Consider the following 64,806-nt stretch of genomic DNA (forward strand, 5'->3'; position numbering starts at 1 on the left):
AAATTTACGGGTATCTGGAAGTGGGGCACATTACTTGATGCTTGGCCTATGGAAAAAATAACTTGCTAAATCTCCCTCAAATCGCTTCTTAACATTTTAAAAATGAAGAGCATACTAGATGATATAATTCTAAATGCATCAGAATTGAAAACAAGATTGAAATGTTTTTGATCAGAACTCTACTCAGACAGAATGACCTGAGGCTAAAAAACAACAATCAATCAAATATAGACTACATACTGGAGCAAAACCATGTCCAAACTGTAATACTGCACTCTAAATTATTAACCACTATATCTGCAATATGGTCCTCTGATAAGTGGAAGCATATCTGGAATGGTTTGTATGATCAGTTATGCTGCTCTGGGTTGATCAGAACTAAACCAGTGCTTTTCAACACTTCTAAAAATAACAACAACAATATAAAACTATCTGCAGTATTGCATTGCAGTGAAGATTAGACAGGTTAAGTCAAGTCAGTTAATATTGTCATTAATATGGCAATCTATATTGACAATTAATATATTCTGCCTCTGCTGGTAATTAGTGTATGCACTCTATTTTTAGTGAGGTTATATGCTCATCTGAGTTTCTATGAAGATTCAAATCCTTCAAAGGTTGACTTGGACTTTTGTTCTTTTGGAGTTTTTCAAGATGTAACTTTAAACCAACTTCGCCCATACCTTACAATGTTATTCTTATGTCTTAGTAAGAAGCCAATAGGTTTTAGGATGTTATATCTATCATTTGGTTCACATCAACATCCAATTAATACCAACTTTACTATCTGTACTGATGCTGCTATCAGATATAAATCAACTGATTTAGTCAGCAAATAGTTTCAGTAGTTGTGTTATTTGATGATGACTTGAACTTTATTATGGTAACGTTTGCAACATTCTAAAAACATAATGGTTTGGCTGAACAAATTGAATGCTTTGTGATATTTGTTCTAACTCTCTATATTCTGAGTTCAACTTTACCTTTCATCATTTAGGGGTTGTTAGGGGTTGATAAATGAAGTACAACTCCAGGTCTAGGTATGATTCTTCTTTCCATGGATTCTACAAGCATTTCAAAGATCCAGCCTTGTACCATTTTATTATATTTTACTTGTTGGGTCAAGAGGAAAGAGCAGTACCCATGGCCATTTCAGACCCTCCAAGAGCCATGAGATCAAGGCTTCTAATGTTCCTCTATACAAGTGATTCTCAAACTTTTTTTTATGTAGAGACCCCTTTCATTACTATTTTATTCTGGTGGCCCACCATAGCCATTCAATGTTTAAAAATTAATTTTATAGATACTTTCAAAATTCCTATTTTGCTTTTCATACTTGTGGAGGTAGAATTATGTAAAATTATGGAGAAAGAAATTTAGTTGTTTCTTGTAATAAATACATCTGAAGTAAAATGTTTTCATGAAATCTTAACATACTACTGTGAGTCCCCAATTTACTATTTTGTTTACATGGACCCCACTAAAATCTTATATAGACCCCCCACCCCACCCATCTATACCAAAACCTGCAGGAAAGATACAAGCAAAGAGGGAATTCAAGTAAATCAATATTCTGGCAAAGACAAGATGTTGTAGTTAGTGTAGGACCTGGAAGGGTATTGGATGCAACAAAGGTAATGAGAGGAGATGGTGGCGGGACGAGAATACCTGAGTGGAGGAGGTATAAGTCCAGCCAGCTTTGAGGAGAAGTCATTATAATAGCAATAGAATAAGCAGAGTGAAATGACAGCATACTTATGATAGAGCATGGGTGATTTTATGCCAATCATTCAGGAGACCTTTTTCTGCATAAAGTATAGTACGAGTGCATGAGTACAGCAACACATTCAGCCTGAGAATTGTATTAAGGGTATATGTGTCTGCAGAATACTCTGTCATTTGCATATTCACTTTCTGAATACAAATACAGTTGATCAAATAACTGAAAGCTCCTTGTTGATACTAACAAAAAACCTACCATTTGTGTCAGAAGACAATTGTAACATTTTGCAAGTTAGTTCAAACTCAATGAGCAACCTCATAATAGCTAAGAAATCCTACTCAAACATAATAAGCTGTCACTCTCACACACTTGCTAGTTGTCTTCCTTTTTCCTTAGTATTCATATCAGAAAGTGCAACTCACTTGCAGAGGCACATAGGCTGTTTGAGAGAATCTTCCAAGAAGATTGCTGTTTATAAAAATTTTTTGGATATGTTTGTCTTCCATCTATTGATTGTGTCCAAGACACTACAGATTAAGATGTAAGTTGAAAAAAGGTGGATTGAACCATAAATGTTTTTACTATGGCAAAATAATTCAGCATATTTAGCAGAGCTCAGAGAGATTACTGGGTCACTGACACTCCTATTGTCTAATATGCCTTTTTTTTTCCCCTGAAAGCAAAACTTTTCCTTGTTTTGTGTGAAGATGGTAGCCAGGATAATTTTTTTACCATATTGATCATCCTTATCACATGATAGTTTTTCTAGGCATACCAACTCATATTGTTTTTTTTTCAGATTGCACATGCGTTGAATAGTCCAAAGCTAACCCTGTATATATATGTACATACATATATATACATATACACACACGTGTGTGTGTGTTAAATATAATAGGCAGCCTTCGGTTTCCATCTACCAAATCCACACACAAGGATTTGGTTAGCCAAGGGCTATAGTAGAAAACAATTACCAAGGCAGCATGCAGTGTGATTGAACCCAAGACCACATGGTTGGGAAGCAAGTTTCTTTACCCACACAGCATGATATATATAGTGCCACATAAAAAGCAACAAGTACACCATGTAAAGTAGTTGGTGTTTGGAAGGACATCTAGCCATAGAAATCATGCCAAAACAAACAACAGAACCTGGTGCTTGCCAGCTGTTTGTCAAACCATCCAACTCATGCCAACATGGAAGATGGACATTAAAACATTAAATGATGATGATGATGTATATTCATGTTTTGTGTCTGCTAGTTTTGTTTTTTAAATTATTTTATGTGTACAATGTGAAAATGGTTGACCTGCACCTTTCTGATATGACCAATATAATGCATAAGTGTGCTAGATCTTGCATGAATCAAATTACTTATAGCGTGAATCACATAGAAATAATCTCGTTGTCTTAACTGAATTTCACCTTTACAAAAAATGTTTCTATCAGCATGAAGAATATTGGGATCTTTGTGGTCTTCATCACTGTTTACAATTCTGTTCCAAATGTTTTCAAATTTGGTAACTGGATTAAGTTTTGTATACTAATTATGAAAATGAAAATCATTTTTTCTATAAATTCATAATTAAAAAGTTATTAGCCTTTAAAATTTGCAAAATTTGGGTATTTTAGCCAATTGGAAGTATTTTACATATTACCATGGCAAAAAATTGTTTCCATAGTAACCAAAGATGCTGTGCATGTACAGGAGGAGAAGGAGATATGAGGAAGATAATGTATTTTATAAAATCCTAGAGTGTATAGCAGACTTTTGTTCTTGAATTTTTTAAACTAATAAATGTCTGTTTTAAGCAATGTTTGACTGTTATTTCTAGTAACTCCTGTTGGTTTGTTTGTTCATAGCTTTTAAATATTTAATTTGCTCGCAAATGTTTTAATGTTAACTTTGCTTGTGTATATTTCAATGTTTTGACTGTTATTTCTAGCAATGTTTTGACATTGCTGTGTTACCTTGGAGGTCAGGTCTTCTTTCAGCATTGTGCCAATGTCATGGTCATTTTTCATCTCTTCTGAGTGGGTCATCATCTTAAGAGAAGTTTAAGTTTTTACTATGTTGCCATATGTCTCCCTGAGTTTCTTACTTCTAGTTCCATTAACCATGAGTGCATGACATTTCTACAATTTTAATCACTAACACAATCTTCCCTTTGGTGCACAACTGATTTCTCTGACATTATTTTTTTTTCTCTAAGCTCGTTTGTACTCCATCATTTGTACACACTAATATTACACATTAAGTGGAACATCATTGTTCACTTCATTTCGTTCTAGTCTTCACCAATACTCTGTATTCAAGGCCCATGTTTCACTATTGTGCAATATTACACTTTGCATACAAACATTATAGTCTGCCTTGATTCTGAAAGAGAAACTTTGTTACTAGCAGAAGTAAAAGCTCCCTGATTTTCTCAATTTCCATTCTTACTCTGGCTATTATGGTTTTGAAACAACTCCCTCCACTGTTACATAGGTCACCTAGGTAACATATACTATCAGCTACTTCTTGAGAGCCACCTAGGTATTAGAGATCATCTATTACAAGGGTGCTTTTAGTGCTTACTATAACTATGTATATGAATTTCATCTCCCTTATTAGCCTACCTGCGATTCCATTATAATTTGTGTATCAATAGGTTACACTAGTAACATTATATAGAATTTCTATCTATTCCTTTTCTGCTTTATTGAACAGGGTTGTTTCCTTGCTGATAGCAGGATCCTGTGTCATTCCCTACTAATTAAAACTTTCATCTTTGCTAAATTTACTTTAAAGCCTCTTGATTCTAGATTCTGATACCAAGTCTTGAATTCTCTAAACTCTAAGCAAATTCAGCTATAATTAGTTTTCTGAATACAAGACTTTCCATGGACAGTCAGTTTTAAACTCCTCTATTGAGGCCTAGAGGTCTATATTAAACATGAAGAGGCTGAAGGCTGAGCCCTGATTGATCCCTATTTACATGCTAAATTCATTGCTGACTCTCACCTATGTTTTTGTGCATGGCTTGAACAGCCCTCATAAGCCATTTGTTTCGCCTTGTTTTTTTAATGATCATCAGACTACATAGAAATTGGTCAAACACCTTCTTCAAACAAACAAGGTATAGAGGCTTATTCCTTGCTAAGGTCTTCTGCAGTTGCTCACTAGAAAGATTACACCAGTCACACCTCTTCCAGATCCAAAGCTGAACTGTATCACATCTAAGCTAGTTTTTTCTCAATCAATCTGGCTACTACTCTTTTCTGTAACTTTATTAACCTTGTGCAATAATTAAATGCCTTTACAATTTCTCTCTCAAGTGTATCATCTTTGCACTTGTAACAGTTGATACTAATGCTGCTATGCCAGTCAGTGGGTCCAACACCTTCCTGTAGTATCAGATTAAACTATTCAAAAGACTAGCCTGTGCTTGACTCCATGTTGACCAAGAAAGAGAAAGGCAGGACTGATAGATTTTGGTACCGGTGTTGCTACGGGGGAACACAAAATGTAAAGAATTGAAATTGATTCTGCAAGGTATTTCGTAGGACGTTCTAGCAATTCCGCCAATCCACTGTCAGGCATGGGTACTTTATTTATCGATCCGAAAGAGCGGCAAAAGTGATTTCGGCAGGATTTGAAATCAGAGCTTTCTAACGACTGCCAATACACCTTATCGTGGATCATCCGTCGACTCAAGGGCGTGATGTTGAGAAGGTGCTTGTGTCTGCTCGCGACTATATGGGCACCTAAAACTGCTAAAGAAAGCATGGTGCATGTTGATACTAAGTCAAACTCGATAGCAATAGCCGTACTTATATGAATACATACATAGATAATACGCAATTCATATGTACTTTTATATGTGTAACACGAAGATATATTTTTTTAAAATCTTTTATTGTAACCACAAAATAACATCAAATTACAATGCTATAAACAAATAAAACGGTCTAAAACATCTATGGTCAAAGGGTCCGTGACAAATTATCAAAACTGGCGACTGTGGACAAAGAAAGTGTTTCTTATAACTTAATCAACAAAATATTTAATAAAGAGAAAATTCTCACATGAGAATATGTGTGTATATATATGTATGTATATATATATATATATATATATGTGTGTGTGTGTGTGTGTGTGTGTGTGTATGTATAATGTCTCTGTTTGTATGTTATCTGAACATATTCAACCACATAAATGTTTATATATTAAACATTTCCAGTGTCCTATTACAGGCAATTTTATTCATAACAAATGCCATAAATATAAGTTTTACACAAATTTTTTATAATACCTCACTAAAATAACATTTTACTAATAAAATATATAAAGCATATTCATATTTAAAGATTTCAAATGAAAGTGTACCAACTGTAAAAAAAAAACTGAAGAGAAATATGCGTGTAAGCAAATTTCTGTCTAGTCAGTTTTTAACAGAAGGAACAATGTGTAGTAGTTTACCGGCTATGTTACACGTTGGAGCGGCTGCTAACTGGTCTGTCACTCTCTCAGAAGCGGCTCTCGCAAACAGCCTTATCTGTTGATAAAAATCACAGAAACGAAACTACACAATATCTTTTTCCATCTTAAGTAAAGTCATTTCTACACATTCGGAATGAGTAAAACGAAAAAGAAGACGCAGAATAACAACGAACAGCCGAAACATGCTAAAAAGTCCGGAGTAATGGTAAATATTTTCCTAACGCACCTAGAGAAAAAAAAAGTAAAAAAAAAAACTATTCGCTTAAGTGACACGTCAGTTAAAGTGTTCTCTCAAGTAATGGCACCCTAGTTTCTTGCTTGCCTCCCTTACAATAATTATACATAATCTACTGTTTATGTGTATATACATAGAATATTTTTTTGATATTGATATATAAATATATTTATATATATCTCATCTATATATCTATATATATATATATACATACAAACATACACGTGTTTCATATAAATATATATGTATATATATGTACATACAAATGTATGTATATGCATATATATATATATGATATATACACATATTGGTATGTATATGTATATATATATATATTATATATATATATATATATATATATATATATATGTGTGTGTGTGTGTGTGTGTGTGTGTATGTATAATGTCTCTGTTTGTATGTTATCTGAACATATTCAACCACATAAATGTTTATATATTAAACATTTCCAGTGTCCTATTACAGGCAATTTTATTCATAACAAATGCCATAAATATAAGTTTTACACAAATTTTTTATAATACCTCACTAAAATAACATTTTACTAATAAAATATATAAAGCATATTCATATTTAAAGATTTCAAATGAAAGTGTACCAACTGTAAAAAAAAAACTGAAGAGAAATATGCGTGTAAGCAAATTTCTGTCTAGTCAGTTTTTAACAGAAGGACAATGTGTAGTAGTTTACCGGCTATGTTACACGTTGGAGCGGCTGCTAACTGGTCTGTCACTCTCTCAGAAGCGGCTCTCGCAAACAGCCTTATCTGTTGATAAAAATCACAGAAACGAAACTACACAATATCTTTTTCCATCTTAAGTAAAGTCATTTCTACACATTCGGAATGAGTAAAACGAAAAAGAAGACGCAGAATAACAACGAACAGCCGAAACATGCTAAAAAGTCCGGAGTAAATGGTAAATATTTTCCTAACGCACCTAGAGAAAAAAAAAGTAAAAAAAAAAACTATTCGCTTAAGTGACACGTCAGTTAAAGTGTTCTCTCAAGTAATGGCACCCTAGTTTCTTGCTTGCCTCCCTTACAATAATTATACATAATCTACTGTTTATGTGTATATACATAGAATATTTTTTTGATATTGATATATAAATATATTATATATATCTCATCTATATATCTATATATATATATATACATACAAACATACACGTGTTTCATATAAATATATATGTATATATATGTACATACAAATGTATGTATATGCATATATATATATATGATATATACACATATTGGTATGTATATGTATATATATATATATATATATATATATATATGTGTGTGTGTGTGTGTGTATGTATATAATATTTACACACACATCTATCTATCTATCTATACTTACACACGTGTAACACGTACATAATACATACATGTGTAATACATACACGTGTGTCATTTAAACCCGGTTTCTATGTTTCCTTGTCTATCTTGTATTCAGTATTTTATTACATTGTACATCCACTAATGTTATGTTTCTTGTGTGCCCTTGGAGCAATTAAATCATAACTGGTACTTGCAGATTAATTTATTTTTACCATCGTTATTTCATTACATTATCTGTCTATCCTATTCAACTAATACTCAACCTTTTTTTTTAATTATCCAAATATATACACACATATATATAACTTTAAATCGAAGTAGTTGTAGATATGAGCTTTTTTCTGATGTTGCTAACATAAAATTGTTTCTATACGCAACAGATTATCGGCAACTGCCGGCATTCAGTTTAAGCCCAGTTACAATTTTTAAATTCCTATAAAGGCCGATCTGTTGCCTTCGTTATACCGATTAAGATATGTATAAATGTTTTTCAAGTTTTCTCCAGGATAACACGAAATTAAATTGATAACAAGGCATGTTTGTACGTTCTAATTTCAAGCCTTTTTGTGTGTCCCCCTCTCTTATTTTCATTAACTGCTCATAATTAGTGTTGTTGTCAATCAGCTGTAACAAAGGTTGTTTATCAACTTTCATCTGATTACTTCGTGTTTCATCTCAAAAATGAAAATGTAAAATAAAACAATTGCATTAGATGGTTTAACTTTGAAATAATTTAATATTCATAAAAATTCGGAACTTTTTAAAGTGGAAATCCAAACTTATGATTTTTTTAAATCTAATTTTTAGCGTCAAACAGAATTTGGTTGTTGGATAATGTATTCGCTACAAATTAAGTAAAAGTAGGCCAGACAGGCGACTGCACTTTTCTCTTGGGTTGTGTTTTTATGATTTAGTGAAAGTAGGAAGGGCGGAGCCCATGACCTTTGCAGGATCTCCGAGACAGGTTGTGTAAAGGAAAAAGAAACCACAACTCATGGTTTGCTGCTAACCATGATCTTTGTCAGTAATCCAACTGGGAGTCCGTGGCCACGCCTGGGTCTGTCAGCAAATAAGGCAGCTTCTCGGAATTCTGTTGTGTCGGGTGATGAATACCCCTTGGAGAGGTACTTCAGACTGTACCCTCTCGCAAAGAGACACTACATGATTAAATAGGCTATAGGAAGCAGCGCATGAGGATACCTCGTTATCCTTAGGCCAGAGATCTAGTCCAAATACTTTGTAACACAGAACTCGGCCAAAAGTACTCTTAGGATCAGATGGCGGTGTTAAATGGGACGACGAAATATATGCTCGTTATTCGCTCTATGATTTACTTCTTTTATTTAGTATTTCACTCTAAACTAAGATGATGTTAATAATGAAGACAATGGCTACGATAAAGATGATATTTTTATCCTTATAACCCACGAATAATATGAAGGCACGTCACTCAAACACCGGTATGACTGGGCTTCCTTACAGAAGGAGAGAACAATTTAGAACGAGTAACCCATTTAAAAAAGATTTTTTTTTTGCTCTTTCGATCTTCGTGAATGAATGTTTTGCACAGTAAATTAACCTGAAAACTCAATAATGAATATAGTTTTCAGGTTATATAACATAACGTGAAAGTTATCAGTCATTATTGATATATTTAACATCGCTGTGTATGTTTAGAATTAAATAGTTTTGATATATATATATATATATATATATATGTGTGTGTGTGTGCGTGCGTATATATAAAAATGTGTGTGTGTGTGTGTGCGTGCGTATATATAAAAATGTGTGTGTGTGTGTGTGTGTGCGTGCGTATATATAAAAATGTGTGTAGGTATGTATGTATATATGTGTGTAGGTATGTATGTATATATGTGTGTGTGCGTATATATAAAAATGTGTGTAGGTATGTATGTATATATGTGTGTGTGCGTATATATAAAAATGTGTGTAGGTATGTATGTATATATATGTGTGTGTGCGTATATATAAAAATGTGTGTAGGTATGTGTATATATATATGGAATTTGTGTGAATGTGTATAGAATAATATATTAGTTGAATAAAGTTAAAACATATTCTGGTTTTCACGTTTTTCTATGGTATTTTATACCATAATGGAAAACGTGAAAACCAGACTGTTTTAACTTTATTCAACCAACACACATATATACATGCATAAACCGGTCTTACCCAACTTTAATATAGATATATATATGTATGTGTATATGTGTGTGTGTGTGTGTGTGTGGGGAGGTATCTAAAATATAAAGAGTAAAGTCCTACTAGAATTCTTAAGTTTATGTATGTCTGCGAAAAGAGCAAATCCAGGTTTCACCATTCCGTAGCTGACACACACAGATATGTGTATGTCAATTGTTTTAACTATTTAGATGAATTATAAGACACTAGAATAACGATGAAATTTTTCACATATTGTGTTATTTTCGGTAATGTAACGGACTTTCTCTTATAATATGCACTTCAAGGTTCACTTACGTTACAATGTCCTTCAGAAAAGGCATACACGTCACACAATCTCGTGTCCCCATTCCTCACACTTCTAAAGTCTTATGCCTATGTTAAAGATTAGTATTTCTATAAAACTTTTTCGTAAATGGAAACTTTCGCTTTTTTTTCTTTACATTAAATATAGAATCAATTTACCTTTAATATTGTTAGCTTTATTCTTTCCTAATTTCTGAAAATTCTTTGTTTAATCGAAATCATATGATTCTAGCAAATATCTCGTTGGATAGATCGAATGGGAAAGCACCCTCTAACTATAACCCTTACACATATAGAACATGTCATGATGGGAGAGTATTTTAATAACCATTTTATTATAATATATTTTTACTTTGCTGTTTCAGCAGAAAATATTTCTCCCTCATTCTTGTAACGCTGTTTCTTTCACACGTGTGTTGAGATTAAACTGTCGTTGTTGGAGACTTTCGAAATACTTGTCTTGTGCGTCTGAAAAAGAGTGCGAGAGATGTGTTTGGGGTGGGCGACAAAAGTTCATATGGATATCATTTACCATTCGTAGGAATTGAGCTTATTCTCTCTCTCTCTCTCTGTCGTTACAATATCATGTATAAGATATTTTCATACAAACAGCAATCTTAAGATTAATTTAAAAGCTGGATTTAGCCTGAATACTGGAAAATTGTCTTTTGTTTCTGTTTATTTTTTCTCTTCAAATATTAATGAAAGCTAACGTATATAATATTTATATGAATAAAAGATGTGAAGAAGAGGCTGAAATAGGGGACAGTATTATTTTATAATTGTGGTTGAGAGACGAAAATAAACATTTCTATATTTCTATTGGTAGATATATCGGAAGGGCGAGCATCGAAATTTGCTGGATAGATAGAAATAAACCAACAGCTGTAAAAAGAAATGGTTAAGTAGCGAACTCTTCAGGTGTAAAAGTAGAAATACTAAAGGTGACTTGTTGGTTAGTAATAGAATTATTACAAATTAGTGGATGTATTCTTGTCAATTTATCCGTTTTGCGATATCAAGGTGACAAACGACTTTTGATGATATTCATAACAAACACAGTTCTTGTTAAGGAATTTTCATGGTAGAATACAAAGGAAGTTTCCTTTGCCATCCAGATATGTATTACAAGACACCAACTTGTCAGAGATACAGACAAGTTTACATTTACCTGAGCACTCAAATCATAAAGAACCAGGTAAAATACAGCAAAGCATTTTATTCAATGCTGTAAGAAATCCACCAATTGTTACATTATCTTATCAAACCTTGAAGAATAAGAATGCTGACTTTGGTGGGATTTGAACTCAGAATGTAAAGAACCAATATTGTAAGGTATTAGCTTATGGGTTCAGTCCCACTGTGTGAAATCTTGGGCAAGTATCTTCTATTATAGCCCTGAGCCGATCAAAGTCTTTTGAGTGGATTTGGTAGATAGAAAATGAAAGAAGCTTGTTAAGTATATGTACATTGTGTGTGTGTGTATATATATATATATATAGGTGCAGGAGTGGCTATGTGATATGAAGATTGCATTCCAACCAAATGGTTCCAGGTTCAGTCCCATTGTGTGACACCTGGGCAAGTGTCTTCTGCTATAACCTCAGGCCAACCAAAGCCTTGTAAGTGGTTTTGGCAGAAAGTAACTGAAAGAAGCCCATCGTGTATATATATATATATATATATGTAGGTGCAGGAGTGACATTTTACATATATATATGTAGGTATTTGTGTGTCTGTGTTTGTCTCCACCACCATTACTTGACAACCGATGCTGGCGTGTCTATGTCCCCGTAACTTAGCAGTTTGACAGAAGAGACCGACAGAATAAGTACTTGGCTTACAAAGAATAAGTCCTGGGGTTGATTTGTTCGACTAAAGACAGTGCTCCAGCAAATAAAAGAATATATACAGATATATGTTTGTGAGGATGAGTGTGTGTTTGTGTCTCCTTGTCATTATATCATGTGACTGCTTTAAATGAGTAGCATTCATTTCCAAGTTTCTGTAAAAACCTGTCTGACCATGGAGAAATATTACTTGAAAACAGGTGAGGGTTGGCTACTGGAAAGGCATCCAGTCATACAAAATTTGTCTCAAAAACAATGATACACACACGTGTGTATGTATGTATTTGAATCGTCGGATGACACACCGTGCTTGAAAAGACCTACTGAGTCAAGTATAATCAAAATTAAAATCACAGTCAGAATCTCAATCAAATCGAAATCAAAATGGAAATTGTAGTTGTGGCCGATGCCAGTACCGCCTGACTGGCATCCGTGCTGGTGACACACAATAAGCACCATTCATACGTGGGTCAATGCCAGTGCCGCCTGACTGGCTCCCCGTGCAGGTGACATGTAAAAAGCACCATTCGAACATGGTTGATGCCATATATATATATATATATATAATATATATAGAGAGAGAGAGAGAGAGAGAGGTGCAGGCATGGCTGTCTGGTAACAAGCTTCTCAAGTACATAGTTCTAGGTTCAGTTCCACTGGATAGCACCTTGAAAAAGTGTCTTCTACTATAGTCTTGGCCCAACCAAAGCTTTGAGAGTGGGTTTGGTAGAGAAAAACTGAAAGAAGACCATCATAGCTGTCTATCTATCTATCTATATATATATATATATATATAACGGGAAGCTTTATGAAAATAGACAAAAGACGAAGGCAGGTGGAAAACAAACGAACAATTGTATTAGTATGGCGCTCAGGAAATATAAATAAAACAAGTCTTTAGCGTTTCGAGCCTACGCTCTTCAACAGAAAGATACACATATATATATGTATGTATAAAAAGCACCATTCGATTGTGGCCGTTTGCCAGCCTCATCTGGCACCTGTGCAGGTGGCACGTAAAAAGCACCCACTGCACTCACGGAGTGGTTGGCATTAGGAAGGGCATCCAGCTGTTGAAACACTGCCAGATCAGACTGGGCCTGGCACAGCCTACTGGCTCCCCAGACCCCAGTTGAACCGTCCAACCCATGCTAGCATGGAAAATGGACATTAAACGATGATGATGATGAATACATGTGTGTGTCTGTGTTTTTCCCTCACCAGTGCCTAACAACTGCTGTTGGTGTGTGTATGTCCCCATAATATGGCTGTTTGACAAAAGAGGCTGATAGAATAAGTACCAGGCTTTAAAATTAAAATATTGGGGTTGATTCATTTGACTAGAGATTCTTCAAGACAGTACCCCAGCATGGCCACAGTTTAATGTCCACTTTCCATGCCAGCATGGGTTAGACGATTTGACTGAGGTCTGGTGAACCAAATGGCTGCACCAGACTCCAATCTGATCTGTCAGAGTTTCTACAGCTGGATGCCTTTCCTAATGCTGTATATATATATATTTATTTTGCTGTTGTGACCCTACATTGATAGTAGAGTCAACTCTTTCTGTGTGTGTGTGTGTGTGTGTGTATATATATATAAGCAGATGTTAAGCATTGATGATGGTGATGATATGTTGACATAGAGAAAGCATTTGACAGGGTCCCCTACTCCCTTATCTGGTGGTCATTGCAGAAACTAGGGATAGTGGAGTGGCTGGTGAAAGCTGTACAAGCTATGCACAGGGATGCTATCAATGATGGCTGGTAATGAGTATAGTGATGAATTTAGTGTGCAAGTAGTCCATCAAGGACCAGTCCTCAGCCCCCTCTTGTTCTTTATAATACTCTAGGCAATGACATAGGAATTTAAGTTGGGTTACCCCTGGGAGCTCCTTTATACTGATGACCTTGTTCTTATATCTGAATCACTACCAGAACTGGAGAAAAATTTTAAGAATGTAAGCAGGGTTTAGAATCAAAGGGCCTCAAGGTTAATTTAGTGAAAATTAAAGTCTTAGTAAGTAGGAAAGCAGATAAATCACAAATCCCTTCAGGTAGGTGGCTGTACTCAATATGTAGAAAAATTATAGGTAGACACTTTATAACATGTACCCAGTGTAAGCTATGGATACATAAGAGCTGCAGCTATATTAGAGGAAGGTTAACAGGGAAAATAGTCTTTGTGTGTGGCAGATGTACAGGTACAATAAATACTAGAAATATACAGAAAACAGACTTCATTAAATGCCAGTGTAGATACCTAGAAGTAATTGATAGTTTTCGTTATTTAGGTGATCAAGTCAGAGGTGGATGCTCCGAGAGTATAGCTGTTAGAATAAAAATACAGCTGAGCAAAGTTCAGAAAGCTTCTGCCTCTGTTGGTAACAGAGGGCTTTTCCCTCAGAGAGAAAGGCAGATTGAAAGATGCCTGTATGTGAACAGACAGCTACATGGCAATGAAACATGGGCTGTGACTACAGCAGACATGTGAAGGCATGAAAGAAATGAATTTAGTATGCTGTGCTGGATGTGCAATGTCAGTGTGCATGTACAACAGATTGTAAGCATCTTGAGGGGAAAATTAGGCATCAGATGTAGTGTGCAAGAGAGACAACTGTGCTGGTATGGTCATGTGATGCAAATGGCTGTGTAAAAATGTGCCATTTTTAAACTGGAAGGGACCTGTGGAAGAGGTAATGAAGCATGATCAAATCTGCAGCAGATGTTTTGATGTGGTTTAGGTCACGATACTTTATTCTGAGCCCTACAGTTGAACCAATCATCTTGAAACATCAGCTCAATTTAACTTTAGTTTGTTTTAATACCAAGAAATATTTACCTCCTTTCCCATTCACCAAAAAACTTAACTTTCTGAGTTCCCAAACTATCTATTCTAAATCTTCTTTCATAGTATCTGTGTGAAACTGGCAAAAAAAAAAGAAGAAAGAAACCACAAAGAAAATATAACAGTTTTTGATTTGACTTCAGTGATGTATAATACTAGTGGCAGCAGCAGTGAAAGTAGAAGGATAGGGAAAATAAGAACTACAAAAAGCTTGCTACACCATATAATTTTGTTCTTGAAAGCTACTAATTCGAAGCAATTATATAGAATCCATACATAATCATTATTTTTCAGTTCTCTTATTTTGTTTATATATTGTTTAGAGTGTCATTCTCATTCAAAATTAAATATCATTAGAAAATTATAGTCTCTCAGTTCATATGATCATAAGGTTGATTAATTATCACCCATATCATATTGTAATTGAGAAAAAAAAAAAACATATAACAATCCAGGTTCAGTGCATGAAATAATGAAATGTGATATTTAGTTGTACCAAAGAGCATATATCCTGTCACACAGCCTGCTTCAAAATGTAGCCAAATTTCTCTCAAATCATACCCCACTCACTGTCTTTAAAAAAAATTGATAAATAAAGTTGTGGTGATCATGACTAGAATGCGTTTGATAATAGATCAGTTTGGTTAGAGTTGACAGGGGCCAAACAGCCAACGAATGACAAGAATACTTTGGATAATTTTGTGTTAGATACCCTGAGTAAAAGACAAATGGATATGACTGGGTTGTCTTTCACCATAGGTCTGCTTGATCAAAACTGATCTTGGGCTATACAACAATACACTGAATCTTATATTATGTTTGGTAAAAAAAAAATAGATTGCTTTTGATCATAGCTCTTTCCAGTCTAGACTGACATAGTGCTAAACAGCAACAACATGAAAGTAACTAGAAGAAGTGGTCTTAATTTAATTACAGACTTAGAAATAGCCTATGTTTTTATGTTACTACTTGTTTTTGGCCTCTCCTTTTCTTTGTTCAGTCCAATTCAGAAATAAGTACTGGGGTTGATTTGTTCAACTAAATCTTTGAAGATGGTGTCCCAGCATGGCCATAGTCCACTGACTGAGACATGTATGTATGTATGTTGATTTGCCAGAAGTGATAAATTACATGACTCAGTAGAAGTGTAGAATAGTCTTTAATACATTATAACTGAAAGGCTCTGATTTTCAATACTCAGAGAACTGGAAATTGTAGCCTTTCAGTTATGATATATGTAAAGACAGTGTCAGAATTATGCACAATCATATTTAACATATTCGTGTACGCTCAGGTATGGAAAAGCTATATGCCACATAAACTCTTCTTATAGACATGGGTGTAAACACACCACTTGAATGATGTCACTGGACTGTAGGATGCATGTGTTTCTATTTCATTATGCTTCATCAGCTACAAATACCTATTTCTTTACTACCCACAAGGGGCTAAACACAGAGAGGACAAACAAGGACAGACAAACGGATTAAATCGATTACATTGACCCCAGTGTGTAACTGGTACTTAATTTATTGACCCCGAAAGGATGAAAGGCAAAGTCGACCTCGGCGGAATTTGAACTCAGAACGTACCCAGCCATCATTCATGGCCACTTAGAACTGGTCACTCTTATATTAGAAGAACAAATGGTACATTTGCTGACATACTCAAAGATTCGTGAAACTAAAATTAATCAATTAGGAGACATATTATGGACCTGAATAAGCAGACTTGTCTGTGATCAAATGAATGCCATCCTTAGCCATCCTGACAGTGTATCTTGGACCACATTATCCAATGTAGGATATCTATTTGAGAGAAATTTGGTTGCTGTTTCTAGCAGATTGAGCCATATTATGATAATTACCCCCCTAGGACAATTAGCCCCTATAAGACAGTTACCCCTGATGTCAACTACCCCTAGAACAATCCCTCCCTGGTTAATTACCCCCCCTCCAATATATTAAGAAGTTTTAAATCATCATCTGTTGTCCTCAGGGGTTATTGTTCTTGGAAGGATTATTGTCCATGGGGGGGGGGTAGATGCCCGACTCGATTGAGCAATCACTTAAAGGTTCCCTTGTTGATTATATTGTGTTTTGTTGGTGCAAAATGCTGACTTTGAAGCCTCAAATAGGAAAAGCTTGTGCAATCAAGATTTATTACATCGTCATCATTGGCAATATAAACTCGTGGTTCTTGAGCTGAGAGATTCATACTTTATCCATTAGATTATTGTCATTATGTAATATTATGATGTAACTTAGTTCTTTAAAGAATCACAATTGCAGTGATCTATGGGGTTATTTATGATTAGCTTCAGTTTATTTAGTCGTTGTTTAGTTTTGTATAGATCTATAATCAAAGACATTCCAGCCTGCCTTTTGTACATCTGTGACTATATTCTATATGTTTGTGTAGATCAAGCAACCAGCTATAAACTATGTCATTGATTGAAATTTCTGTAGTATTTGGCAGATGAAAAGGAGCTGATAACTCCTGAAAAGGAACTGATAACTATTATTCCATACAAGTAGATGAATTGAAACAATGTAGAATAAAATACCCTGTACATTGTAGAATACAATACCCTATTCAGAAATGTGAAACAAAGCAAAGCACCTTCAGTGGCTCAGACACTTCCATTTCTTACTTTATCAACCTGGTCAATTTGCTTCTGTTTCTAATTGGATCTTGTTTTCTGTTGTAATTCCATTGCATCTAGAACATATTATAGGATTATAAATCAACCCTAGTACTTGATTATTACACTATTTATTTCACTGACCCTAGTAGCATGGTATGAGCCAATATGGGTCACAGCACAGGAGTCCCCAGTACTTGGAGTGGGTATCCTTTTATTCGGAGAAACTTAAAACTTGGAGTTACAGCAATCAAATAACGTTTTTGGATTTTCTTTTTTTAATCCAATAAAGTTCTTTTAATATTATTGAGCTCTCTTTTGATTTATTGGGCCCTTTTAGATTTAAAAAGCCATTAAATTTAAGTGAGTCCTTCTGAATCTATCAAAGCTTTTTTAAAGTTTTGTGGCCTCTTCAAACTGTTTGAGAGCACTAGATTTAATGTGGCCCTCTTTATTATCTTACATTTTGAAATAGTAAAATTGTAAGGGACCCCAAAACCTGTTTGCACAAGGGCCTTACTAGGTTTAAATCCAGCTCCTCCTAGAAGGATAAAAGGCAAAGTAGATCTTGGTAGGGTTCATAAATATCTGGAAAAAAAAGGAAAAGAAAACCAATAACTTGAGCAGTACTGATGTTTTATTAAACAAACAACCACAAGAAAAATATGGGTAAAAGTTCCAATTTCAACAAAAATATAAATTTTTCCCCTTAATGAGCTGGCTTTTCAAATATACTTTTTGTTAAAGTTTTGTGTAATTCATTGATGAGGCATCATGAATCTAAATTCAATTTAAAGAGTTGAATAAGTGTATGCATTCAGATAATAATTATCTTAATAGAGTAATTCTGTGTGTTATGTGTAGTTGTGTGCAAAATGATTTTTGTCCTGTGGACTTATCACAATTATGTTGATATTGTTTGAGATAAGACAAGGCGGGTTGTTTTAATTCAACAATATGAAAAAAAATTGATAAGTTAAATATCCAAATGTCTAAGATTAGTTGTCATAATATTTTGATTTTCTGGACTATTAACCTTATCTTTACTGTTTATATGTACACTATGTTGCCATAGGATTGATCTCTGATTATCATCAAATATCTTATACCTAGATATATGTGTTGTCTTATGCTGAATTTGGATGAAAAATCTTTGAACCTAAATTAATGGTAGCAACCTATTTATCCATTAGTACAGTGGTAATTACTGTTCTGACATCTCCTTAGCCCTTTTCTTTCTTTCCATATTAATTGGTTGAAGGAGAGGTTTCCTTCTAGCTGCTCATCCATAATACCCAAGCTTATGCAGATATGTAACACCTTCTTGGACTAACTTCTACCTGCTTTGCAGTGTCAGAAGCCTTTGAATTGGGTTCATTTTCCACAATTCTCTTCAAACAGTAAAGCTTCCTTTCTGAGGGCCCAGGTCAGCTGGGACGAGAATCTGTTGATTCTTTTCCTTGGCTTTTGAATTGCACTGCAATTCCATTAACAGTAGCAAGAGGAATTTGAAGATTTTTGGCAATTTTTCACTGGCTAAGACCAGCCTCAGATTGCCCAAAAATACGACCTCTTTGAAAATCTGACAATTCTGCTGAATTCTTTGTGCATGGCATGGTTACTCTTCGCAAATGTTTAATATAATAGCTCATGGAATGAAAAAGAATAATTACATTGTAAATTCTACACCGCTGAAAACATATTAAGATGCTTAGATCAGAAATTTTGAAAATTAAAGGTATCTATTTACTTCCTGCATGTCTGCGTGTGTATGTGTGTGTGTGTGTGTGTGTGTATATATATATATATATATATATAGCAGTAAAAATGAAACTCGAGTAGCAAGACAGTCTCTGTTTCAGTTTTAATAAAAACCCACATCCTCTATAACATATATTCATTTAACACACACACCACACACACACACATTCATTCAACATCTATTTTCCATGCTGGCATGGGTTGGATTTTTTGACAGGAGATAGCTAACTGAAGAGCTGCCTGGGCTCCATGTCTGTTTTGGCACAGTTTCTATGGCTGGATGCCCTTCCTAATGTCAACCACTTTACAGAGTTTATTGGATGTTTTTACGTGACATCAGCACCCATGAGCCCACAAGGCTTGGAATGCTCAGCTGAAGAGGGATGGAAGTGACATGCCTATATGCAAGGACAACCACAATTTTACAGTATATGTGTGTGTGTGTGTGTATATATATATATATATAGTGGAGGCACATGGCCTAGTGGTTACAGCAGCGGATTCGCAGTCAAGGGATTGTGAGTTCAAATCTCAGATCGGGTGATGTGTGTGTTTATGAGCAAAACCCCTAAGCTCCACGCAGCTCCAGCAGAAGATAATGGCGAACCTCTACTGACTCTTTTGCCACAACTTTTTCTCACTCTTTCCTTCTGCATGTTGCAGCTAACCTGCAATGGACTGGTGTCCCGTCCAGGTGGGGAAACTGAGAAACCGGCCCTAATGAGCCAGGCGTGGCTCAAGAAGGAACAAACAACAAATATATATATATAAATAAGCTGCGTGTATATATATATAATATGCTGTATATATTTATATATATAATATATATACATATATACGACTGGCTTCTTTCAGTTTCCGTCTACCAAATCTACTCACAAGGCTTTGGTCGGCCCGAGGCTATAGTAGAAGGCACTTGCCCAAGGTGCCACGCAGTGGGACTGAACCTAGAACCTTGTGGTTTGTAAGCAAGCTACTTACCACACAGCCATGCCAACACCTACAATATATGTATGTATATATATATATATATATATATATATATATATATGTATATATATATATATATATATATATACTAAGCAATAAGGGTTTAGCAACGAGTTGCCTTACCACATACCGAATTTAGAAATAGCAGTCAAAGGGTTATAGCTATTTCTTCTACTAAAAAGGGAGATCTCAGTAAAAACAGCATTTTTTAGCATTTGTTCTCAAGAACAATGCTGTTTTTACTGAGATCTCCCTTTTTAGTAGAAGAAATAGCTATAACCCTTTGACTGCTATTTCTAAATTCGGTATGTGGTAAGGCAACTCGTTGCTAACCCTTATTGCTTAGTATTACTTAAATTTTCCTCGAATGAGGCTTTTACATGCCGAAGACTACTTGGTGTAATTGATAATTTTTCCAAATTAATTAATTTCACCCTTCATTATTACGGATATATATATATATATATATATATATATATATATATACACACACACACACACACACTGTTGTGTCTGGGGAGAGTCATTCTCTTTTAGTGCTTTATAATTTAACACACTCACCTGTAAAATTTCCACTCATTTACTTATTTATTTTTCTGACATTTTCGTTACATCTTGCAATCTTTTCAATAGTTGTTGACTCCCAAAAACGAATATATATATATATATATATATATATATATATATATATATATATACACACACAATATCGTTATCATCATTTAATGTCTGCTTGCATGAATCAAATGGGATTTGTTGAGGCAAATTTTCTATAACCAAATGTGCTTCCTGTTGCCAAACCTCACCTGTTTATATAAATTTTTTATACATCCCATGTTGAACAGATGGGCAGGCTTCCTCCTGCACTGCCTGTCACCATTTGTTACAAACCTTTGCCATCTCCTTTGTGGGTTCAGCATCTTCAGAATTTTATTCATCCCTTTGTCCCTTTTTTTCCTAGGTCGTTTGCTTTGGAAGTACTTGGCACTTCTTTTATGAAAGTTGTCATCTACCATACTTCATTACATAGCTGCATCAGCCTATAATCTGGCATGCTCCATCTGATTTCTCTTCTATTAGTTATTGATTGAATGAATATGTTTGGATAATTTTAGTTTTGATGAGAGATGAGGTTACTGTTGGGATTTTGCCAGACTATTTGATAGGTAACCATGACCAGGTGGTTAAAGTGATCATATGATTGTGTTGTTGTTTAGCTCCAGGCTAGCCATAACTGAGCAGGTCTATGATCAAAGTGTTCCAGCCATGACCATCACATCTTTTTTTAATGTAGTAGAGTGTATTTGAAGAGAAATTTGACTGGTATTTCTAATAGGTTAAGTGATTGTGTAAAGGCTCCATCACTGGCTTCTATGAGTGTGTGTGCATGTGCATGCACATGCATGTGTTCATACATGTGTGTGTGTGTATAATGTACAAGAGAGAATGTGTTTATATGCTCCATATACTACTGCAATAAATAATCAATTACTTTACTTTCTATGATCAAAGGTGTATATATCAATGTTTGATCAACCCTATTGATTTCAGAGAATGAGAGAGGGCAATGATATTTCTGATGACCATGCCATTCTCAAGAACATTAGCAAGCAAGATAGTAGTGTCTGAGATTTGAATCTGAGACCTTGCCACCTATGATACAGGATTCGCCTATGTGTGTGTAGGTACAAGGGTTTGTATGTGTACAATTACATAGACACTAATTCTGTTTATAGGTCATAACGTGGATTTTTATCTTTCATCTGTACAAACTGTGATAGTTGTGATTTACATATTGCACACTTCAGTCATAGCAAAAGCTGTTTTTAATATCATATCCATCAGAATAATTCTATAGTCCAATCGAAATTGAACCAAATTCAATGACTGGCACACATGCCAGTGGAGCACTAACAGCTCCATCCAAGTGGGATCACTGCCAGAGCAGCTGTCTGGCACGTAAAGAGCACCATTTGAGCGTGATCGTTGTCAGCGTCGCCTCACTGGCACATGAACAAAACATTTGAGCAAGGTCGTTGCCAGTGCTGCTGGTCTGACTCCTGTGCAGGTGGCACGTAAAAAACACCATTTGAGCGTAGGCAGTACCGCCAGACTGGCCCTCGTGCCGGTGGCACTTTAAAAGCACCCACTACACTTACAGAGTGGTTGGCGTTAGGAAGGGCATCCAGCTGTAGAAACTCTGCCAGATCAGATTGGAGCCTGGCACAGCCATCTGGTTCGTCAGTCCTCAGTCAAATCGTCCAACCCATGCTAGCATGGAAAGCGGATGTTAAACGATGATGATGATGATGATGATGAACAAGCATAATTTCAAGTTCATTATCATTTCATGGGTTGAGGGTTCAATATTAATGTACGGTACCTTGTGTAAATGTTTCTTACCAAGGTCTTAGGTCAACCAGAGCCTTGTAGTTGAAATTTGCTAAGGAGAAGTGAGGGTGGAGTGGCATTCTTGTATAGTAAAGTTAATCTGTCATCCAGTTTCACACTACCACCTGCCCTTGGGTGTCTTTAAAACATTCAGTCAGACCCCTATTCAACTTTTTCCCTTCATCCCATCAGTTTCAGAGGTCTTGTAGAGTATCGTGTGTACTGCACTTCCACTCTTAACTAAATCATTAAAGAAAATGTATCTTATAGTATAGATCACATATTCAGCTATTTCCTTAACACTAAATATATTTAATAATTCAAAAAGGCCATTTACAATGTAAACTATAAATAAGTTAGTGTTAACATATTTAACGTATGGAGCATTAAAAAGCTAACCAGAAATGAATGTGGTGAGAAAAAAATACGAGCTAATAACTTTACTGATGATGAAATCAATATAGAACAAACAGACTTTTCTGGATTTGTCAGAAAAATGAAAATTATATTAGTCATTGACTAATATCATTATTTTTTCTCACAGTATTTGTTTGTAGTTAACCCATTCTTTAACATTAACTACCTTCATACATACGTACGTACATACATACATACATACAGTAGAAGTTATAGCCACTCATAATGAAAAGGAGTACTGGTGGGATATTCCAGTGAAGACCTCAAAAAAATGTAATCACACCAGACCTGATATAATGATTTGGGATTAGGAAGAAAAACTGTACGCAGCTGTGGAAATTAGCTGCCTAGTGGATGTTAACATAAAGCTGAAGATCAGTAAAAAAAGGAGAATACTTACACAGAACTATTAAGAAATCTGCAGTTACTCTATCCAGATTACAAGTTCAGGTTTATACTTGTAATTATTGGAGCCCTGGGATATGTAACACACTGCCTAAATACCAATCTTGAGAATTTAGGCTTCTCAAAACCAGAAAGGAGAAAGCTAATTCAAAGATTACAGATCCAATCCATCACTGGAACTGTGAAAATCTGTAAAACTTTCCAGAAGTTTATCTTTTAAATATATATATGAGCATGTCTAGATATATACATAAAGCAAAACAGAAATCTGCACACATACATACATACATGCATGCATGCACCCATGCATATATACATACATACTCAGCCACCCTGTTATTGATGTTGAAATTCAAATGAAGGAGCCTTGAAACTAGGTTAGAAACTGGCTCTTTCTCTATTGGCAAGAAATCTTGAAATAAAACTGAACAAACATACTTAGACATATTGATATATAGTTAGATTTTTTGATGCTCCATGGTTTTATATGTTAATTTTAGCTAAGCTCTCCCTCCCTCTCTCTCTCTCTCTCTCTCTCAAATGTGTGTGTGTGTGTGTACATGTGTGTGTTTGTACAGCCATATATATTTGTTTGTTTAATCTCCACTTTTCCATGCTTCTATGGGTCAGATGGAATTTGTTGAGGCAAATTTTCTATAGCTGATTACCTTTCCTATCACCAACTCTTGCTTGTTTCCAAGCAAGGTGATATTTCTCATGGCTAGTCAAGTTTTCTCACTGAAGACTGGAAATGAGCAGCTTCTACCCCTACTGGCAATAAAGGGCCTCTCACTCAGAGTGAAAGGTAGATTGTGCAATGCATGTATGCAAACTGCCATGCTTCACGGCAGTGAAAGATGGACCAAGACTGTGGTGGACATGCGTGGGCTCGAAAGAAATGAAGCTAACATGATCCGCAGGATGTGTAATGTCAGTGTCCATGCACAATAGAGTGTAAACGCCTTGAGAGAAATGTTGGACATAAGAAGCATTGGATGTGGCGTGCAGGAGAGACGCTTGCGTTGGTATGGTCGTGTACTACGGATGGATGAAGTGAGATGTGTGAAGAAGTGCTACTCCCAAACTATTGAAGGAATCCGGGGTAGAGGTAGACCCAGGAAGACATGGGATGAGGTGGTCAAGCATGACCTTCGAATGTTGGGCCTTACAGAGGCTATGATAAAAGACCAAGACCTCTGGAGATATGCTGTGACTGCGAAGACCCAACAAATGAAGTGAGTTGATGGCTCGCAGGATGGCCTACTGTGCTAACCTTGGATTGTAGGGTGCCCTGCTGTGCTTGAGGAGACCTATTGAGTCAAGTACATCAACATCAAACTAAAAATCAAATGGATATTGTAGTTGTGATACCCGTGCTGGTGACATGTTGGGCCCCATGGAGGCAATGACGAAAGACCGAGACCTCTGGAGATATGCTGTGACTGTGAAGACCCGACAAATGAAGTGAGTTCGTGGCTCGCAGGACGGTCTGCTGTGCTAACATTGGATCGTAGGGTGGCCTGCTGTGCTTGAGGAGACCTACTGAGTCAAGTACGTCAACATCAACATCAAAATAAAAATCAAATGGAAATTGTAGTTATGATACCCGTGCCGGTGACATGTAAAAAGCACCATCTGAATGTGGCTGATGCCAGCGCCGCCTGACTGGTGTCCGTGTTGGTGACACGTAAAAAGCACCAACCGATCGTGGCCATTTGCCAGCCTCCTCTGGCCCCTGTGCCGGTGACACGTAAAAAGCACCCACTACACTCACGGATTGGTTGGCGTTAGGAAGGGCAACAAGCTGTAGAAACACTGCCAGATCAGACTGGAGCCTGGCGCAGCCTCGTGGCTTTGCAGACCCTGGTCAAACCGTCCAACCCATGCTAGCATGGAAAAAGGACGTTAAACGATGATTATGAGGATGAGGAGGATATCCAGCCGAAATTGCAAAGATAATCTGAAACACAACTGAGGAAAGAAAACTCCGAATGACTTGTCCTTGTTTTTTCTTGTACCTTTTTTTATCATCTGTCTGAATGTTTTGCATTTTTGTCATATTTTTTGTATTCCTTTATATATATATATATATATATATTATATAAGAAAAATATATTAAACCACATTTTACCATTTAAATTTCCAATTACTGTTAACCTTATAGCAAGGCCCTAACTCATAATTTTATATACACACGAAGTGGTGCTGAAAAGCTCCTGCCTTTGAAGTTATCATGAAAGGCTTGGTTGGAGGCCCAACCATCTGAGTTCTTTTACAGTGCTTAGAAAAACTGAAGGGCCACTGCAATACATGTGTGAATCTAAGAGGGGAATATTTTGGATAAAATCATAATTAACTGATCCTCCTGTTGTTTCTTTTACTCAAAGCCAGGAACTTTTAAGCTTGTTACTCATTCTATTTGTCTCCTTTGCTGAACCACTAAATTAGTCACAAAAACAAACCGGCACCAGTTTTTAAGTAGTGAGGAACACACAAAAACACACATACACACACACATGTGATGGACTTCTTTCAATTTCCATCAACCAAATCCTCTCACAAGGCTTTACTTGAAGGTAATATTTACCTCAGTCCTTTTCATCAGCAATGGCTAAATTTGCTTTCGTAGAGAAAGTGAACAAGTAATGCTGTTGATGGTGATCTTTGTTTATAATTAATGTGCACCTGTCATGAAATGAAATAAATATATTCAAATCTTCTGTAAAAACATGTGTGGTTATGGGGAAATATTACCTTGCTTGGAAACAAGTGAGGGTTTGTGACAGGAAAAGCATCCTACTATAGAAAATCTGCATCAGCAAATTCTATCTGACCCATGCAAGCATGGAAAACAATGATGAGTACAATGAAAATTTGCATTCATTTAGTTACTATTACTTATTACAATCTTGATAGGTTATGCAAGATTTCAAGTAATTACACTTATTTTTACAGATTTGTAAAAATGGTTCTGTCTTCTTTTGCACATACACAACTATAGATTTCATCTGCAATAAACTATAAAAATGGTAAAGTAAAAGCTGTATGATAATGAACTGTAAATAAATCATTACTTCATATTCTTGAAATCTCTGTTGATTTTTTTTTTTTATTCATTAACTTGGAATAAGAAAATGAAAAGATAAATTCAAATTTAATTTTAATTTCTGGTTATTCTGATATCACACACACACACATTTATATCAACTTCCGAGACTAGCTACCATTCATACAAAATTCTCAAGTAAAGTACATTTGCATTCAGTGACTTAGCCTGATTCCTACTTTTAAATATATTTGCATATGCATACCTGCATGTGTGCACACACATTTAATCACATTTGAACTTGATTGTTGTCATTATATACTCTTATTCTGTTGTCTTTCTCCTTTGTTAGATTTTATTTTTGTTATTCTTGTCTTTTTTTTTTTTTCTTTTAATATAACAGACCATATCTAATTGAAATTGTCCCAGTTTGGCTATTTTGTTTTAATCAACTTGTCTTGTTTTTGTTTTCTTTCATTTCTCTCTCATCAGGCAGTGTCAAGTTTTATATCTAACTCTGTTATCTACTGAATATTGATGATTGAAAGAAAATAGTTGATAAATTGATTAATGATAATAAATAAAATGTATTGAATCTGTCCAGTGCTACTCATCAAATTGTTTATGGCATTTGCATGCATCTTAAGCATTCACACATAAGGTGACAGAATGTGCTTCCTTTATTATGAGTTAACATTTTCTTACTGTTCAGTGTCTTGAAAGAAGAATGAAGTCTAACCACAGTTAGTTCTTTATTTAGGACTGTTTTAGGTAACTGTACGGTAATAATGCTTTTGAATGCAGTTCTTGTTTTGTATTCCACAAATCAAGGAAAAAGTTATTCTGTCTTATGTATTTTTTAATGTCTTCTACATTCTAACTTCCTGATCACCCTTACTTAAAAGCCGTTTTCCAGTTCCTGTGGTATTCTGCTATTCAGATCTTCTAATAGACTATAGAGGCTCTCTTATTTTGTGTTTGCTAACACATTCTAGGTAAATGAGAGTCTATGGCCAACTAACCAGATTTTATGATATTCTGTTGCTTTACAATCCTGTGCCATGCTCACCAATTATTTATGGGACATTGTAAATTTTGGAAATATTTCTTGATACTTGACTGTTCTAATTTTCATGCATATCATACCATGTGTTGGTATAACATAGTTTCTTCTTCAGTCTTGTGGTCTAATAATTTTGATATACTAAAATATGTTAGAAAATTTTTCACAGGAAACTTAGTCATAGGAGTAAACATTTTAAAAACATGCTATAACAAAATAAAAACAAACAAGAAATTCTATATTAGTCTCCTAAATTTTATTAGCCCTCACTAAAGTTTATTTGACTGTTGTAGATCATGAAAGCATAAAGTTATTAGTCAGCAGTTATTAAGTTTGTTAAATATTTCAAAGAATTACAGTATGCTTCACTGATTTAATATAGTACAGCAAAAATAAAATCTCGGCTCTTTAACCAACTGATTTTATCAAGTTTTCAATCTTAAATTAATCATCTAAGTTTCCATCATCTAGTGTTGGCCAAATTTCACTTTTGGAAGTTGACAAATACCAGAGAAGTCATTGAAATAGTTTAAATATTTTTCTGATGTTGTATAAACATCAAAAAATCTCCAGTTTGCTTAAATAATTGTTTTAATGGCAATGATGACATTTTGGAAGAAACTGTTTGATGGGTTTGTGAAGTGCAACATCTTTGGTCTTGCAAAAATAATCTTGCCATAAAAAGGTCTTCTGTTTTATTACTGATTTTTATATTGTCATCTGTTATAATACAGTAATTGTGTAACTATGAAATTGCAGGAATATTGAATGAGTGTCATGTATTTAATTAATAGTATTCTGCTATAGCAGAATACATATATATGTACATGGTGCAGCAGCATTATAGTCAACTGCTACAAAGGGAAAGGTGATATCTCAGACAGAAATAATTAGAGCTATCAAATTTCTGCAGCAGGTCATGAAAGTTACAGAAAGGGCGATAGCACAACTAATTAAGAAGAAAGTTAACTTAGATGAGATGCAGTTTGATCTTGTGTCAGGGTAAAGCACTACTGATGTTATCTCCATTGTAAGGCAACTGCAGGAGAAGCACTTAGCAAAAAAAATAAACTGTTATAGTTGGCATTTGTCAACATGAAGAAAGCTTTTGATAAGGTATCTCACTCATCTTATAGCCAAAGCCATGTACAGGGATGCTTTCAGTAAAGTGATAGTTGGCATTGAGTACTGTGACAAATTTAGTGTGCAGGTATGAGTTCATGAAGGATCGATTCTTAGCCTCTTCTTGTTTATCATAGTCCTCCAGGCCATAACTGAGGAATTTAAAACTAGTTCCCTTTGATAGCTCTTCTATGCCGATGACCTTGTTCTTATAGCTGAATTTCTATTGGAGAATAAATCTCAGGTGTAGAAACAAGGGCTGGAATCTAAGGGCCTTAAAGTTTATTTAGCAAAGATCAAATTACTAGTAAGCAGGAAAAGAAAACAGACAAATTATTAATCCCTTCATGGAAATGGTTCTGTTCAACAAGTAAAAAAGATGTAGGTAAAAATTCCATTTGGTGTATCCAGTGCAAGCTATGAATGCATTGAAGATGCAGTGGAATCACAGGAAGATTAACAAAGAAACTAATCTTTGTGTATGGTAAATTTGCAGGAAATAGATTTCCTCACATGTGCAAGGGAATTCTTAGAGGTATTAGATAGTTTTCATTACGTTGGTCACCAAATTAGCAATGACAGAGATAGCTCTGAAAGCATAGTTGCTAGAATAAGAACTAGCTGGGCAAAGTTCAGAGAGCTGTTACCTTAGTTGGGAACAAAGGGACTCTCCTTCAGAGTGAAAGGCTGACTGTATGATGCCTGTACATAGACAGCTATGATACACAGCAGCATAACATGGGCTGTGTCTGCAGAGGATATGCAAAGGCTTGATGGAAATGAAGCCTACATGTGCTGTGTTAGTGAGCATGTACAACAAAATGCAAATGTTTTAAGAAAGAAATTGGACATAAGAGGCATCAGATGTAGTGTGGATGAGGACACTGCATAAGGAAGTGCCAACCTCTAAATGTGGAGGGGACCTGTAGAAGAGGAGAACCCAGGAAGAGGTAGGATAAGTGGTGAGAAATAATCTTTTACCATTCAGTGAAAGATCATTGAGCTTCACAGTGGAAATGAAGGATCAAGACAACTGGCAATATGCTGTGTTTGAGAAAACCCACATGGCAAAGTAAAATCCATGTCTATGGCCCCCTCATGTGTTCACCTACCTACATGCATGCAGTATGCCTTGTTAAATTCCTTCTCCACCTCTAGCTCCTATTCTCCTTTTGAAATCTTGTGAATTCACCCACCTCCCACCATCTCAAATCCCTTGTCCACTCCACTATATACACCACCCTGTAACTTGACTGTATGGTCCCTATTTCCTCTCTGTCACATCTTTACCATCTTTCTCTCCTCTCCCTTTCTTTTCCATTTGAGGAAGCCCTGTCTCTCTTCTAATTCAAAGCACCTTTCAATACTACAGCCCACATTTGAAGAGTCTTGTCCTGCTAGTTACTTGATAACCTCACTGCTGCCTGTTCCACATAAAAAGCACCTGTTACCCTCTTTAAAGTGGTTAGCATTAGGGAGGACATCTAGCCATATAAACCATGCCTAAACAGACTGCAGGGCTTGATGTAGTCTTCTGACTTGCCTGATCCTATCAAACTGTCCATCCCATGCCAGTATGGAAAACAGATGTTAAACAATGATGATGATAATGATGATGACAATATATATATAATTAGAACTGTGTCAGTAGTATGCCCTAAATACACTCTTGCTCTATATGTGTGTTTTCAAGTATGTAGCAGACTATATTCTGATTAACCACTGTGTGTACAAGTGTGTGTATATAAGTTGCACACTATGAATATATCTTCCTGATTTATATGTTTATAAGTACTTGTGTAGCATGTACTTGATACAGTAATAGTATTGGCCAAATATGAAGTAATAAATACTGATTAATTAAATGAATGCCGTACATCTAATGTATTACATTGTATCTTGCATTTACAACTTAGGTAATTAATATGTAGATGTTTAATGATAGAAGTAAATAAAAGCTGATCTTTTGAGTTGTGTGTCCATCAATCAGCTAACAACGTGTCAATGTTTACATAAAGTATGCAGTGTTTATGAAAGAACTAAGCAGATATTGCTGGCTAAAAGATATAATATAAATTTCTAATATATGATGGTAGTAGGAAAATAGTTGAAAATTGAAGAGAGAAAAAAACAGTTGATATAGAAGCATTTGGAGGAAACTGGTTTAACCGTGACTGTTGCTAGGTTAGAAATGGCAGTTAAAAAAATTAGAGTACATTATTTTAAAGACCTGTGACTGTAGCAGGAAGTTGTCAAGGATTTGTATTTGTTAAGGACTATAAAGCAGAACAATATAATTTATGCCAACAGAGGAAAATATAATTTTGATGAATCTAATAACTGTAATAATAATTTCTAACATTGGTATTGATTACACATCTGGAAGGGAATATAATCCATTACATCAACCCCCCAGTGCTTGCCTTATACACGTTTTATTGATCACATAGGCACAAAAATCAAAGCTGACTTTAGTGGGATTTGAATTCATAACATACATTATCATAACTAAAGAGAACAAAGCATTTGACCCTTTTAATGTAATTATAATAATAACAGAGAAATATTAGCTTTTTAGTGATCTCATGCATGTGGATGGTCTTAAGTTGCACATGGAATATGAGTAGAGGCTGTGAGACATTCTGAAAATGGTAAAAATGTACATCAGAATAGAATTAGAGCTTGACAACTATATCTGTGTCAAAATGACAACATTTTGACACAGATATTCAAAACAGTTAAGCTTGTTGAGTTTAGAAAAAGTCATGATGAGGAACAAGACTACCATAAAAATCATTGATCAGAATATGGTGTATAAATATTTTGTCATTCATCAATTTAATGAACACAGCAAGATAACTGAGATCATTACATAAGAATACTATTGCACAAATATATATAGTGTATTATGGTAGTCTTGTTCCTCATCATGACTTTTTCTAGACTCAACAAGCTTAACTGTTTTAAATATCTGTGTCAAAATGACAACATTTTGACACAGTTGTCAAGCTCTAATTCTATTCTGATGTACATTTTTACCATTTTCAGAATGTCTCACAGCCTCTATATAGCTGGCTTATTAAGATAAGATTATTACAATGATTATTTCAATTACAACACTAATGTACAGACTAATGTACACTTTAAAAACCAACTGTTTCTTTCTTGCTACTCCTTCTACAATGAAGTAGATCTGTTACTGGACTACAAGATCATAGGTCTGGAGTTCAAATCCATTGCATATGTACTGGTATATATTTGGGCAGCTAAAATAATTTAATGTTTGCACAGTGATAGAAATTAGGTTCTAGAACATCCAAGAATATTATTTATAATAAATTGGTGTGTTATCTAAAGGTGGGGCACCATGTCCTATCTGTCTCATGAAACCAGAAATCAGAACTATGTGTTGACACTTAAAAGTCACTCACAGCTGAGATAACAGTTTAATTTTGTCGTGTATTTTAGTTCCATAATATATATGTAGAAACTGCTTGCAGTCCTGAAAAAGAGATACACTATTAATCCAATAAATCCATAAGTGAGAAAGTTATTACATGGGAAAATTATGATGTGAGCAATAATCCAGAAAAGTAGTTGTGAACAAAACAGACTAGATACGATGGCAACATGTGCTGTAGTTTTCTAAAAGTTAATTGCTCTAGATAAAACTTAACTGTTGCAAGTATCTTTAAAAAACATTTCTTTGTTTTATTTTTTCTAATTCAATGTAAGGGTTACACTTGGTTGATCATTATTTTTTTTTAGAAAAGTTATTTATGTACTAATTAGGAGAATGCAGGTGGTTGATGTTAAGAAATGATACCCTTATGTGACAAGAACATGTAACTATCTAAAGCCCCAGTCTACATAACTGTAAATAGGACATATAACTTAGTAACAGCTCATTGCTGCTCATAAGAGTAGCAGTCCACTGTAAAACCAGTGAGTGCTTTGTATTCTTGTGGATATATATAACATGGAAAGTAATTGGTATCACAGAATACTGGTAATATCAAATGGGAGGCACTTGGCTCCCAGAGGAGGAATTTTAACCAGGGAAAAATTGAAGAGGAATTTCTGTCAAAGAAGGATCTCCAACTAGAAAAAATTGTGCTGTGTGTGTGTGTATATCATCATCGTCGTCGTTTAACGTCCGTTCTCCATGCTAGCATGGGTTGGACGGTTCGACCGGGGTTCTGGGAAGCCAGAAGGCTGCACCAGGCTCCAGTCTAATTTGGCAATGTTTCTACAGCTGGATGCCCTTCCTAACGCCAACCACTCCGTGAGTGTAGTGGGTGCTTTTTACGTATATATATGAGAAAAGGTTGAGTTCTATTTCATCCTTTACTTTGGGAGGGAGGGGGGTTCCAAAGGTAAATTTCTAATAAAAATTCTTCATATTACATTGGTAGCTTACTGTTGTAAGTATTTTTCGAATATGAAAATGTTACAAGTATAAGGTGTGTTATGAGCATTTATAGAAAATGTATTCTATAGAAACTCAACAAACAATTAAAAGATGGAGAAGAGAAGGTGTTAAAAGTTTTTAAAGATTTCAACCCATGCATACAATTGTTTCAAACAGTAATATTAACATGGTTAATAATCAGAAATTAATCTAATTATAATTAAATTATTTACATATTATTGTTCTCCTCAGTGCAAAAAAGAATATACCTGCAGAATATCATATTGTTACAGAAGATGGAGTGAGTGTCATATAACATGTTTGGATAGGCATAATCTTTATATATAAAACTGAAGTTGTGTGTGTGAGAGTCTGTCTCCTCTGATTTAGATTCCTAACTACTCCCATAGTCTTATAGTCGTGATTCATATTGAGCCCTTCTGGGTATTAGTGCACGTCTACGATGAGTCTACGATTTAAAAAAAAAATTACCATCATTTTTTCGCATTTTTAATGCATTTTTTGCTCGGTTTATATAAGGAAGTAACTCTCTAAAAATGCTTATATAGTTGTTTCCCTTACAAACCCGAGCAACGTCGGGCGTTACTGCTAGTATACTTATAAAAGATAAAAACATGCCAAGATACTGTTGAGTCTAGTTGTGTATGAAATATAACTGATGTGGCTAATGGCTGTTTGAAAATGTAAGTGAAAAATGTTTAAGAATCATTTTCTTTGTATGAAGATAAGTAATTAAGTGATATACATTCCATATGAAGCATTTATCATAAGTAAAATATAATATATATTTATATATATGATATATATATATACATATATATACACACACACACACACACACATATAAATAAATAAATAATAAGCATCTAATGGGACAGCATAGCTATATTTAAATTTATATTTGATTTTGACAGTTATGAGTGGTATATAATGAAAATAAAAACAGAAATTGTTTTAAAAATTCTTTAAATAAGAAATACGAATAGTTAATATAATTTTATATAAGTTACTTGAATTTCAAATGAAAACAAAGATTTAGGGTTGTGAGGGAGTAATTATTAAGTTAATATAATGGGAAGAAAGATTTATTATTAGTTAAAAAGCATTATATTCATTTGTGTGAAATAAGTCTAAAAGGACTAAAAAAAAAAAGAATAGTAGTTAATATTACAGAATTGGGAAAGAAAATACTTGCTACGGTTAAAATTATTAAAAAAGAACATGGTGATAAAAGAAAGTGTTTTTGAGAGGTTGAGTATGGTAACAATGTAGAGGAGATAAGGCTATGATAAATTCGTAAGAAAGATTTTTTGAAAAATTTCACGTTTCTATATTTTAATGTTAAACTGTGTTAGATATAAAAAAAATTACTATATAAGTTGAGAATCTAGTTTTGCATAAAAGAGGTAAAAATCCATATTGATATTTTTATAAATAATTTTCTAACTTATATAACGTGAAAATCCGTTGTGATATAAGGTAAAAGAATCCGTAGTGATATTTTTATAGATAATTTTCTAACTTATATAGCATAGTGGTGAAAGTGAATGCAAGAAAAAGTATTTTTATTATTAAGGAGTGATAGGTGCGAAAAAATAAGTACATTAAAGATACGAGAAATTATTCAAATATATAAAATCTCCTATATAAGAGAATAATATTATTTCAAAATATGTATATATATATATATATATATATATTGTATACTGATGCATTTAAAAGGAAAAAAATCTTTGAAATAAGATAAAAAGATATGTGCATTATGTATATATACACTTGTGTACATATGTAGGTATATACATCCATATATCTGTGTATAATAATATGTATATGACATGGATATATATAAACTTTATAAGTTTTATAAGTAAAATATAGAATATAATGTATAATATATTAATTATAATAATCGGTGTTAATATAAAGTTGAAAAAACATTAGAAGCAGTAATAATAATGATAAATAAATAAAAATGATATTAATGATAATAACGAGAAAAAAAGTGGAAATACTATAAATCTATTTGTATGTATAACCCCCCAAAAAATTTTTTAAAACTATATCTATGTGTACATTTTGTGGAAGTGATTGTAGTGCACCAAGAAGTACTATAAGTATAAGCATATATCATCTGTAAGCTTTTGATTAATATCAGATAGAAACCCTAAATAATTAAAAAAAATTTTTAATGAAAAAAGTAAAATAAAAAATTGGGATAGTTAAGAGAGGTAGTCTTTTTTTAAAAAATACATATTATAGAAATGGAATAGGCTATGAATAAGAAGGAAGAAAAAAGGGGGAAAAGATAATGAAAAATTATATGCAAGGGCAAAATAGTTACTGAAATAGTATTGAAAGGTATTTGCATATATCAATAGCAAAAAGAAAAAAATATCATACAGATCGGCAAAAGGAAATTATGATAATTATAACTAATAATATTTAGAATAGGTGAGAGAGGGGTGTATCTAAGTTCTTATTGTAAAAAAAATAAATTACAAAGAAATAATGTGTGTATATATATATATAATATATATATATATATTATATATATATATATATATATATATGTGTGTGTGTGTATTAAGTAAAGGTCCAAAAATAGTCAAAAATATATATTGAGAAAAAGAGGAAGGTATATGAATATTTGGTATAGGTGTTATATTAATGAAATGCTCAGCAGCATTTCTTTCAGTTTTATCTTCTGAGTTCAAATTTCATCAAGGTCAATTTTGCATTTCAACCTTTTGGAGTCAATGAAATAAGTATCAGTTAAGCACTGTGGTCGATGTAATTGACTTATCCCCTTCTCCAAACTTGCTGGCCTTGTATCAAAATTTGAAACCATTATTATTATTATTATTATCATTATTATTGAAGGCAGTGAACTGGCAGAATTGTTAGCATGCCAGGCAAAATGCTTAGCAGCATTTCATCCATCTTCATATTCAGAGTTCAAATTTCTCTGAGGTTGACTTTACCTTTCATCCTTTTGGGGTCAATAAATTAAGTACAAGTCAAGTACTGGGATTGATGTGATCAATTATCCCACTCCCCACAAACTCCAGGCCTTGTACCTACAGTAGAAAGGATTATTATTATTATTATATTATCATTATTATTGAAGGCAGTGAACTGGCAGAATTGTTAGCATGCCAGGCAAAATGCTTAGCAGCATTTCATCCATCTTCATATTCAGAGTTCAAATTTCTCTGAGGTTGACTTTACCTTTCATCCTTTTGGGGTCAATAAATTAAGTACAAGTCAAGTACTGGGATTGATGTGATCAATTATCCCACTCCCCACAAACTCCAGGCCTTGTACCTACAGTAGAAAGGATTATTATTATTATTATTATTATTATTAAGGCAGCGAGCTGGCAGAATTGTTAGCACACTGGGCGAAATGCTTAGTGGTATTTCATCTGTCACTACATTCTGAGTTCAAATTCAGCCGAGGTTGACTTTGCCTTTCGTCCTTTCAGGTTTGATAACTTAAGTACCAGTTATGCACTGGGGTCAATGTAATCGACTAGTCCTCTTCCCAAATTTCAGGCTTTGTGTCTTTTGTATGTGAGCTGTTGTGGTCACCATTTGTTGAACACACTTTTCTGCAGCTCATCTCCTTGACAGAACCACAGTACTGGATCAGGCATAGACTGAAGCAGGGTGCTTGGCACCTAGAGTGTCTCCGAGTGCTCACAGCTCTCAGCCAGTCAGGCAATGTGGTCGGTAGAAGTTCCACCTTGGAGTTCTATAGGGGATTAATGGAGGGCAAGAGTGATGACATACTCAGACAGGTCCTGGTGTTGAGGAGGATCAACTGGCTGGTCTCTTCCAGAGGACTTTCAGGCCGGGAACAATGGATAACTTTCATAAATCCCTGGCCTGGCAGTGCTACCAAGGAGCGCTGCCAGTTCAAGATAAGCTCTATAGGCACGGGTGTGCAGTCAGTCAGTCTGAGATGCACACAGAGCAATGAAACCGTTCTGTTTGCTCTAGTACAGTACTTGCACATTGCTGACTTGTGGAGCTTTGTCAAACAGTTATTGTTGCATGTAAGGTGGATCTGGCTATCATCCAAGTCCATTGTGAAGCTCGCCCTGCCTTCTTCCTTTGGCCAAGGCCCTATTAACTTTTTCAGGTTCCACCTGAAAAGGAAAGTGAGGCTGGAGAGGGAGGTACTGTCACCCAGTAAGTTCATTGAAAGGTGGGTGAATGTGGCAAGAATGGCCCATGTGGATGGGCCTACTCTAAGTGTGTGCCTGTAGACCAGAAGGAAAGAAGAAGAAAGGGTGCCTTCCTGAGGAGCCATTGGTGTTAAGCGGTTCAAAGTGAATGCCTCTTTGCTCACCTTATGGTGGAACTCCCCATTGTTGGAAGTATATTGTTGATTTAATCTCTTTGTTAATTGTGTTTGTTGGCTGTTTACACGTTTAACCTCACTGTCCCTTGTCTGTGTATTGTCCTCTATGTTTTGTGTTCAGCCCTGGTGGCCAGTAAAGAAAGAATTATTATTATTCTTATTATTATCATCATCATTAGATTCTCTTCTTTCAATTTTGTTTCCATCTCTTGCTTAGTGTCTTCCCAGTTCCTAAAGCAAAGAATCTCAGTGTATACGTTGATAGGCCCTTAAAATAATTACACCAGATTGTTTATTTGTGTGGCGGTACATGGCCTAATGGTTAGAGCAGTGAAGGGATTGCGGGTTCAAATCTCAGACTGGGTGATGTGTGCATTTATGAGAGAAACACCTAAGCTCCATGTAGCTCTAGCAGAAAGTAATGGTGAACTTCTGCTAACTCTTTCCTCCTACATCTAGCAGCTCACCTGCGATGGCCCACCAACCCTTATGAGCCAGGTATAGCTAGAGAAGGAACAAACAACAACAACAATATTGTTCATTTACAAAATCAAATAAAGTTCATCATCATCATCATCGTTTAACGTCCGTTCTCCATGCTAGCATGAAGTTATGTAGAGAAAAATTATTTACATGGATGATAATCGTTCTCACAATGACCATGCTCTTCTCAATACATATGGCATATTATTATTATTATTATCATTAAGGCTGTGAAATATAGAAGTGGTGAAGTGCCAGACTAAATGCTTTATTGTATTTAGTTATGTCCCTTTGCTTTATGAATTTAAATTTTACTGAAATTTGCATTGCACCCAAAATTTTATCTCCCTCTAACATGTGTGGTCTTATTCCAATCTAAAAAAATTATTTGTATTAGTGATAGAGTTTGGAATTGAAGAAACGGTAGGGTACCATTACTTAACTACTGCAGTAACCAAGTTCTCTTATGTACTGGTTTCAAATCATGCAGAGTTGACAATACCTTTAATCTTTCTGGAGTTCACTACATAAATATCAGACATGATTGAGGGTTCATTCAGTGACTGTTTTTCCTTGTCCTGCCTTGTGCTCATCAAATCATCATCACCACAATTATTATCATTGCATCATCATTATCATCATCATCATCATTATTATTGTTTGAAAATTTTTCATTTCATAGGTTTGCAGAATATACAAAAGAAAGTAAGCTATTTAATTTCAGTTTTGAAGCTTTGGGTCAAGCTTAAATAAATAAACTATTTTCTTTTCTTTTTTTTATGGCTTTTGCTACCTTTTCATTATTTATTTATTTTTTAAAAATATTTACTGGTTTTGAATATTTATTTAAAATGCAATATGGGAAAATTGGCACAAATGGCCAAAAGCTGGTTAGTTTGCTTTAGCTTGATGCTACATGGTCCTGAGTTAAAATCTCATGGGATCATACTAGCAGAATAAGTAACAGTGATATACTGAGGTGGTGTATATCAACTATTTTTCTTTACAAAAGGAATTTTGGGGAGAAAAATGGGAATATGTCTCAGCAACATTTTGGTTGATTGAAGTCTAAAAACTTTTATGTCACATGTTAAGAATTTCTGATGAATGCTGTTCTGTTTGGGTTTTGATATAGTTTTGATGTCCAAGAAAAAGAGAATATTGTTTATGACTTGTCAGTGGTAGCTAAAGAGATGAAAACTTAATGGAAGTGAATTTCATAAAAAAGTAAATAATGGATTGGATGGAGTGATGAAGAGAAAGACAGACAGGCAGACAGAGACTAGTTTGTAGGAAGTTTGATGTAGTAAATATTTTGAAGTGAATGGGAAGCTGGAGCAATAAGTTGACAAAGAGCATAGTGTGTTTTAAATAAAGAGTTGAGAGATACTACATGTTGGTTAAGAGTTGAGAAGACACTACATGTTGGTTAAGAGGCTAGAATGCGGATATTATTGTTTATTAATTTAGAAAATGTGTCACCATGTTTCTATGGTGAAAACTTTGGTGAACAAAATGTATGTATGAATGACAACAAAGGTGGAGTTTCCATCTCTTGCTTGTCTTTTCAGTTCCTAAAGCAAAGAATCTCAGTGTATTCATTGATAGGCCCTTAAAATAAATACACCAGATTGTTTATTTGTGTGGAGGCACATGGCCTGATGGTTAGAGCAGTGAAACCACAGTCGGGGGATTCCAGGTTCAAATCTCAGACTGGGTGATGTGTGCGTTTATGAGAGAAATCCCTAAGCTCCATAAGCAAACACTGGTCTATGATGCAGTCCTTGGGCCAATCATTTCCTGTCAAACCAGCCATTCTATGCTAGCATGGAATAGCCAAACAAATTGACTCCAGTACTTATTTATAAGTCTGGTACTTATTCTGTTGGACTCTTTTTGCCAAATCGCTAAGTTACAGTGATGTAAACAAACCAACACTGGTTGTCAGGCAATGGTAGGGAGACAAATACACTCACATATATGTACAACAGCTTTCCACAGTTTCCCTCTACCAAATTCACTCATAAGACATTGTTCAGTCTGGGCCTATATAGAAGACACTTGCCCAAGGTGCCACACAGTAGGACCAGATGTTGGTTGATGTAGGCAAGAAATAAGGATATGCTGTAAATGGATTATACTAGCTGAGTAGAAAAAGTTTGTGTTGACATTAGAAACTACTCAAGGAAGAGGAAGGCAAACCATAGAAAGAATTAGTGAAGTGAGATCTGAGGATGTTGAACAGCACAGATTTGAGAGTAGCAACAATATGACCCACTGCAGCCTTGTCTGACCCATTCTAATTGATGATGATGATAACTTGATTTGATTATTGTGATTGTTCTAGAACTAGGCATATGACATTAAAAAGTCCAATGACAAGATTTGATTTGATCTTGGGCTTGCAAATAAACTAATTTATCAAACTGCACATTAATTTCTAGTAAATTTTGTCTTCTATAACAGACACCAACACCACCCTCTCTCACTCTCTCGCCTCCCTCTCTCTATCCCTCTCTCAATTTCCTACCATCCCGATAGCTTTGCTGTTTTATAGAAAGAGAAAATGTAGTCAACTGTTGAAGACCTGTTGCAACATCAATGTTAACTATCTGCCTTATAGGCTGTTACCAATCTCCCTTAGCTTAAATTCTTGCATGCTTGGCAAAGTGATGTGTTTTTACTTGGTGATTCAGATAAAGGGGTAAGTTGAATAATTAAATCGCAGTTTTCAAAGACTTTTGCTGTAAAACTTTAAACAAATGTAAATCTAGTTCTATATTTGAGAGATGAGGAATTATGTACATTATTTACAATTGACGGATATTTGTCCTCACCTTGTTTGTTAACACAACATTTCTGCTGATATACTCACCAGCCTTCATCAGATGTCTTGGGGAAATTTCAAAACTGGGTTCTCATTCATAAGGAATTTTTCAATGTTATTATTAGTCAGGCCACCGGACATATGGCATAGTGGTTAACCCCAAGATTCTGAGTTCAATTCCAGGCAGTGACCTAAATAATAATAATAATAATAATAACATAGAAAAATACCTTAGGAACGAGAACCCAGGTTCGAAATTTCACCAAGAAGGCTGGAGAGTATATCAGCCAAAACATTGTGTTAATAACAAACAGGATGAGAACAAATATCCGTCAAATGTAAATAATGTAAAAAATGTAAATCTGTCTTGTTATTCTTTTCACACACAGAAAAATAAGAGATTGACCACGCATCAGAGGACAAGTACCTTCTCATCCTTTTACTCACAAAAAAAAACTTATAGCAATCACTGATTAAATCTGTAATGGCTAGACTAATTTGTAACTTATGCATTTGTCAACAACATGATTTCACTACACTCTCGGAGTGGTTGGCGTTAGGAAGGGCATCCAGCTGTAGAAACTCTGCCAGATCAAGATTGACGCCTGGTGCAGCCATCTGGTTCGCCAGCCCTCAGTCAAAATCGTCCAACCCATGCTAGCATGGAAAGTGGACATTAAACGATGTTGATGAGGAGGAGGATGATTAAATAATTAGTAAATATTTATGCACAAACAACATATATTAGAAAACCAAAGATAAACATAAAATAGTTGAGCTTTTTTTAGCCTTTTTGATACCAACTCTACCATTCTTAATGTCCAATACTAGCCATGGAATGGGAATAACACTAGCTCTACCCATACTCAATCACCATTTCTACCATAATCTATCTCTCCACTCCTTATGGAGCCAAATTGCTAAGTTACAGTGATGTAAACAAACCAACACTGGTTGTCAGGCAATGGTAGGGAGACAAATACACTCACATATATGTACAACAGCTTTCCACACAGTTGGACTGATCCTAAAACCATAAGGTTCTTAATCATACAGTTATGCCTACTCCTGCTGATTATTTATATATATATATATATATATATATATATATATATATATATATATATATATAATATATATATATATATACATACAGAGAGAGAGATCCCCCACGTACATACACACACATTTTAGTTAAAATCTGGAGTAACTGTCAATAGCTGCCAATTTCACCATCAATCAGTTCATTCAGTAATGATATTAATTCATTTTTCATTTTGTTCATGTTGATATAATAAAGATGAAATATATTTATTTCAAATAATTCATAGATTATCCTTGATGTGTGTATATTAATGCTTCTCTATACAAAAAAATGTATATTTTAAAATTTAAACAGATAAAAGCATTCTTCTCTCATTTCTTATCTAATCTAATATGAATACAATGAAGATTCATTAATATCTTTACATAATCAATTGATAGCTTGGAAAACTTCTTAAACACTTGGCCATATCTATGTCTCACACATGCAGACATTCTCATTTATACATGCATACAGTCTCTCATGCACATACATACACTCTCACTTGTGCATACATCAATTCTCTCTCACTTTCTCGGTGACATACACATATACAATCTCTGTCACTGCATATGTACAGTCTTTATTTTTCACATACATACATATTATTTGTATACATTTATATTTTTTCTTTATTACACACACACACACACTCATGCAGTATTTTGGAAAGATATTTGATCTGTTTATTAGTTTTTTTCTCATAAACAAAATTTTATCTATCTCTCTCACACATGCATACTTACAAATATGCACAACTGCACTTTCTTTCCTTCACAAACTTCCTGTCCCTAACCCCTCCATTTTTTACTCGGTTTTTCTCGGATTCTTGTCTCTACCTCTAGCTTTCTTTCTCAATTTCTCACATATACATAAGTAAAATATTTGACTTTTTTTTAAAGTATCTTTTCTCATCTATCAGTAAAGTGCATCTGTGTGATAGCTGTAAGCAACCCTCATATTTCACATATACTGATATGCAAAAATGTGTTCAAAGTTATTGATTGGGTGGTGGTAGTTTTGGTTAATTGCTTTACTTGTTTCCATTTTGTTGCTACCAGCTAGCCATATGCCAGCAAGTTTGCTCCTACATAGTTGCTTGACCTGTTAGAAGTAGAAACCAAACACCCTTCAAATTACACCATGCTAGATATATTGGGAAACGTGGCATTGGATATATTATACCTAGAAAAAAAATGCAAAGTTCACAATCAGAATGTTTTTTATCATAAATCAGTTTGGTGAGGGATGACCTATGGTTGAATTACAACTAGCCAACCAAATAAGGTCCAAGGAGTCTGAAATGACACACTAATAAATCAATTCTAACTTCTTTACTATTTTACTCTTATCATTAGAGATAGTTGTTATTGTCAATCATTCATTGTTGGAGACACATACATGTGGCCACTGAGATCAAAGCCCTGTGTATGCAGGTGGGCATAGGAGCACTAAAGTGGATACTATTTTGTGTTGCTTTTTGCTGGCAACCACAAAGAGATGGGCACTGGTCATCTTTAATGTACTTGTTGTTATTCAGTTCGAATCCTGCTGAAGTTGAGAGTCAAAATACAGTAAGTCGAGAACAAGGGTAAAACTTAGTACTTGACTATTACTTGTATCAATTAATTACCCCTACCACCCTCTCACAATTGCTGACCTTATGCCTATATTTAAAAACATTATTATTGATAAGACTGCAAACTAGCAGAATTTTTATTGTGTCAGATAAAATGCTTTCTGGTATTTCTTCTGACTTTACTTTCTGGGTTCAAATGCTACTGAGGTCAACTTTGTCTTTCATCCTTTCAGGGTTAATAGAATAAGTACCAGTTGAACACTGGAGTTGATGTAATCGACTAATCTCTTCTCCCTACCCAAATTTCAGGCCTTGTGCCTATAGTAGGACTTATTATTATTATTATTATTATTATTGAGTGAGAGAGCAGTGCATGCCATCAAAGTGACACTGGGGTAAAATATACGAAGCCCAGTATATCCATCATGACTACCCGTCTGATAAGGGTACACCAGGCACATGCATCACAACCATATGTGCGCGATATAGTGATCTCATATCAAGATAAACAGCACATGACCTTGCAGGTGGGGCCCAGTTAGAATTTTCTTCTGGTCGAGTAACCCATCCCACTCAAAAGGTCCTTGAATAAGGGTTGTTTAAGGATGTTGAATGAAACACCCATGTTTCCAGAGGTGAATTATTCAAACTTCTAAAATTTCCTTTCAACACACGGCTATGATGCTCCCCCACTACTTCTGCTCATGATCAGAGATGCACATATCATCAGCCATTAATGGACATGCTCAACTGATTAAGGTCAAACAACTGACAAGCAAATCTGTGGTATTGAGCAGACTATTTGCTGTAGCCCATCTTTTATACCAAGACAAAACAATGTACTTATTATTATTATTATTATTATTATATTATTATTATTATATTATTATTAAATATTTGGTAGATTGAGGCAAATTTCTACTGCATCATCTGCTACACCTCCATGTTGCTGGGGTGTGTGCAGCATTGTGTGTTCTTTTCTGTTGTTGGTAGTGTGCAAACTCTTCCTAGTACTGTAGTGTATTAGTTTTTTTTTTCCTTGAGGTGTGGTGCTGTCTTTTGTTGTGTTCTTGTATTGTGTGTTGAGTGTGTAATGCTTTAGTTTTCATGGCTTACTGGTGGGAGTTTATTTCACTGGGTAAATGCTGTATAGAGTGTGTCTTGTATTTGTGGGCTGTTTTGTTTCGGTTGCATTATTGGATTGATAGTGTTTTGCTTAGGATATAGGCTGTTCCTAGCAGGGCTATATTTTGGATTGTGTATAGTGATGAGGATCCAGGTGTAGCTTCTACATTTTTGTTCATATTGTTTTATCACACCCAATACTCCGATTATTATTGATATTGTTTTTACCCTCATACCCCACATTTTGAACACTTTGATTTTGAGGTCTTTGTACTTCAACAATTTCTCCACTTCTTTTTTGACAATATTTTGATCAGAAGGGACTGCAATGTCAATCAGTAAGCAGGTGTTTTTTCCCCAATCCTTGACAATTATGTCTGGGTGATTAGCTTTTATTTATTTTTATTTATTTTTTTTTTCTGGTTTGAACCAGCATATCCCAGATGATTGTGGTCTGGTCATTGTCTTGTACCTTGCTTAGCACATGCTTATACCACCTGCTGTTAGTTTTATTACTATTATTATTAAATCTGGCAGAACTAGTAGGACATCAGACAATAATTTGTGTTATTTAATTGCATCTCTTTATATTGGGAGTTTAAAAGTCTTTCTGAAGTTAATTTTTGCTTTTCATCCTTCTGTATTTGATAAAATAAAATACCAGTCATGTCCTGGGACTGATTTCATTAACTGCTCTATCCCCTCAAATAAGCTATAGTTGTGTGCTTCACTTAGGAATTGCTATTATTAAGGCAAGTTAAGCCTCTGCACATAGGCTCCATCATCATCATCATCATTATTTAACATCTGTCTTTTATGGTGGCATGGGTTGGATGGTTTGACAGGAGCTTGCAACCCAGAGGACTGCACCAAGCTTCACTGTCTGTTTTGGCATGGTTTTTACAGCTGGATGCTCTTTCTAACACCAGTCACTTTACAGAGTGGACTGGAGGAAATACAAATAACTGGTGCAACACCCACTATCTCAAGATACAAATCAAGAAAACCTTTATAAATCAGTGAAAGAAAAATCATCAATATTAAGGAAACAGACCATTCAACACACATACATATGCACATACATGTCCTGATCAATAAGTATCCAGACTGTTGCTATAGTAACAAAGCTAAAGCATGGAAAGTGAAGCTACTTGACATAGATTGATCTTGAACTCTGCTGTGCATGTGCACTAAGTTTTAACATTCTAGCTCACTTCCACTGTTTACAGCAGTGCTTGGAAGGAAGGTGGGTAGTGTGTGATTGTCGCATTGACCATGACAGAGAAAGTCGAGCAGAGAATCTACATCAAATTTCGCAAAAAGTTTCGCAATACCTGCTCAGAGGCCTATGCAAAGTTTTCAAAAAGTTTTCATTGTTCTCAACACAATCAAGGAGATCTTGTGCAACTGAAATCCGAGTGTCTTTTTGGTCAGCTGAAAACTGTTTTGGTACAAACTTGGTAGACACACGTCTCATACCCAAATCTTCAGGGATAATGGACTGAACTGAACCGTAACTAATCTGCACATCCTCTGATAACTCACAAATGGTGATTCAACAATTTCCCCTCACAGCTGCATGCACGTCTGTGATGTTTTTCTCAGTTCTGCTGGTTGCGTGTCTCCCCAAACATTCATCAATATCAACATTTTTTTGGCCATTTTGGAAACATCTGAACCACTTGTACACTTTCGTGCAGCTCATACACTCCTCTACATACACTTTCTGCAACTTTGCCCAGGCCTCTGAGCAGGTATCGCCATGACAACTTTCTCTATCACGGTCAATGTGACGATCACACACTACATACTTTCTTTCCAAGCACTGCTGTAAACAGCAGAAGTGAGCTAGGATGTTAATACTTAGTGTGCATGCACAGCTGAGTTCAAGGTCAATCTGTGCCAAGCGGCTTCACTCTGCATGCTTTAACTTTGTTACTATGGCAACAGTCCGGATATTTATTGATCAGATCTCGTACACACATACATAATCTATGTATGTGTGTGTGTGTATATATTTAGTGCACATACTTGTGCACTCACATTCATACACACGCACACACATAAAATTAACTAACTGTAAATAAAGGATAATTTAAAACTAACAGACTAAGACCTATTTTACAATTTTTTCTTGATCATTGTCTGAGTAGGTAGAGCATTAATGTTCTGAGTTCAAATCATACTCAGGATAGTTTTGCCTATTACCAATAACAATTTTTGGAAGCTGATTTAATTTTTTCAGCCATTACCCACGTAGTTTCAGGTTCATCCCACCACATGGCACCTTGGGCCATGCGGTGGTCTTCTTCTATAGCTCCAGGCTGACCAAAGACTTGCGAGTGGATTTGGTAAATGGAAACCGAGAAAACATTGTATGTGTGTTTTATGTGTTTGAGTGTGATGTCATGTGATAGTTGTAAATGAATTGCCCTCCTTGGAAACAGGTAAGGATTGACAACATGGGAAAGTGGTAGACATAAAAACTATGATGAAGTGATGATGTTGATGACAATGGTGATGATAATGATAGCCCCAAACCCATGACATGTGATCGTGTTATAAACAATTATTATTAAAAGGCTTGGGAGTGAAAATGAATAGGTGTCATACAAAATACTTTACAATAGCTACATCATTCTCCTTTTATGTTCTGTATTCAGATTCTGGGGGTGTTGTCTTTTCATCTTTCAGGTTTAATATAAAAAAAAGTACAGGTAAATGCTGGGGCCATTCTAGTTGGTCCTATTCTCTGATATTATTATGTTATGGCAATGGTGTTCTCCTCATTTGTCACACTGGAGATGATCCATTCAATATCATTTTACTTTCATTTGTATTACTACTGAAATAATTTCTCCATTAATTTGTAATACTTTATAAATATGTAGAAGACATTTAGTTTGTCCTGTATCACAAAGATCAATGCCTTGATTTTTTGGTTAATTTCTTTTTTTATCAGTGACTATGATTTATTCACATCCACACATATATCCATCATTCCCATATATATCCTTTCATCAGTGTCTTGTCAAATCCACCCTGTAATTTCAAGATTTTGACTATTCTTAGTGCCTTCAGTCTTAAATAATCTACTAATCTCTTTTATTACATGGAAAAATGCGAGCATGAAAAGTAATATTCTTAAGATTATAAACCTGGAAAAGTACAGAAAAAGTTATTACGCCAGGAAAAGTATAGGACAAACTATTACTTCAAGTAAAGAATAAGAAACTTTTTACTTAAAATATTGCAGCAAAGAATACCAGTTCTTCTAATTTATCACTCTTTACAGTTCTCATCATCATCATCATCATTTAACATCCGTTTTCCATGCTAGCATGGGTTGGACGGTTCAACTGGGGTCTGGGAAGCCAGAAGGCTGCGCCAGGCCCGGTTTGATCTGGCAGTGTTTCTACAGCTGGATGCCCTTCCTAACGCCATTCTTTTAAATTTATTGTACAAAACTGTTCAGGTAATTTGTAAGTTTGTCTAATTAGTCACTTTTTTCTGTATTTAAGGTAGTAAATTAGCCAATTTCTACTTAAATAAGTATAGTGTTATTTGTAAACTATAATAAAATAATTTTCAATATTCAAATTTTAATTTTAGCTGCAATATTTTAAGTAAAAAGTTTCTTACTCTTCTCTTTACTTGAAGTAATAGTTTGTCTTATAATTTTACAGGTGTAATAACTTGTCCTGTAGTTTTCCAAGTTTATAATCTTAAGAATATTACTTTTCATGCTTACATTTTTCCATGTAATCCATGATTTTTCCAGGCATTGCTGTTTAGGATTTTACCTTATAAACTACTGGGTAGGGGGATACATTGGCTGCTATTTTAAGCGTGTTGAGTGACCAGGTAGAGGCTTTTTCATTGGTTTGATTGTGTGATGAAATTCTTTTACACATATATGTATAATATGAATATATATCATCAGCAGAAGTTAGAGAGTCAGTCAAAAGCTGAGAGTTTCATGTATTGGCATTTATCAAACACAAATTTGTCCATTGTCACTCTCTAACTTGTGACGAAATAACTTCTAAAATGCAAAATTTTGTCAAAAATGTTAAGAGTAAACCCTGTTGTATGTGACACATTGTACCAGTATTGGAAGTTTCAAAGTGTTTAGTCAAAAAAAAATAATTAAATAATCTAAACGTCAAATTGAATAGTTCTGAAATGGATAAAAAGTAAAGTTGACCTCAGCAGAATTTGAACAAAAATTGTAAACACAGCCAAAATACCTATTTCTTTATTACCCACAAGGGGCTAAACATAGAGGGGACAAACAAGGACAGACATAGGTATTAAGTCGATTACATTGACCCCAGTGTGTAACTGGTACTTAATTTATCGACCCCAAAAGGATGAAAGGCAAAGTCGACCTCGGCGGAATTTGAATTCACAACGTAACGACAGACGAAATACCGCGAAGCATTTCACCCAGCGTGCTAACGTTTCCGCCAGCTCGCCACCTTAGAATGTAAACTTTCATTTTAGCAATATATTCTTTATTATTCTTATTGCTAAGCATTACTTCCTTACATGAAATTTCATGGCATTTCACCCCATAACTTTTCTTCTACTGGTTACACTAGAAGCAGTGTACAGTGAACAGAAGATAATGGGACATGTGATAAAGGAAAGTGCAAAGGGGTGGGAGTAAATGATAGGGTTATTAGAGAGATGAGACACTATAAGAGCTGCAGAGTTGACAGTTATATATGTATACACACACACACACACACACACACATATATATATATATATACACCTACACATATATCCATACACTTGCATACTATACATGTACATACATATATATGTACCTGAAGATACATTTATCTATATGTTTAATTTAAAAACAATTTTTTGTTTTCTTTCAGAAAACACAAAGAAAGAAAATACAAAGAAAGAAAACACGAAGAAAGAGAATGGAAAGAAAGATCATATGAAGAAAGATAATACAAAAAAAGATAATATAAAGAAAGACAATATGAAGAAAGACAACAACAAAAAAGAGAGCAAAAGGTCTCAAAAGAAAAAATCTGGTGTCTGCTCAGTGCTTGGCAAATTCTTGCTTGTTATTGTGCTCTGTTCCTCAGCATTTGTCACGTTATACTTTCTGAATGATAATGTTCGTGAAATTGTTGGTAAGTATTTAAAACTTATTTTTGGTGCTCTTGTTTTAATTGATAATGTCTTGTGTTAGTAAAATTGTTGTTTTTGTTGATGATGTGTAACCTTTACATCAGCCTTCTTCATTGCTACTGCTATTGTTTAGGTATAGTGATCCCAGTTGGTCTTGCTTGAGCTGAGCTATAATTATTGTTGCTGGGGATTAGTGACTCTAGTCAGTCATGTTTGAATAGATCTATAGTTTAAGGGTAGCCAACTGAACAATGAGGGGGCATCTTGCAAGTTTGTACTTTGAATATGCTGAAACTGTTTCTTTTGAGGTCAGGGGTTTGAAAAGTCCAGAAGAAAGATACCTTTAAATTATGATTATATGATTGCATTAAAAAAAATATATAAACAACATAACCCGAAGCTATCTTCTCAGTAAGATAAAGTATGATTATATACAGATAATTGAATGTTATGTATTGTGTGATAAAATCTATAATTAATCTGAGTCACTTTCTGTCAGAGCTACCCCATATTCTGTATACAACAGAATTTCTTTATAAAGTATATATGCCTAAACGAGACAGCATGTGTCTTTTTAAGTTAACTAGTTCTTGTAAGAGTTCAAGCAGACTTAAGATTATGAGTCTGTTTCCTGATTTTGTGCACTCATTAAGTTGGGGTTTAAACTCCTAAAATATTCACAGTTTACATACTGTACTTATATACAATCAATCAGATATTATATGTGCTGTATTGTGTAATATATACTTAGTCTTTGTCATTTTCGTTCAAGCAGTGTTACATTCTGTTTATAATGTGTACACTTAAATGAGAGTGCAATGTAACATAGGTTTACTGGATGTTGTACAGGTCTAAATGATCTTGAATTTGCATTAGTCTTCCTAATCCAACAATCTCATTAATTTGGGTTTCAACCCAGAATAATCTTAGCAACAAAACCAGATTACTTCATATACTGTGTGGTATAATTTATGATTAATATAGACTAGTTTGCGAGTAGCGACTTGATTGTTAAGGTACCACTAGAGAATCTGTGGCCAGGTAGGATATTTGGTGGTCAAGCAGTCTAGCTAACACCATTTCTTATCAAGTATACCTCAGAGAAGATTTGGTCTCAGCACAACCAAATAAATACTTGTCAGGTGTAATGCTGAAGCATATATTATACTAATAGAAAGTTTGCAACTCTGTATTCCATTTTATCCATATTTTTATCAAAAAAATTTTGTCAGTCATTGTAAGTCTGACTGTCATCAATGGACATGATGTAAGTGTTGCAGAGATTTTATAGAGATTTAATGGAAGAGGTTTCTTTAAAACAAATGTAGTACTGTTGAGTCTCATTACCTATTAGATCATCAGATGTCTTTGAGGATTTCATTGTATGATATGTTTCTAATAGTCAAAATGAGGCTGGTGATGCAGGTTCTCCCAGTTATTGACACTTATGTGTATAATCATCATCATCATCATCGTTTAGTGTCTGCTTTCCATGCTAGCATGGGTTGGGCGGTTCAACTGGGGTCTGGGAAGCCAGAAGGCTGCACCAGGCCCAGTCTGATCTGGCAATGTTTCTACGGCTGGATGCCCTTCCTAACGCCAACCAGTCCGTGAGTGTAGTGGGTGCTTTTTACGTGCCACCAGCACAGGTGCCAGACGAGGCTGGCAAACGGCCATGATCGGATGGTGCTTTTTATGTGCCACCGGCACGGGGGGCAGGCGAGGCTGGCAACGGCCACGAACGGATGGTGCTTTTTACGTGCCACTGGCACGAGGCCAGTCGGGGCGGTGCTGGCAATGGCCACGTTCGGATGGTTCTCTTACGTGCCACCGGCACTGGTATCACAGCTGCAATTTCCATTGATGTTGAAAATGTTCAATTTAATAATGTTCAATTAAATTTCTGTAGGAAAAACATGGTAGTGAGGGAGCTGCAGCTCTGAGGAGGAAGGATTATCAGAACAGATCTAGTGGCAAGATACAATGTAATGATGAAAGAAGGGTATGCCAGTTGGTCTTAACTAGAGGGATGCAATCATTGAAATAATAGAAGAAACAGTGTGAGCCACTATTGGAATATTGGTTAATGATATAAACAGATTGGATACTAACTGGTACAGTCAGTTCAGTGTAGCATAGAATACAGCCTGAGTGGTATGGTAGGATGTGAGGGCCAAGAAGAATGTGCTATGAATATAAAAAACAAGTGTTGATGATTGGAATAGTTTGGGGAGCAGTAAAAACATCTAACATAAATTTAGAGGAAAATATGGTAGAATGAGACATTAAGTGCTCAAGTAATTAGAGGTCTTTGTTTCTAATATCCAGGTAAAAGAGTTTGAATGGTAGAGAAAGTAGATTCTCTGAGTGCAGACACCACCTTTTATATAGTGAGTGTTGCCTGAACACTAGAGATGTAATAGATATGGGATTAGAATTTGTGTCAGTGAGAAATACAGTTTGTTGTTTGGAAGAAGTGGCATGTAGAAGTAGATTGAGGTTGGACACAGAAATGAGAATTGGTCTATGGTTTGATTATATCCTTTGTTTTTGGAGGCTTTGCCTAATTTTGGGGTTAGTTGAAAGAGGAGAGGTGGAAACTAGGGCTCAGGAATTGTCTTTATCCAATCCATCTACCTCTCTAAGAACAATTTAAAGTCAGTTGTTGTAGAAGGCCCTCTAGAAATACTGTGGTTGCTGGGGTACTTAAGGAGATAATACAAGATTATTCACCTAAGAAAGAGCAGCTTCCAAAGACATTACCTACCTGCTCTGACACCATTACACTCTAACATACAGTGACATTACACAAGGTAAGGTGCAGCTGAAAAGGTATGTTGAAAGACTGAGGTAGTGACTCAAATGCTTGTAGCAAAGTAAACTTTACTTGCAGTGCTTGAAGGCCATTTGCTGTTGTTTTTCCTAGTCTCCCCTCTTTGAATAATATGAGGACTTGGGTGATTTATTGCAGTATGAATACAAGGAAGGCTATCTTATAGGACTGAATCCCATTTTCCTGTGCTTATCATTTTCATTTTGAAGTGATCAAAGCTGCTTTGTTGTGGCTGTAGAAGCCACATCTCTCCTATGGTTCTGCTCAGCTGATTGTAGGTTTGAGAGTTAAATCTACCAGCCTAAAGACAGGATAGAATAGAATGAAGGAAGAGAAGAGGAAGTAGGGAGATAAATCCATAAATTGAAAGTAGGTGCAGAGGATGAAGGTAGCATGAAGAGGTGACAATATTAGAAATTGGGATCAGAATGCTGTTGCTGTCTTCATCATCATTTAAATGTCCATCTTCCATGCTGGTATGGGTTGGACAGTTTGACAGGAACTGGCCAGGCAGGAGTCTGCACCAGACTTCTGTGTCTGCTTTGGCAGGATTTTTACAGCTGGATGCCCTTCCTAACACCAACCACCCAGCAGAGTAGACTGAGTCCTTTTATGTGACACAAGCACATGCAAGGTCAGTTTTGGCAAGGTTTTTACAGCTGGATGCCCTTCCAAACACCAACCACTTTACAGTGTGGACTAGATGCTTTTTACATGGCATCAGCACTGGCAGGGTCACCAAGTAGCAGTACTGTATATAAAGGAGACATAGGATTGAAACAGTATCAACTTGTTAGCTTTGATTCAATGAGCTAGCATCCTGTGACTCACTAACAGATTTACTTGATTTTAGTATAGTGCAGTATTTAAGTGTAGGGCTAATTATTAAAAGTTTGGATGAAATGAAGTCATATCATTATTTTACATTTGAATATACAATTAAATTCTATACATTTTTTATGAAAATAAAATAAATAAATTAGAAAAACAACTATTATTTATAATCTATCATATATATGTAGGTATGTTTGTTTGACTTACTATGATGTTTAATTTTTATTAATCTTATATGTACACTAATTAATGCTTGAGTTGTCTCACTTTGGCTGCAAAGAGTCATTCATGTAAATCAAATTTTTATACTTTTCAAGAATGATATAACAGTCAGAATTTTTTATTGATGACTCCCATACTTTAAGGGTTAAAATTTAATATGTTGTAGAGCTCCAGGTCAGCTCAAATCAAAAATACTCCAGCCTTAACAATTCCATCTAATTGTATATCCAAAACTGCATTAGTCTCTGTTTTCATTAGGTTGGCTTTAGGAAGGGCATCCAGCTGTAGAAACCATGCCAAAGCTAACACTAGAGCTCTGCACAATCCTGCAGCTTCCTGGATTCTGTGAAATTGTCTAACCCATGCCAGCATAGAAAACGGATGTTAAGTGATGATGATGATGAATGTCTGTCATTCAGTAGTGTATGATGTAAGGAAGATTGGCCTCTGTTTCTACCTGCTTAAGTGCCCCCATAATGACTTCTTTCAACATACATAATAGTTGCAATGTTTTGGCTATTGAGCAAACATAATCAAAGATGCCTTGTTTTATATGTCTGTAACTACATTGCCCAATGTCTCCTTCCATTTTGTAAAATTGGAATGTGATTTAAGAAAGATTTAGCTGCTATTTCTAACAGGTCAAACAACCGTTATTGACTCAAAACTTAATGTTTTATCTATAAATATTCAAAACCATTATATTATATATGCATATTAGTTGAAACATTGTATATCATTGATTGAAACCAATCAGTTCTGATCAACATGCCATATGAAACTGATCAAGTAATTATGTAAATTGACATTAGCTCAGTTATGAATTTTGTTGTTTAACACAAGTGAGCTCTAGTCAGATAGTGCTATGATCAAAGGCATTTTCAATTCTGATCTTCCAATCTTTACTTGAAGCATAACATATCCAAAGCTAAATTATTTGATGTATCCTGCTTTTCCTTTCTTAGGCAATAGATTTAAGAGAGATTTGATTGCTACTTCTTTACTAAACTCCCTCATTGGCTTAAAATAAGATATGTATGTTGTAGCTGAAACCTAGTATAATTTATATATGTATCTTAACCCTTTAGCATTCAGATTACTCTGTCAAATATAAATCTTTTTTATTCACATTGTTTTGAATTAATCATGCATTTATCTTGTGGCTTTGAGATTTCAGTGATGTAATTGTTTATTTTTAGAACGACACTATGGAATAGGTATGAGAGGCTGGATACTATGGCCAGTTTGAACATGAAATGTGTAGAATATTTTGGCTGGATAAGGCCAGTTTAATACTAAAGGGTTAAGTTAAAAGTGTTTGAAGTACATATACACAATTACCCATATTGTAGTTGTTGTTTAGGCCCAGATCAAGCAGATTTATGAACCAGAACCTAGTCAAGATTTAGTGTACCCAAAAACCTTACTATCCAACGTGTCCTTCTTTTGTAAGCCAGTAGGATGAGCTTTGAAAAACATTTGGTTGCTTTGCTCTTTCTAGCAAGTCAAGCAACTGTGTGGAAGTTCCTTTATTGGTCATTGAATAATAGGTATTATGTCATATGAAGTGTGGTTTCATGCTATATGTTGTGTGATATGTATTGAGTTATGTCATTTGTAGTGTGGTGCTATGTCACATGTGGTATCCTGTCATATGTTGTATTCTTATATGTAAGATATTATATCATATGCACTGTGATATTGTGTCATTATTGTGTTGTATAACATCTTATGTGTATAGTAATAATTATAACATTTATTACATTTATTTGTACCATTTGTTATAGAATAAGAATTTCTTACAAAGTCTCCTTCATTTCTCAGTTATAACTTAATCACTTAATATTGCTAATTTCCTTGAGAAACACAATGAAAATTACAGTTTCATTTTCTATTATACATTTCTGACCTTATGTCCTATGTAAGAAAATATTACCAGTTGTGATTTATACAATGTGTTCCATAAGTCTGTAAGATTTTCAAATATAATTGTGTTTAAAATGCTGTCTTATTTGTGGGACACATTGTATTTCATTTTTTCTTTTTCTTTTCTTTCTCTTTTTGTTTCTTTCAGATCCCCATATTGAAAAAGCAAAGATAGTTTCAGATGCCTACATTGGAAAAGCTATGTTAACCCTGTTTCCAAAAAGTGATGCTCCAGACACTGATACTCCAGAAGAAAAAGTGAAAGAATCTTACCCATTAGAAAATGATTTTATTGATGATGGTGAAGGAGAATTACAAGGCAATTTACCACCTCCTGATACAAAAGAATCTGATTCTTTGGGCGATGACAAGTTGAAAGAAAGTAAATCACAAAAAACTGCTGAAGCAATAAAGGAAACAGCTGAAAAAAGTCAAAAGGCAGCAGAGGAGGCTAAGAAGGCTGAAGAGGCTAAGAAAGCTGAAGAAGCCAGAATAGCAGCAGAAGAGGCTAAGAAAGCTGAAGAGGCCAGATTAGCAGAAGAGGCTAAAAAAGCTGAAGAAGCCAAAATAGCAGCAGAAGAGGCTAAGAAAGCTGAAGAGGCCAGATTAGCAGAAGAGGCTAAAAAAGCTGAAGAGGCCAGAATAGCAGCAGAAGAGGCTAAAAAGGCTGAAGAGGCCAGAATAGCAGCAGAAGAGGCCAGAATAGCAGCTGAAGAGGCTCAACAAGCAGAAGAAGCCAGAAAAGCCGAGGAGGCTAGACTAGCTGAAGAGGCTCGACAAGCAGAAGAAGCCAGACTAGCTGAAGAGGCTCGACAAGCAGAAGAAGCCAGAAAAGCTGAAGAGGCTAGACAGGAAGAAGAAGCGAAGAGAGCTGAAGAGGCTAGACAGGAAGAAGAAGCTAAGAGAGCTGAAGAGGCTAGACTGCTAGAAGAGGCAAGAATAGCAGAAGAGGCTAGACTAGCAGAAGAGGCTAGACTAGCAGAAGAGGCTAGACTGGAAGAAGAAGCTAAGAGAGCTGAGGAAGCTAGACAGGAAGAAGAGGCTTGGAGAGCTGAGGAAGAGGCTAGACGGGAGGAAGAGGCTAGGAGAGCTGCTGAGGAAGAGGCTAGACGGGAGGAAGAGGCTAGGAGAGCTGCTGAGGAAGAGGCTAGACGGGAGGAAGAGGCTAGGAGAGTCGCTGAGGAAGAGGCTAGAAGAGCTGCTGAGGAAGCTAGACGGGAGGAAGAGGCCAGGAGAGCTGCTGAGGAAGCTAGACAGGAGGAAGAGGCTAGGAGAGCTGAGGAAGCTTGGAGACAGGAAGAAGAGGCTAGGCGGGAAGAAGAAGCTAGGAGAGCTGAAGAGGCTAGACAGGCAGAAGAGGCTAGGAGAGCTGAGGAAGCTAGACAAGCAGCTGAGGAGGCTAGGAGAGTTGCAGAGGAAGCCCGAGAAGCAGAAGAACTTAGAAAAGCAGAAGCTGAAAAAGCAGCTGAGGAGGCCCGTAGATCTGCTGAAGAAGCACAACGAGAAGCAGAAGAAGCAAGAAAAGCAGAGGAAGTGAGAATAGCTGCAGAAGAGGCCAGGAGAGATGCAGAGGAAGCAAGGGAGGCTGAAAGACAAAAAGAAGCTGAAAGACTAAAAGAGACTGAAGAAGCTAGTGAAAAAATAGAAGAATCAAATAATTCAGCTAAATCAAAAAAAAAGTCAAAAAAAATGAATCTTATAAAAAAAGTGACATAACCAATGAAGATGATCGCAAAATTCAAAAAGAACTGGATGCAGCTGATGAATTATTGGAAAAAGTGAGTCCTTAAATGAAAATAAATTTATAATTGTAATTTTTACCATCTTTTTTTTTTCAATCCTTTTATTGATATGTGTGTGTGTGTTTTGTGTGTATGTGTATGTATATGCTCACTTAGTCTTGAATCTTCCAATTCAAAAAAAAATATGCATTACCTTATTTTATTGTATATAAGTATTTCTTTCATACCCAACTATAATTTTTAATATATCTAAAGTGTTTCACTTCAGAAAACAGTGGTTGTAAGGTTATGGCGCTAAATAATACAGACCATATCAAATAAGGTTATGAGTTTAAACCTAACTATTACTACACTTTATGTTTGGGCAAGATCTCACAATTCTGTTGCCTGGCAGACAATATACACCTAGGTTTGGTGGAACAAACAGGATAAATAGAACTTATTACATAAGTATATAAATATTGTTTATCATTTTCAATTATAAAGTTATAACCTAATTCAAGGGCTGGGAGTTTCATGCATAGCCCTTTTGCAATTTCCTTATGCAAACACAAAATTCTTGGCCCTTGAGTCATTTTGTAACTTCTGCTGATTAGTAATAATAATAATAATATTAAGTGATGAAAACTCACAGCTTATTTTGCTGGGTATAATGGAATGTGTCAGCTGTCCACAGCCAGCAGATTAAGGTGACACTTGTTTACTAGTCATGCTTCAAGAACCCTAATTCTTGCAGTTCCAAGCAATGCTGATTTTTGTAAGTGTTCTACCTTCACACTTGCACCAATCTTTTTCAGCCATGCTGGTAGTTGAGTAGCTGATACTTCCAGGTACACCAATTACTATTGATATCACGTCTACTCTCCTCATTGACCACAACCTTCATATTTTCCACTTCAAATTGTTATAGTTGTTTATTTTTTCTTCTTTCACATTGATCTTGTCACCATGGCATACTGTGTCAATTATCATGCATACACATATGTGCATACATATATACACTCACACACATACACATACACATGCATTACTTTATTGCTAGCTGTTTTTCTCCCAATAACATACAACACAGACAAAATGTGGAGTGATGAATCCCATCCATGTTAACATAGAAAAACAAATAGATGGAAAAGTTTCTAAAAAGATGGAAGCAGTTACTATATACATATAAGCATTGATTGATTTTATGATTATGATGGACCCTAAGCAGCGAGCTGGCAGAATTGTTAGCACACCAGGCGAAATGCTTAGCAGTATTTCGTCTGCTGCTATGTTCTGAGTTCAAATTCCACTGAGGTTGACTTTGCCTTTCATCCTTTCAGGGTTGATAAATTAAGCACCAGTCAAGTACTGGGGTCAATGTGATTGACTACTCCACTCCCCTCAAAATCCAGGCTTTGTGCCTATGATTATGATAGACCCTCCATCGATTTTGGCAATAAACATTTTGTTGTTCAATCAATTGTACTACCCACTTGTTTAATGTGGAACTGATTCAGTATTTCACAGACACATGTAGACTTAACATAATTCTCAGGTCAAATCAGTATGACAAAATATGTGACAAGGTTAGGACTTCAAATTACTAGTATGATTCAGCCAATGGACTTTCACAGTTTATATCAATAACAGATTCATTTATAAGGCTTTGGTTAGTCCAGTGTTATAGTAATACACATGACCAAGATGAAACCTAATGTGACAAAACTTAAGAAATATACATATTTTCTGAGTTCAGTTCCACCAGTAGTACACACACACATATACACACACACCACTGTCATCATTTTTACACAAGCTTCTCTATGTTGACATGAGTGGAAAAATCTTCACAGTTCAAGTCAGTTATTATATGGAGTTATTGTCCTCCTAGTTGGGTCTCACTTGTATGTCCTATCTTTTGGTCTGGTTTCTACTGTGAGTGCCCTTCCTATTGCAAACTACTTATTAACGCAATGTGCTAGGTGTATTTTGTCATGGCATCAAGTACAGATAAGTTGTCTTGCCCTTGGCAGAACTAGTGTGTGCTCTCTATCAAATATTGTGGATAGTGAAAAGTTGTTTTTTATGATACTAAATCTATTATATTATTCTTCAACATGATTGTAGAAGAATAATATATTTTGTTAGAGAGGAGGAGGAGGTAGAGTAAGAGAGCAGATAGCCAGCTGATGCATTATGCTGTTACTCGTGCAGTTTGTAGAAGTGAAAGATGAAGAGAGAGAGAGAGTGAAGTGCTAAGGACATGAAATGGGGAATTACATGGTTTTAAAATTTGTTGAAGAGGTAGCAAGAAAGAGAGAAATATAGGTTGTTAGACTCACTCACCATTCTTCTGTTGACAGAATTCAGTGGGTTCTATCATAATACAGCACAAGAGGTGGAGTATCTTTTACACAATAAATGTAGAGAGTATTCCATAACATATGCCCTGTAGAGTAGACCAAGAAGAGTAGGAGCAATGAAAAAACACAGGCCAGAAAGGAGTCGCTGAGAAGTGGAGATGGGAATGTAAGTGTGGAGAGTATTCAATAGCCCAGGGCACATACATTTGCTCAGGTGACTGGATAAGGAGGGTTAAGGATGCCAAGTGAAGTAAGAGAAAAGCTGGACAAGGTACAAAATACCTCAGTCTCTAAACACTACTCTTGTGTTATGGTATATTTTATGTATGTAGTTATATATATGGCATAGGTGTGGCTGTGTGGTAAGAAGCTTGCTTCCCAACCATATCGTTCTGTGTTCAGTCCCAATGCATGGCACCTTGGACAAGTGTCTTCTACTATAGCCTTGTGCCAATCAAAGCCCTTGAGTGGATTTGGTAAATCGAAACTGAAAGAAGCCCATCATGTATGTATGTATGTATGTATGTAAATATTTTTGTGTTCGTCCTCCTGCCGTTATTTGACAACCAATGATGGTGTGTTTATGTCCCTGTAACTTAGCAGTTCAGCAAAAGAGATCAATAGAATAAGTACTAGACTTACAAAGAATAAGTCCTGGGGTCAATTTCTTTGACTAAAAATCCTTTAAGGTGGTGCTCCAGCATGGCTGCAGTCAAATGACTGAAACAAGTAAAAGAATATATATATATATGGCAAATGAAAGTTGGAAGATGGATTATACAAGAATTTATTATTAATCACGACAATTGTTTCGACATCTAGCATCGATTCCTCATTTTATTATCGATTATATATACAGATCAAATTTGTAGAAAAATAAAAAAACGAAGACAGGTATATGAACAACAAGTAAGTGTACTAGTTTGACACTTGGGAAAAATGAAAAAAATCTTTTACATATATATATAGTTTTATTAAACTGTTGCTCCCCACCATCACCTCTTTATGTACTACCACTTATCACTCCCTCCCTGACCCACTCCTATTTTCTTTCATTTTCACTATTAACCACACTTCCACCTGTGTTCACCCCTTTTTGCCTTCACCTCTGTCTCCATCTCTAATCATATGTCCCTCTTGTTTCACATTCTCCCAAATTTGCCCATCCATACAACCTGATCCACTGTCCCTTTATTCCTCATATCCACCTTGTACCTTGAAGGTACAACCTGACACCTCATAACCCCCATCATTTCTCCCTTTTCAGCAAGACACCAAATATGAGAGACAGGAACTGGTGTTCCTGTCTCTCATATTTTAGCCTCTCAGCACATGGCACAGAGCCATCAGTTCTGCTCCCCTCCCCCCACTTAGTCTTGCAAGTTTCTTGGTGACCTCACTAATATGCCAATGTCATGAAAAAGGTACTCAGTACACTCTGTAAATTGCTTGGCATTAGGATAGGCATACAGCCATAGAAACCATAGAATGTCAAAGCAGACATTGTAGTCTGATGCAGTCTCTCTGGCTCATCAGATGTTGTCACACCATCTAACTTATACCAGCATAGAAGATGTGCTTTAAATGATGATGTTGATATATATACATCATCAGATGTTAACTGATGATGATAATGTACTGTATATGACACATGCACACATATATGAAGTTTATATCAAAAGTAATGCAAAGGTAGATATAACTTTTCTATTAATCAACATAGGTAATTCAAATTGTACATGTAGGTTGAGTAACTCTTCCCCTATACAAAATTACTACTCAATATTGAATCTATCACAAGCGATGCATTTGAGTCATTGCAAAATCCAACTCTCAAATCCTCTTTAAAAACATTCAGATGTACATTGTTGTACTCATGTCTTTGTAGCCATTTTCACCTTATCTGCCTCATCAAACCATTGTTTTCAATGATTGTCCTTCATTGGACTGTAAAAGTAGAAGTCAGAGAGAACTAGATCTGAGTTATGCAGTGGATAGAGGAACCACTGACCATTTCAGTTTGCTGATTTCTTGATTTTTTGCTAAAGATGTGTGTAGTTAGGCATTATGATGGTGAACATGGGTTGTTTTCAGATTCTTACTGGCCTTTTCTTCCTAAAGGCCTCTCTTAGCTTAGTTGAGTATAACAAACCATTCCAAATCCTTGTTATAGTATCCATATGGATGGAGTTAGGACTGGGTAGCTTGTACTAGCATAGAATTTTATAATATATAATAATGACGTCAAACTAAATTTTGATATTTTGAATGCATTTAATACATATATTTCTGATAGTTGCACAATAAATGAAAAGACAATTTTACATTTTACACAAAATCTTCCTCTGTGAAAACAACATACATATGTATGTATATATGCATATATGTATATACGTATGTATGCATAGGCAGACTGGCCAACTTACCCAATGGCAAGTAGGCCCCTGTGCCATTAGAATTCATATGTGGGGGTCCATGTTTGTATCTAAGGAGCCCATCCCCCTAAGTTAGAGAATTTATATTCACTCCTGGAAGAATGCATTAATTATTTCAGCTTGGCTGTGTTTGTAGACAGTTGAAAAGAATACTTTTAGCAAAAACAAAATAATAAATGATAGCATTGTAGTTGCGAGTGGGCCCCCTTAGTCTCCTGACAACCAATATTTTTAGACCCAGTCCACTACTGTATGTATGTATGTATGTATGTATGTATGTATGTATGTATGTGTATATATATATATATCAGGTTAGTGCAAAAGTAATGTCCAATTTAAAGATCTAAGGTAAAAATGAAAAAGCCAATGACAATGGAAATATTTATTCATTAACATACAGGTGCAGGAGTGGCTGTGTGGTAAGTTGCTTGTTTACCAACCACATGGTTCCGGGTTCAGTCCCACTGCGTGGCACCTTGGGCAAGTGTCTTCTACTATAGCCTCGGGCCGACCAAAGCCTTGTGAGTGGATTTGGTAGACGGAAACTGAAAAGAAGCCCGTCGTATATATGTATATATATATATATGCGTGTGTGTGTCTGTGTTTTTCCCCCTAGCATTGCTTGACAACCGATGCTGGTGTGTTTATGTCCCCGTTACTTAGCGGTTCGGCAAAAGAGACCGATAGAATAAGTACTGGGCTTACAAAAAGAATAAGTCCCGGGGTCGAGTTGCTCGATTAAAGGTGGTGCTCCAGCATGGCCGCTGTCAAATGACTGAAACAAGTAAAAAGAGTAAAGAGTATACTCTCCATTGCTTTCAATGACCTCATTCTATCTATCAACAAACCTGTTTCAGTCTCTTCTCTTGTTGTTAGCCTAGGTCCATCTAAATGGTTCTGTAGTCCACAAAACAAATGGTATTCAGAAGGAGCAAGGTCAGGAGAATATGGAGGATGAGGCAGTGTTTCCCAACCAAGTTCTTCCAAGAGAGTTTGGTCAGTCAAGCTGTGTGAGGATAAGCATTATTGTGATGGAAGATGACATTCTTTCTGTTAACCAAGGATGCTTACACTTGACTCAGAACTGTTTTCAAATGAAGTTGCTCACAGAAAATATTGGATTATTCTTTTAATATCCTACCATACACTCAACATGTTCTTCTTTGGATGAAGTCCTGCTCTCTGTTGTTGAACTGGCTATCCTCTTCGACTGATCCAAGAATGGTGGCATTTAACATTATGGTAAAGAATCCACTTCTCACCACCTGTAACAAGTCCGTCTAAAAATGTTGCTTGAAAGTGTCGCGAAAGCAATGATTGACAAAAAGCAGCATGCTGTTGTCGATTCTCTGGAGACAGCTCATGAGGGACCCATTTTCCAGCAAGTTCACTAGTGGTAACGGTCGGGTTCTCTGAAACAAGAGCTTCCAACATTTCGGAATCAAGTTTTTTTGGACAACCCTCTTTTGGCTCTTCTTTCAAAGTGAGATCACCACTTCGGAAATGAGAAAACCACCTCCTGTAACTTCTTTCATTCACTACATCATCCTCATAAGTGCTCTGAATAGATCTTGCTACTGTACTTGCATTAACACCTGAAAACTCGTAGAGTAAAACATTTCTTATGTGATCTTTAGATGGAACAAACATGGTGGTAAAATTTTCTGAGATTTATGGCCAGAAGTTAGATAATCTGAAAGAAAATAGTACAAATTAGACACAGAGATATCTTAAAACCATAAGAAGAGGTTTAAAAAATTGATAAATTCACTCTGAAACATTTTTTCTAGAAATCGGACATTACTTTTGCACCAACCTGATATGTACAGGGGCTGGACAAAATAATGGAAACACCTTAAAATTTCAAACAAATTTATTTTAATATGGAGTAGGACCCCCTTTGGCAGTAATTACCACTTGAATTGTACTCATACAAAGTCTGAGTTGTTTCCAAAGGCATTTTAGTTCATTCTTCAGCTAAAAAAGTCTCCAGTTCTTGTAGTGATGATGGTGGAAGATATCGACTCCTTATTTGTTTTTCTAAAATGCACCATAAATGTTCAATAATACTGAGATCTGGGGACCGTGGTGGCCAGATAAGATGTTCAACTTCACTAGAATGTTCCTTATGCCATTCAGTAACAATTTTAGCTGTGAATTGGTGCATTATCAGCCTGAAAGATTGTGTTTCCCTCCATAAACAGTTCGGCAACTATAGGATGAATGTGATCAGATAAAATACTTAACCCTTTCGTTATTGTATTTATTTTGAGATGCTCTGTGTTTCTTTCAATTACTTTAAATATAACAAAGGATTTAGTAAAATAACTTTTAGTTATCATTCAGCTAGTGTTAGGAACATAAATTGTGACTAAGGTTTGGTGGAAGATTTTAATTCAAAACTTATGAAAACAAGACATTTGTACTCAGAGCCAGAGCTGGATTCAGCCAGGTTGGTAATGAAAGGGTTAAATAGTCTTGCCTATTAATTCTGCCATGAAGGGAAACCATTGGACTGGTGGATTTCCAAGATGTAGCGCCCCCCCCCCCACACACACACACAGATC

General features: G+C 35.4%; 1 protein-coding gene across 1 annotated transcript; it reads left to right on the forward strand.

Moving 5' to 3' along the window:
• The first annotated feature begins 49,656 nt into the window (after positions 1-49,656).
• On the forward strand, positions 49,657-57,535 carry LOC115209124 (golgin subfamily A member 6-like protein 22). The gene is made up of 2 exons (XM_029777264.2): positions 49,657-49,904; positions 55,866-57,535. The coding sequence occupies exons 1-2, from the start codon at positions 49,703-49,705 to the stop codon at positions 57,431-57,433; spliced, it is 1,770 nt and encodes a 589-aa protein (XP_029633124.1). The 5' UTR covers positions 49,657-49,702; the 3' UTR covers positions 57,434-57,535.
• Positions 57,536-64,806: the final 7,271 nt, after the last annotated feature.

The sequence above is a fragment of the Octopus sinensis genome, linkage group LG3, assembly GCF_006345805.1.
Source record: "Octopus sinensis linkage group LG3, ASM634580v1, whole genome shotgun sequence".
Taxonomy (NCBI): Eukaryota; Metazoa; Mollusca; class Cephalopoda; order Octopoda; family Octopodidae; genus Octopus; species Octopus sinensis.

Bases quoted from the DNA above. Each gene is read 5' to 3' on its own strand.
- LOC115209124 (XM_029777264.2), top strand. From the start codon at position 49,703: ATGAAGAAAGATAATACAAAAAAAGATAATATAAAGAAAGACAATATG. The intron at 49,905-55,865 runs GTAAGTATTTAA...TGTTTCTTTCAG, and splicing joins TAATGTTCGTGAAATTGTTG to ATCCCCATATTGAAAAAGCA.